This window comes from Simochromis diagramma, unplaced genomic scaffold, assembly GCF_900408965.1.
Source record: "Simochromis diagramma unplaced genomic scaffold, fSimDia1.1 OVJJ01000131.1, whole genome shotgun sequence".
Lineage (NCBI taxonomy): Eukaryota > Metazoa > Chordata > Actinopteri > Cichliformes > Cichlidae > Simochromis > Simochromis diagramma.
This window is the reverse complement of record NW_024387200.1, coordinates 1,532,145-1,598,610: the sequence shown is the minus strand read 5'-3', so window position 1 is coordinate 1,598,610 and position 66,466 is coordinate 1,532,145. Positions and strand designations below refer to the sequence as shown.

At 39.5% G+C, this 66,466-nt stretch overlaps 3 protein-coding genes across 3 annotated transcripts; 2 read left to right on the top strand and 1 right to left on the bottom strand.

Moving 5' to 3' along the window:
* Positions 1 to 5,734: 5,734 nt before the first annotated feature.
* On the top strand, positions 5,735 to 35,221 carry LOC120745766 (heparan sulfate glucosamine 3-O-sulfotransferase 1-like). Its single transcript, XM_040050904.1, has 3 exons — positions 5,735 to 6,045; positions 32,246 to 32,631; positions 33,824 to 35,221. Exons 2-3 carry the CDS (start codon positions 32,377 to 32,379, stop codon positions 34,487 to 34,489), a joined length of 921 nt encoding a protein of 306 aa, XP_039906838.1. The 5' UTR covers positions 5,735 to 6,045; positions 32,246 to 32,376; the 3' UTR covers positions 34,490 to 35,221.
* Positions 35,222 to 43,732: 8,511 nt separating this feature from the next.
* On the bottom strand, positions 43,733 to 46,547 carry LOC120745687 (histone H2A.V). Its single transcript, XM_040050751.1, has 5 exons — positions 46,414 to 46,547; positions 45,371 to 45,448; positions 45,136 to 45,249; positions 44,876 to 45,005; positions 43,733 to 44,773 (listed from the first exon to the last, which is right to left on the bottom strand). Exons 1-5 carry the CDS (start codon positions 46,414 to 46,416, stop codon positions 44,712 to 44,714), a joined length of 387 nt encoding a protein of 128 aa, XP_039906685.1. The 5' UTR covers positions 46,417 to 46,547; the 3' UTR covers positions 43,733 to 44,711.
* A 571-nt stretch (positions 46,548 to 47,118) lies between these two features.
* LOC120745686 (transcriptional activator protein Pur-beta) lies at positions 47,119 to 50,395 on the top strand. The gene has a single exon (XM_040050750.1). The coding sequence runs from the start codon at positions 47,159 to 47,161 to the stop codon at positions 48,074 to 48,076; it is 918 nt and encodes a 305-aa protein (XP_039906684.1). The 5' UTR covers positions 47,119 to 47,158; the 3' UTR covers positions 48,077 to 50,395.
* Positions 50,396 to 66,466: the final 16,071 nt, after the last annotated feature.

Below are 66,466 nucleotides of genomic sequence, written 5' to 3'. Positions count from 1 at the left end.
TTTCTAACTCTGCCAAAAGTAGCTGCAAGAGCAACAAACACATTTCTATATTTGCTTTGCTAAATAAGTCATAGAGTGACCTTGTTACACTGCAGAAAGAAAGAGACCTGACATTTGGGACAACTTTAGAGAAAAATCTTGGCTAAGATCAGGAAAAGATCACGGTATTGGTTAAATATTCAAAAGGAACATTTCGTATCTCTTACCTCGGTTCACACTGCGATGTTTAAAACATCTGTTTAAACAGATTGCATTCTTCATAGATAAATCCGGAAATGGTACAGTTCTGTGCAAAGGTCTTGAGTCACCCTGAATTTCCCAATATTTTTGTTGTCTTGGCTTTCTGAACGTCTTTCAAAGTTTTCCTTCAGACGTTGTCCAATTTTTCATTTTTCTGCCCAGTTTTTGTACCTAACCATTTTCAGATGATTGGTGGGTTCTTTTTGTTTGTTGTTTGTTTGTTTTGGCCACTGACCTATGAATCCATCAAGCAAAAAAAGGCAATCAACCAGTGTTGTGATTGTACATATCAGATGGCTTTGCAAAGAACCATTTTGAAAATGTATCTTTATAGGAACAATTTAAATTTTTACCCCCATTTCTTTAGTTGAATCTATTAAAAAGTTAAATCATAACACATTACTGTGTTATGTTTGATATACATTTAAAATACGCCAACCTTTCACTGGGCTCTGTGAAAGGATGCCTGTCAAGAAGCCATTCTTCAGTAAGAAAAATGTGGAGAAAAGGTTAAAGTACACGAATTAGACAAGAACCAGACTGAAAATCAGTGGTAATAGGTCTTATGGCAGGGGTGTTCAACTCCAGGCCAGTGTCATGGTTTTAGATGTGTTCTTGATCCAACACAAATGGATAAATTACCTCCTCAATATATCTTGAAGTTCTCCAGAGGCCTGGTAATGAACTAATCATTTGATTCAGGTGTATTGACCCAGGGTGATATGTCAACCTGCAGGACACCGGCCCTTGAGGCCTGGAGTTCGACACCCCTGCTCTAAAATTTTAAATTTTGGTTCAAATCATTGTCATTATGTATAGATAAGATCAAGTGTGAATGTCTACAGCCATCTGTAAGTTATGGTAGAGGCTCTGTCGTGTTTTGGGTTGGGTAGGAGATTTGTTAAAATTGATGCAATTATGAACACAGAAAAAAGTACCATTTGATTTCGATCCACCATGAAACACCATCTGGAAAGCATCTGATTGGCAACAGCTTCATTTTCAGTGTAACAATGATCTCAAACACACTGCTAGTAAAAGCATAGCTGGATACAAAAAAAATACAATGGGAAGCTATTAGTCATGGATTGGCCTCCACAGAGCTCAACATTATTGAAGGAGTCTTGGATCATTTTGACAGAGAATGGACAAAAGGCAGCCAACATCCAAACAAGAACTTCTAATGTTCTTCATGAAGACTGGAGAACTGTCCCTGAAGACTATTTAAAGACAATATAACACTAAGAAAGTTTGGGCTGTGTTGAAGAAAGGTGGTCACACCAACTATTGTTCGAAATGTACAAATTCTGTTTGCCTCATATACTGTATTTCCATGCATGTGTACACGTTTTATTATATTGCCACACCTGTTTGCCAATTTCCTGGCAAAATTTAAAGAAATAACAGGGTCTCAAGATATTTGCACAATACTATATGTTGTTATTTAGAATAAATACAAAAAGCTTCATATATCTTCATATTTCTCAGTGAACTAGCCTGTTGTACTGGTGACACTCTCCTTCATCATAAAAGATACACACATTTTTTTTATTTAACTTTTTCCCTCATTTTACACATAGATCAACTGCTGAAAACATTCCTTTAAAATGTATCATTTCTTCTTCTTTGAAAAGCTTTTGATAGAAAAGTACAGGGAATTATTTAGCCTGTTGGAAGAAAAGACAACTCCGTATTTGTGACCTATTTTTTAAATATTTATTGGAACCAAGGGGGTTGGGACTAAGCGCCATAAACACAGTTAGGAAGTCTTGAAGAATTGAATAATGGATTGGAAGACTGAAGAAAAACATATAGATAATCACAACACACTTAACCATTTAAAAGTTAAGAATTCTTTAGAATCTAAAGCAGATATTGTGGGATCACACAGTAACAGATTTGTCTGATATGAATATTTCTTTGTTATGTTGATGTAAAAAAATGTAGTATGAGCATTAATCGTGTTCCATTCCCAGTTCACATTCTGTTGTTTTGCTATAACTGCTTAGCTGCGGGCGTCTCTCAACAATTTGCCAAGTGAGACAGGTATGTCAATCTGGACTCGTCACATATAGGAGACTGAAAAACACTCTCCGGTGTCACGATTAAAGCTGATGTGTGAGCATAATTTTGATTTTATGAACTGGCGTATTTTAACTCAAGTGAAAATTATTTCCTTTGGGTGCTTAAATCAAATCAGTTGCTCATCTGGCTCTTGGTCTGTCACAATTAATTGTTTGATGTGCATGTAAGTACAGAAAGGGGGATCGCTTTTTTTTTGCACCTTCTTTATTTAGTTTTGCATGTAAATTTGCAAAACCTCTGCAGGTTTGTGGTTTAAAATGGAAAAGTGACCTTGACCTTGAGCACAGTTTGGGTGAAGACTTCTTAAGTTATTACTAGTGTCAGGGTTTTACTCAAAGTTGATCATTGCTTTAAAAGGAGTGAATCTCACGAGCTCATCAGAACGTGGTCAGATGAGCTAAAAACTGAACAAAAAAGCAAATCAACAAGTAAACAAAAAAAAGAAACAAAGCAAAGAGACAAAGCTTTTCAAAAGAGAATCAAAAGGAAAAATGACACAGCAGGATATTTAATCAAAATTTCACTGCAGCAATTCAGCGTGGTGTTCGATGGTTTGTTTGGCTCCCGAGTGCTTGTATGTATGCAGACAACATGCTCCTAATGAGACAACGAGTTGTGTCCACGGGGGGTCTCCTAGATCAGGATCAGGCCATCACTGAGCTCCTGGACAGCCTGAGGTGCAACCCTTGCAGCTGGACAAAAACAACAATGTCCTCAGATGTGTTCTATTGGATTTACGTCAGGCAAAGTGGTGGGTGGCAGTCAATCCTCCAGGAACTCCTTGATTAATCTCACCACATGACTCTGGACATTGTCAGCACAGGAGGAACTCAGGACCCACACTGGCACCAGTGTGAAGGTCTCACAGTGGGTCCAAGGGAGTTCATCCTGATACCCAGTGGCAGTCAGCATCTGTGTTCCCTCCATAGATATGCATCACCAAACCATCACTAACCCACCAACAAACCGGTCGTGCTGAATATGTTAAAGGCAGCACAACGTCCTTCATGGCTCTGCAGACACTTCATGTCCTGTAACATGTTCTCAGGGTCAACTTGGTGGACCTGCCAATACTGGTATTATATGTTTAATGCCAGTCGGGCTTCGTAGTGCTGCAAAGTGAGCACAGGGCCAACTACAGGACACTGGGTCTTCAGGGTATTTTCATGAAGTCTGTTTCTAATTGTTTGGTCAGACACATTCACACCAGTGGCCTGCTGTAGGTCATTTTGTAGGGCTCTGGCAGTGCTCATCCTTTTCCTGCTTGCACAAAGAAGCAGATACCAGCACTGCTGATGGGTTGAAGACCTCCTGCAGCATTATTCGTCTCTCCTAAAGAAACTGCCCGTATCCTGGAATACTTTGATTCAAAAGTGTACCTACATTTTTTTAGAAACAGTCCTCGACGTTTTTGCCCATTTTTCTTCAAGTACACCTCTTTTTTTGCTTTTCTGTCTTTAACAGTGAAGTTGAACTAACAGCTCTAGCTGCCCTTATCAATAAGTTCATCATCTGTTTCTGATGAATTTCTGTCAGTAGCATCAGGATAGTCTAGTCTCCGGGAGAATCTCAGGTTGGTTCACTTATGTTGAAGTGTGTTTAACATGCACGGCTGCAGATTTGCCCCTGTTATATTGTCTTTTTTCAAAAACCTTGCATGTAATCACTCTGTGCTAAAACTTTGCTACATATTTGGTGTGAACAAAGAATTATTCCTTCAGCACTCAATCAACCTCCTCATGTTGTCCGTGTCTCTCTCCTCAACAGAAGACTGGTGTTTCTCCTTGTCCAATAATGCAGCACCCTCAAGGCAGCAACGCTGAAGGGCACCCTGTCCGTATCTCTGAGATGCCAGTATGATATGAATGAACAGCAGCATTTGGCAGCCTGGGCTGAGAATGAATGTGTTGGCAATTGCTTATACCACATGGAATAATTCATTAGGGCACAGAGTACTTTAAAATCTTGAAAAAGATTTAAAGTACCCTTTGTTTTTTAGCTTTCAGCATATTTGACTTTGTTTACATCCATATTTTGTGAACAGTAAGGCTCACGGCTGTTTGTATCTTTAGTGCACAAAACCGGTTACATTCCCAATAAGCAAATGTGAACGCCCTCAAATTAAATCGAAAAATCCACGTCTTCACCTTATGATCATTGTTTAATTCTAACCAAAATAAAAGTGTTGAAATGAGCCGACTCGGAAAACTCAGGCGATAGAGCTTTGTATTAATACTCAGCTACAAAAACACCCCCCTCTGTTCAGCCTCCTGAGGAGCAGTTTAATGTGGATCTGCAGATTAGGAGGCTAGAACTAAATTCTGTAATCGCTGTGATGGGCTTAGGCAAAACTGAGTGGGGGTCTTCTCAAGGTTAAAGTGATGCCTGTCCCTTTCAATTACCTGTCAGTGTTCATTCAGACATTTCCTCTGTGTTATTGCAACATGTTCGTTCAGGTATTGATTTGGACAACATGTTTAAAGAAAATCTACTTTTCATGAAGTCCATTTTCTCTGTAATTGAGTTATTTTTTAAAGGAACAAAGCTGAACATTATCTTCTCCAAACAAAAGGATACAAAAACAAGTTATTTCCTTTTGATAGCAGCCAGACATATTTTAATACAATAATGGATTTTTGCACTTGTTTTATGGAAATAAGGTTTAAAAGGAATTATTTTTTGTATTAATATTTAACTGTTTGCAACTGTGTTATTGTTTAACGGCTGATTCTCTGACTCAACATCACAACATTAACCAAAAAACTTTAGATTTGCTCTGTTAGTGGCTCTCTAATAAGCAGCATGTCCCTGAAATGATTTGAAAAGCGAAAAGCTTCCTTTCTCTTTCCACCTACTGCTTCGCTATTCAATTAAATGTCTTTGCATAATCAAAGGCAGAAAATAGATGGCAAATGCTAAACCATTAAATATTTTCACTGATATGAAGTCAAACAAAATACAGAAGCTCACAAAGAGAAGCCAGTCAGAGATATTTGAGTTGTTTTGTTGCTTTTGTGCTGTTTCGTGTCTGCTCTGTAACTTATTTATGATTCGGGGGACTTGCAACGGCAAACTGAAAGGGGGGGATATGAGGAGGGAGGACAACAAAAGAGAAGGTTAAAAATCCAGAATCAAGCAGGAGGATCTGCTCCGGTCGAATGGGTGCTGAAAGGAGGGAGATGGAAGAGGAGGACTGGAAATGTTTTGCTCCATCATGAGCCCTTCAGCGTAATCAGATGAAAGAGCAGACCTGATGTGAAAGCAATAAAGAAAAGAAGAAAAGAGAAGCAAGAAAGAGAAGGAGAGGGGTGTTTCCCTAAAGGCGGAGATGTGCTTGTGTATGAACTAATCTCCCTCTCTCCCTCTATCTCTCTCTCTCTCTCACACACTCACAGACACACACTCCCTCCCTCTCTCTCTCACTCTCGCAGTCACTCAGTCAGTTGCAGCAACACACTCACCGAGATCGGCAGCACAAAGCAGAGTCGCTCTCTTACCAGCCTCCAGAAACACACACACCGACACACTTTGCCGCGGCACGCACACACAAGCTCAGACGCCTCCACGCACACCTTCACAGTGACGGCCGCGGAGCTGAAGGAAAAAGGAAAGGAAGGAAGGAAGAAAACAACACCAGAGAAAGGAAGACAAGAAGTAAAAGAAGAAGAGAAAATATCCTGAGAGAAAAACAGGAACAAATTTAGATAAAACTTCACTCAGGTAAGACCACTTTTTTTTAATCTTTCCCTTTTTACGTAGAACTAGTTTTCATATTGAAACTGAAAAACTGACTCACATACACAGCACAGAAAATGTTGAGTGTAACATGCACATAGTGTGAATAAAAACACACACTGTGCACCTGACTCTGTACCAGCAGGCTCACGTGACCTCATGTCTCGTTTTTAAGTTTATGATCTTTTTATGAAAGACTTTTTTATTTGTTCTTTACCTGCGGGAAAGGGCGGTAAAACTGCAGAATTAAACTGCAGTGAACTTTTATGTTGTGCATTTATAGAAAAACAGCTGCATAAATGATCTCAAGGGTATAATTTTGTGTGTTTGAAACATGTTTTCTGTACTAATTTAGAGTAAGAATAAACTTCAGAGGAAGTAAAAGGAGGAAGTTTAGAAATCTAATAAAACAGTATCTCAAAGATCCTTTCCATAGAGTTTGACAGCAGTCGTGTGTCTCAGAGAAGAACGTCTCTTTATAACTTGCGCTTACTAAGGTTACAGATTAACACGGAAACTAGCCTCAAGTATCTTAAGTTCTGCAGTGCCAGGACACAGTGTCATATCTTTAAGTTAAAGAAGTTAAAAGTTTGTGCAGTCCAGTTTTGAAGCCTCTTTTTAGACCATATTTAAATGTTTATCAGCTAACAGCAGCAAGCATGGTTACAGAGTTGTTCCCTAATTTGTGCAAAATGTGGTACAAATGATATATTTTTGAATTTCACTCACCAGTACCAGAATATATACTTCTAGGGCAGGCTGTTAGTACAAATAATCAAAGTTCAGACCAAATTATTTATCAGATAATTCCTTTAAAATGCTCCAGAAAGCCACCAACATCACAAACATGACCATGATGTCCATTGAGTTACCCAAACGGATGCCTGAGAAATAGTCTGAGTGGCATGTGTTGGTGTCTGTCAGTCAGGAGTAGCCATGCCTGTAATAACGAAAGGGAAAGGAATATTTCAGCTTTAATCGAATTTAAATTGATGAGTCAAATAAATGAGGCCAAAATCACTTTTGCACCACCTGTGAACTGGCAATTTTCAGCACTATCATTAGCAAATGATAAATGTAAAAATCTCATCTTGAAGTCTTATATTGATGACTGTCTGCATCTTAATGTTTTTAAGGGATTGGTGGATCAGACTGACAAAATGCTGGGTGATGCTCACTCAAATCCCTGAAAGCTAACAGCAACAATTATTTATCAACCACAAGATAGGCCCACCCCCAATTATACCCTGGTTTACCATTATTGGTTACTATCTTTTACAAATTGTATATTATGTTTAAATAGTGGAGTGAGCTGAAGGGTTGTTTTCTCATACACTTTTTTGTACTCAGATTTCTTTTTGTAGTTACAGTAGGTGCCCCCTGCTGGCCACCTGAAAGAATGCAGGTTTAATTCGCTTTCACAGTAGCTGAGCATTTAAGGAAGTGAAGGATTTGGTAAAGGCCGCGATAGCTTCATTTGTCAGCCCTTAAGCCACCTCCTGGCTTGTATGTAGTTAACAGCTTCTTCTCCTTATACTATTGTTATTTCACATCAAAGACAAAGGCTGAAGAAAAAAAAAATGACTGCATGTGAGCTTTTAATCTGTGGTGCTCTCCAACCAAACTGTAGCCAAATTTAAGACAGTTTTAGCCACAGCTAACTCCTGTAGTACCGTGCTTAATGTAATGTGAAAACCTTTTTATTTATGGCGTATAAAATGAAACACTTGATTAGTAATAGCCACCTTTATTGACATGTGCAATATCCTTTTTCCTCCACTTAGTGGTGTTTTTCTGTGCTCAATTAACACATTTTATTTGCATGTCTGTAGAATACTGTGAACACATGACTGCCTAAAACAAGGGAGTCATTTTTGTTCAGGAGCATGCCACTCCCAAATAATTTGTTTAAGTGGTACCAGGAAAGATAGTTCCTGCTCTGGTACATCTGAACAGTCAAACAGTCTGTAAAAAGACAAACTGGAGTGAATCCAGGTCACAGAGTCTGTGAAAAGATTGAGTTAGTGTGTGTGTGTGTGTGTTGGTTTGTTGAGCTTCACTGTGTTTATAAGAAGATAAGACAAAAAAAGAGAAAGAAAGAAGGAACAAAGTGGGAAAATGAATGAATGAACCCATTGTCTAGTGTGTCCGTGTGTGTGTTTCTATGTGTGTGTGTGTGTGTGTGTGCTTAGTCAGGGGGTGTGTTTTGCACGTCACAAAACAAACTGAGCAATCGGTGACATGTGAGAGGTTAATGTTACACCAAAATGTGTCCCGTCTTGTAATCAAAGAAATCGCATTAAACGACTCGGTAACAATAACAATATTCGCAGAAACATTCACATTAGCAAAGGATGCTCTGGTAACATTTGGTAACAGTGTTGAACACTGTAAACAAAGACTTCTGGACTTCATCTGTTCATAGTCAGAGTGATTTTATGCACTGGATTGTCTGAGCACCGACTGAACTTTAGCCAACATTAAAGGTCAGACTAACAGAAACCTAGAAATCTGTGACAAATGATTCCAAAGTACAAATAAACAAGTAGCGTAAGGATAAATATGGAACACACTTATCACTAAGATGTTAAACAGAACCCAAACTTCTGCTGCTGCTGATGTAGACGTAAAAAACAAAACAAACTATAGATCAACTTAACAGCATCATTTTATATTCTCAAAACAAATCTCCTGCATTGATGCGCACACTGCAGACATCTCAATATCTTTTCCACCTGTTGACCCACCACCAAAATAAAAAGCTGCTTCATAATCTATAAATCTATAACTATTAAGTGTCTATACTGTTGTTCTATGAGTTTAGCTGTGTTGTTCTTCTAACTTCTGTCCTCTTTAGTCAGCAACTTCAAGCCTGGCAAAATAACCACTAAGGATACCTTTGAGTAACATATCACTGTGTGGCAAATACATTAGAAGGTTACCTAGGCGACCAGCGCTTGGTATATTCGGTAGCACCAGCTATGAGCAATAAAGCGATGTGCAACAAGCGGATTACTTCCTGTGTAAACAAACAAGTGCACTAGCTGTTGCAGGGCCCAGAGAAGAAGCCACTGTTGTACTTTTACTGAAGGAGAGCCATATATATATATATATATATATATATATATATATATATATCCCAGCATCGCATCAGTTTGTTGGCAGTTCAAAGTGAAATAATTATAATGACCTGTAAAGTATTCTTAATGTGTGTTCTGTGTTATAGTAGCAGCATTTCCAGCAGACTAAAAGAAACTTAGCAGCACATTAAATTCAACTATAGCGATATTTAAGGTATGGCTCACCAACAAAAGTATTTCCCAGCAGAGAATGTATAATGAACTTCAAACATGCTGTGAATGAAAGAACCAGTGAAAACACGGCGCTGTCAGCCGATTTTAAAACAAAACCTCAAACATAACCTGCTCCCATTCAGGTTATATGTTTAGCATAAGTTAGCATGATCATTTAGCTCGGTAACACGAGTGCTACTTTCATGACACAGAAAAAACTCAGACTTTAAGCTTGACATAGCTCGCTAAGCCATTAATCATCCCCCGGATGTCTAAAACAAATAGAAACTGCTTTAATATTTAATATTTAAAACAAACCACTGATCCTCACCTGAGGGAATCACAGCCTCGCTCCTAAACAGTTACAAAGTAGCACTGTCATTTATTTCAAGTCTTCCATTTTTTTCTCAAACTAGTTGCTTGAAACCAATTTTGCCTACTGTTTGGTGCTTGGAGTGTTTCTATTTAAAACAGCTGCCTGCTGTGAATGATAACACTGTTTTGAGAACAGCAAGAATGAATCAAAACAGCAAAGTTTTGGGCCAGAAAGCAAAAGCAGTGAAGTAAAGTTGCTACAAAGCTCATCAGACCTGAAGGAGGCTATAGGTTCTCTGTGGGTTTGTCGATACAGCTGCATGGCTCAGAGAAGCTTTAACGTACATGACAAACTACAGCAATTAATGAATAAAAAAACAACGTCATGGACTACCACGTTAACTTTCTGCTGCTCAATGTGAACGTCATGCAACACTTTGACCAAACAAAACCACTGATTCTGTTCAGAACTGCTCAGGAAACAGTGCAATATCAACATGAAAGTCACAGAATTCAAGACAGCTCCCCCCAAAAGGGACAGAAAATTTAAAAAGTAATAATAACAAATGACAAATTTAAAGCCCAAGTGATTTTACACACAGTGCTTCAGAGAGACCAAAACAAAACGGGATCACAAACCGCCGAAACAATTAAAAGCACAGATGGTAAAGAGGCAAATCAATTACAGAGTGATTAGAACATAAAACACTGTCCATAAAAATGCGGACGAGCAAAGCAGCAGCGATAAATTCTGCACCTTAAACTGATTTTATGGATTTTTCGGCTTTTTTAATTTTACTTCACACTGTTTTCTGTTTACCTCTGTGTAAACAGGGAACAGTTTGGAGGAAATTACACTGGTGTAATTTCCTCTAAAATCTGATTAAGATTATGTACTTAGGAAGCTTCACTGCTGGAGCTTCTCAGTTTGCTTAGACAAAATTTGGCGGAAAGCTGGCACCTCCCAACTGTGAAGAGAGGTAGAGTTTTCATAACTGTATTCTGTATTTGTGCTTTTATAAAACAAGAGACAGACAGAAAGAAACAGCGAGGGGTAGCTAGGAGGGGAGGAGGGGAGAGAATTAGGGATGAATCAAGAAAAGTTTGATGGAAACATGGCGAGACTGTGTGAGCAGGAGCAATTTGTTTGAAAAGTAAAATGGATCTTTTAGAAAATTAGGATTTTTTTGAGAGTGAGATAAGAGGTCGAGAGTAACACTGACAAAGACGTTGTGTGATATTAAAGGGTAGATTGCTCATGCTGGTGTGTTTGTGTGAGTGAGGGGGTCTATGCCACCTTTGCTAGCAGAGTACATTATGGCTGTTTGGGCACATTAAGGGGCATTAACTGGAGGAGCAGCCCTGAATAATACATGGCTTTTATTTATGAGCAGAGTGCAAACGTCCTCTGAAGCACCCTAAACCAGGCTACACACATGCAGTCATGCTTCTGTCACTTCAGAGGACATTGCTTTGGCTTTCATTAATTTTCTAGAGACTTAACATGAAGCTAATCGTAACTGATACCAGGCAAGCCTTCTCTTTATCTAAAACCTAACCTTATCCTAACCAAGCCGTGATATTTAATTATTTTGTCACAGTGAGTCTCTCCCCACAATATAAAAATGGATTTATGTACTGTCAGCATGAGTAATGTGCCTATATGGAAAAACAATTTGCAAAATTATGTGATTTTGAGTGCTTGAACAAAAAGGTGATACATCTGTGTGTGTGTGCGTGTACAAGTTTCGTGGCGACATTTGTGCAGGTCGACACAAAAAGGTGACATCAAACAATCAGTGCACTCCACTGAACAATCCTTAGGAGTAATAGGGAAGCCAATGAGCCCATTTATAGCTCGCACACTCCCTCAGACACATTTACAAACTTACACACTCATAATCCAAACTTTTAAGTGACATTTTCATGATCGCCTCTTCTCAGAGTTTTATCTCTTCAAGTGAATTTCCTCCTCTCTCACATACTAATTCTATTCCGGAGACGAGATATGACTTGACAAATCTCAGATATGACTGCAGGGAACACAGTCATATGAGCTCAGCATGAGTGTGTTCATATCAAATTGGTGATCTATGGTTTATTGGGGGTGGATTGGATAATGTTTTTTTTTGTTGTTGACATAATTAAACCCATATTATCAAGGTCAAGCTTCATTAGTTGTAGGCAATTATCCACAATAACATATAACAAATAACCCATTTTCTGTAACTAGGTAATCCACTGCAATGAAATTTACATCATGTAGTTAGTGAAGAGAATAATGAACTAGAATAATCATGAACAGATGGACTTTGAAAAGCTTTTTCTTGGTAATAGGAGGTTTGTCATAAATTTCAGAACTCTACCCACTAAAAAAGAAAAGAAAAACATAACCAGGTTTAAAATTTCAATTTCAAGCCATCTTTGTGCACATCTGGACATCCTACAGAGAAACTGCTACTTTTAAATCTCCTTCTGGCCACTTGCATGTGTGCTTTTTGATTTTATCATAAATCAAACCAGTATGGATATCGAACAACAACTTCTATGTCAAAATGACCTGAAATACATATTCATAATCACATTTTACAAACAAGTCTTCAATAGAAGACGCCGTATGCCTGAAGGCAGAGTATGAGTTGCATGCTTATTGTGGGTATTCATCTCTTTTTTGGGTTTTTTTGGACATTCAGTGGGTTATGCATCATGAAATTCATCCTGCAGGGCAAAACCGTCAATGCCAAGTTCTTACTGTTATGTCCCGAGGTGCTGAGGAAGAACATTTGGTAAAACCACCTGAACTGTGATGTATGCAGTCTAGCTAATCACCCTGCACACTGTTCACCAAAAAAAAAGAAAGAAAAGAAAGGTTGGCGTTTGGACACGCTGAAGGAGATCCAGTGCACATCACAAATGCATTACAGCAAGTGTTCAGAACAGGACCTCCAGGGAGATAAATAGAGCAGCAGCACTGGAAACAGTCCAGAGGTGCCCAAGGAGACGACCTTGAAGGAAAGAGAAGCCAAAATTTTATTTGTTGCTGAATCAGAGAAGTTTATGATTTCAACAGGAAGTATACATACAATATTGTGAAATCAGCCCTCCAAGTTAAATAAGCATGATGAAACACTGACATGAAAAGCATATTTTGGATTTAGTCACTACTGATGTTTTAAAAAGTTAGAATTCTTGAATCTTAAATACAAAAAGGCTAATCTAACAATTGCTTTAATAGGATGGAAAGAGGTAGTTCAGCAGTTTAAAAAAAGCTAAATGTTGAACATTATTTGAATAACTGTCCTTCAGTCATCATAATAAAGCAATACGGCCTTGAGAATATGATTTCTCTGTAGTCCATTTTGATATTTTAGATTATAAAGACAGCTGGAAGCATGGAGGCTAATATGTCTCTTTCATCTTGACTGGTGTTACATTTTTTATTGCATTGGTCACACAGCAACAACAAGAATGAGCCCTTTAAGTTTTATTGCATTATAACCATTGATTATTGTAACTGCTACAGTTATTCTGTATTTTATTTATTTAATCGAATATTATATGCAGGATAATTTTCTTAATGCACCTTCTAAACTGAAGCGGTTAGCTAGAAACATGTTGTTAATTAGCTAAAAGCATACAAACCACTGTGTTCCTTTAATGTCTTTATTGGCTGCCTTATTTCGAGATGTGGTGAGTGGTTTTTAACCCTCTCAGGCTCAAATTAAGTTTTTGTTGCTAATGCACAAAAGAATACCTGCAGTGGTACTTCTGAGTAAAAAAAACTCATAAAATATGTATGTGGGGTAATCAGGTTGTTAGCTTTTAACTGTTGCAAATCTGCAACGCCTGCCTTGAGAGGGTTAAAGAGCTGCAGCTGGAGGGAGGCCATGCACCTAGGGGGTCAGTGTTAACTGTATTTGCAAAACCTTGGGGTAGGAGGTCATCAGCCTGGCAGCCGGCCGCTCTGTCAGGGTGAAGGTTCACAGCGACTCTAGCTGAGCAGGAAAATACACACAAAAAGTGGTTGTTACACCTCTGAGCGCCTCTAAGGTGACAAGAACTCCTGGTGGCAGGCAGATGGACACAGATACACTCTTTTCTGTTTCCCCCTGTGCCATCTGGAACACTCTTTCCTCCTGAATTAATATATTATTGACATGCATTGCTATGCTGAAGTATAAGAGTAAAGTAAAGTTCCCACCTCAATCCCTAAACTAGAATCTAGCCGAAGGGTTTATGAATGAAGTGCAATTTATTTAATCATGTTCATCTAAGAGAAACTTGACAACAACTAAAAGCAATTGACTTCTGAGTGAACCAACAGAGATATCTGTAGTGCTACTTAAGCTCATATATTTAATACTACTCTAGCATTAGCGCACCCTAAAATAAGGTTAATACAGTCCTTCACCTTAAAGGGAAAGTTTACCTGAAAGTCTAGTCTAGAAAGTCAAGTTGTTGTTTTTTTTATCTGGCCTGCAGTGATATTTATCCAACTAGACCAGGGATGGGCAAATAATTTTCCCAAAGGGCATGAGATGGGACTGCTGTTGAGAGTCGCACCATGAGAAACTGGGACTGTTGTGGAGGGTCGCACCAATAAGCTTATAAAAAGATAGCATTAATAGTGAGCACAGTCCAGTTCAGCTTATTGGTGCAGCCCTCCACAGCAGCCCAGGCCCAAACTAGATTGTTTTAGTCAGATTTGCACAGTTTTTGAGATATCTCGCATAGAAATAATTGTTCTCTTAAATATTTTGGAATGTAGAGGTCACTCTGCCAGAAATATATTCATATTCTCTTTGGCTGTGTCATCAGGTCCATGTTGGAAATGTTTTTAAAAATACTGTTCACATCCTGTCACAGTCACTAGCATGTGCATGTTTTCATGGGTCAGTGCATGCGTCTTACTTCATAGTGCCGGGATGTTCAGCGGAAGGAAAATAGTTCCTGTATGAAACTGCTTGCACCAAGTTTTTAGATTAATTTTAAGTCAGTGAGTCCTGATTTCTGAAAAGAGACATTGCGGCTGAGTTTCCAAATATATTTTAAGAACCATCAGGTGAGTGACATGTCTACAGCTGATACGTCCAAAACTGAGAAATGTTATATTGGTACTAGAGGATTTTTTTTTTTAAATCATCCATATTAGATTTTAGGGTGAACTGTCCCTTTAAACTTTAATGATTATATTACGGGTGCTTGCATTTTGTCCCTGGAAACAAAACAGGTCACAAAACTATGTCTGCAAACAGAGTCGCATCCCGGCAACATGAGTAATAAAAAAGGCCACGCAGAGTTTACCGTCCTGCAGACACTGACGTGATACACGATCTTACTTCAAAGCTAATGGCTGAAATGAAAACTCCTCTTTGTTATGACTTATGGACTCGACGTTCCTATCAGTAAGAAATGTTTTAGAGTTGCAAAAAATCGAAATGAAAGAACTGAAATTTTGTGGCAAAAAAAGACCTTGGTAAAGTTACTGTAGTAGTTTAGCTCTTATACCACGACTGGTCACCAGCTCTATTTCCTGACGATGACTGTGTGATACATTCAGGAACAGCTACTGTGCTGAATTAAACTGTAAACAAGGCTGTGTTTATTAATTAAACAGCCAAAGTTTCGAACAGATTCCAGGGCTACATATTCTCATACTCTGGCCCACACACTGTATTTCAGCTCTGTTAATTAATACTGCATTGATCACTGGAGGGATTTTTTCCTTTCACTTGGCCTTCTGCTCACAGAACTGGGAGGTCAGCTACAGAGCAGTCATTCTGGCTGGCAAGTTTTCAGTGAGTAGCTAAAGGGCACATCAGCAGGATGAGATGTCTGTCAACACACTGGGCTCGAGCCAAAGTTTTCAGGCTGAAAGATGATCTTCCCACTCACCATAACAGGAACATCTTTCTTCACTTTCCCTGAGAGGAATACTGATGCGATTAGTGTACTAGAAAATCTCAGAAAGTTTTCCCGCAAATAGTTACAGCAATCAAGTGTAAAGTGTTGTCTACTTATGACATGATGCAGTGTTTAACTCTGCGTGTTTGAGCCAATATGAACAGTTGCGTGGTATACGAATCGGATGTGCTCTCACCCCAAAGTGTCAAACACTTTGTGTCTTTTGGAGCAAGTGTCTTGACACCTTGCACGAGCCATCTGTCCTCTTTTAAAGAGCTTCAAAGTCCATATTAGGAGGCTGGATTGATGTCTGTACAGTAAATCAGATGTTTTACAGTAAAGATATTGCAGAGTTTCCCCAGTTTCAAAGGTTTCTTTCTTTTCAAGCTGTTGCTGCACCTCGCTCTCTGTAATCTGGGAGCTGCTGATGTCTCACTTAAATAGCAGTAAAGACTGAACTACTAGAACGCACTACACAGACCAGGTTTAAAAACAATTCAATTCAATTTTATTTAAACAGCACCAAATCACTATTACAGTCGCCTCAAGGTGCTTTATATTTTGAGGTAGACCCTACAATACTACAACAGACAGAAACCCCAAAAGTGGGAAGGAAAAACTCCCTTTTAATAGGAAGAAACCTCCAGCAGAACCAGGGTCATCTGCCATGACCAGTTAAGGTGAGGAAGACAGGACAAAAGACATGCTGTGGAAGAGAGGTGTATCAACACATAGTGAGTGGAAAAGGTGCATCATGGGAATCCCTCAGCAGCCTACACCTACTGCAGTGTAACTAAGGGAGGATTCGGAGTCACCTGATCCAGCCCTAACTACATTTTTTAGCAAGAAGAAGGTTTTAAGCTTAATCTTAAGAGTAGGGACAGTGTCAGTCTCTGGAATCCAAACTGGAAGCTGGTTCCACAAAAGAGGGGCCTGAAAACTGAAGGCTCTGCCTCCCATTCTACTTTTAAATACATTAGGAACCACAAGTAATCCTGCAGTCTCTTACTGTTGCCTAAACCTTGTGGATCAAGCACAGACACAACACAACGTGTCGTGCATACTTTGGCTTTAAAAATAGCCATATTTGACCCTGGAAATGACAAAAAGATGGTGAATTATCACTGAAACAAAATATTTCTAATATTCGTCATGCTACTCATGACAGAGGTCAAACGATAACAACATGATCAGCAGGAGCCTTCAAAATATCCCAACAGGGAAGTTCTCATTCCATTGTACTGACAGGACTCCAGCGTCCCCCCCCCCCCCCCCCCACGCCTCCTGGTGTCCTGCCAGTTATAATCAATCAACCCAATCTCCCATGCATCGACCTGCTATGTATAGTAACAAAGTCGTTAGGATTGAATCCTGGCTCTCTCCCAAAATTTAAAGAAAAAGTACCAAAGCAAGGTCATAGGGGGCAGAGATAAAGAATCCAGAGGGAGGAACCATGCTTTAGTTTTGTGGAGTGACCTTGATAGATTCCAGACAGTAGGAGGGAGTTTGCAATCTGGGTGGCACCACACGTGTGTGCGCGCAGTTAGTGATGGCTCTCATTAATTTCCAGTCGCAGAGACCCCCTGAGGATGGTGCGTGCATGTGTGTGTGTCTGTGCTGTTGTGCTGTGACAGAGAGGAAGGAGGAGGGGGTGTGTGGGTTAAGTAGGAAGGCAATAAAGCCATTTAAGAGTCATAAAGTGCTTGGTCAATCAAAACCACCCCCTGCTAGGCACCTCATGTCTGTCTCTGATTTTGTGTATGTGCATGTATGTGTAAATATGGTACTGTGTGTGTGTGGATATGTATGTGTGTGTGGATGTAAGAAGAGGAGTTACAAAATGCACTGATGGGTTTCTGTGTATCTGGGGAAATGAGCCTGTGCATCCATGTGTGCTTATATTTTTTAATGTGTGTCTTTGTGTGTGTGCGCCAAAGGGGTGAACGAGCCAGTCTGGAGAGGCAGTGGGATGCTGTGCTCAAAGAGAGAAAGAAAGGCAGGCAAAAAGAAAGGATGCATCACCATTGGATTTGTGTGAAAATAGCAACACAGCAGATGCAGTGATTAGAGTGCAATTTGTCTGGATACATCACAATGTGTTTGCGTGTTTGTGCGTGCAAATACATGTGCATGCATTTGCACCTATTTCTATGCCTCAGCCAGATTTTCAGCCCAATTTGAAGCCTCTGCAGGACTCCATGTCCATTATGTATTTCTTGTTCTGCTTGCAGATACTCTTTTTTTTTTTACTGCTTAAATTGCCAAATTGTTTTACAGACTGATTTGGATTCTTCCACAAGACAGAGACAATTCTACAGTTTTATCCAGCTCAGACAATACCCTGTGAGCCAGAAACTTTTCTTCCCTGGTTTGTTGACTCATTAGCTCACTTTAATGGTGTCATTTGTAAATACGTCTGTTTTGCCAAGCACAAATGTGCAGAAACAAAACCCACAGAGGAACAGGAAACATGCCAATTATTAAAAAAGAGATGGGAATATGATCAAATGGCTGAACAAGAACACTGCATCATCACATTGTGCGCAACCAGCATTTGTGCAACATTTGTGTTGTTTCTAAATCTAACAGGATAAAGAGTGCATCACTCCAGAGCTCTATTGTGTTCACGCATTCAATTTCTCTATCTGCAGCTTCACACTGGATAGGCTGGGAACAATAACTCTGGCTGCTTGTTTTTCAACATTACTGAAATACAGCTACCTGAAAGTCGTGATACTCGATAGAGGTAACAAAGAAGAACTGCCGAAAGAGACTAGAAAACTCTGTCAACAATACTAGCACATTAAACAGAGTAAAATATTGATTAATGCAGGTGCAAGTACCTACCAGGAAGCTCATTATTAATTGACAAATTCCACATAAACTGCAGCTTGAACTGAGTTACTGCAGACTCTTCACTTGCCTGGTCATTATATTTTAAACACAGACTGTATATACAAGATTTGTGGACTTGCATACTGAAGCAACCATATAGAGGAGCTGGGTGAGTACTATGCTTTTAGCTGCAGTCTGGTTAGCAGATGGCATTGATTGTATTGGTGAAGATACATGCTAGTTAGCGCTAAGTAGCATAGAAATTAAATACGAGAATTCCACTTACCAAAGGTTGTAGTGTTAACAGTAAAAAAAAAAAATCACATTATTTGCCAAATTTTTGTATTAAATTGCTTCAAAAGGCACCAACAGAACAAGCACAGAGAGAGATATCCATGTGTCTCAGATTAGCTGAGGTAAAGCTTAGCAGGCAGCTAGTGGTTAGTCACATCTGTGTTGGCATCTACCTATCACGCAAGCTTTCAGCCTTGAAATGTTTAGTCAAGTGAAGCATTTTAAAAAACCCGACCACCTGTACAAAGAGAGAAAATTAACTACAGATCCCAAAGTCGTGTCCGTACCTTTTTGTTTACTCTCTGAAGTTGGGCATTTTAATATGAGGGCCTGAATTACTTTTGAAGCCTCGCGCGGTCTGCATCAAGTGCATTTTTTGGCACTTCCACACTGGCTTCATTTTTCAGCCCCAGAGGTTGCTGCTTGGAGGCGACAAGCTGAGCACCCTCGCTGCTCTGACACATCTTACTCATTTCTGTTTGTCTCACAGGTGAATTACTGTCTGTTGAATTCAAACTAAAAGAAAAGCGGAGATTCTTTTATGAAGTAAGGGACTTTGTGATTTGTGCTGCTAAACTGGGTATCCTTCTCTCCGTGTTGTCTTTAGGGTTTAACACTTTAGACACAAATCAGACTAATCGTCCATTTTGGACAACAAAGCCACCAACAGCCGGGATGGTTTATTACTGTCGCCGTAGGGCACCGTTTGGCTGCAACACCACACCAACTGTGGCATCATCTGTACCCACCACCACCCTGTCTCCATCCCCTGATTCCCCTCCGCACCTCCACAGCCTCTCATTTTATCTTCCCCTCCTCCCTCACCTCTGCGCTTTAACAAACTGGCGTCCCTGGGGTCTACTGCCCAGGTGACATCAGACTTAACAATCATTGCTGTGGTAAACTGCCAGCAGGAGCCCAAACACACCTGACGATGCTGGAAAATCATTTTTTCTCCTATGGTATCCCTTTTTATCAGTCACTCACTTTCCTCTCCCCTACCTCCATCCATTAAATCCTCTTCATTTACAAAAACACCATCTGTTTTTTTTTTCTGTACAGTTTGTAACCCAGAAAAACCACAGTTCAGGACCCAGTTAATATTTGGGCTCATTGGACCATGATGATATTGACCAGACACAACTTGCTCGCCCCATCTGTCAGCTTGCCCTTGTTCCAGACGCCCTTATGTACACAAGTTTAACACTCACATGTACAGCAAATGACACTGAATTCACCCAGAAAACTATTTGATTTATTTGTTGCCCTGGAGCTTCTGACCTTGTGAAGGGGGGACACACCCATAATCCTCCCATCACCCTGCTATTTTACACATCCTGCACCCCGCGACTGTCCCGCTTTCCTTCAGTGACAGTTGGTTAAATCCACTCTGACAGGTCAGACTCCTCTTACTGTCAGACCAAGCTGCCTGTGAGAAAGCCCACATATGTTATGTCGTTATGTCTGATAATGTGGGCGTATCAGTGTGTAAACAAGGATCCTGGCAGCAGGGTGGGGACAGGGGTGTGAATTAAGGAGGATGTGTGTGGTCAGCGAGCTCAACCACCATTTTAATCCAATTTACCTCAAATAGCCATAAGTGAAATATCTGCTGTGGCTCTGCTGTTTTTCATTTGTTAATTTTCTGTGTTTATGTTTGTTACGAATACCTTAATTTCATTTCAACTTAAATTACATTATGAGGCAATCTGTTAGGCATTTTTGCTGAGACATAACAGTCAAAGGTTTTGATGCAGGACTTTCTGCCATCCTTCCTATCTGAAGGGTTTTTTTATTTTTAATTTTTAATATTTGCAACAAAAACATTCTTGTTGCAGATCCGTCAGGACTCTTTTCTCATAAAATTTCCATCACGTACCCCTTTAGAGTCACATTGAGTGTGCATGATACTGCCAGCATAATATGACAAAAGACAAGCAGTAAGTCCACTTTAGAAGACCTGCGTGCAAGAGAGTGAAACAGGAAGGGTAACATATCTTTTATCATGTACAGCTGTGGTCAGAAGTTTGCATGCATCGCGCATGAATGTCATCGTAATTTGGGGCTTTTAATGATTTCTTTGGTGGAATGATTATACAGCATAAATCAGCATATACAGCAGAAATTTGAATACTTTAAAAAATAAACAGTAATTGGATGCGTACGTTTTAATTTGGATTTTCTGCACATGGTCTATCTTTTAAGTGATGTATTTTAACTTTAAAAGGCTTACTAACATTTTTTTAGTCATCATCTCTTCCCCAGCATAAAAAGCGTTTTGTTTTTTTGACATCACTCATTCGACTGACCACTATTGAGAACAAAGGGAAAGTCCAAGGAACTCAAAACAAGTCCGAATTCCAAGATCATCAGCTCAAACAACTGTACTGAATACAAGTTTTTCGATTATGTCACCACTTTTCCAAGATCTGGATGAAGATCCAAACTTTTACCAAGTTGAGAGTAAATTTATTGGGATTTTCCAGAAAAGCAACTTAAAACTGCTGGAACACCAGCATGAAGTTTTACATGTTTGAAGGAGTAAAGGTGAATCTTTCAACAGTGTAATAGCTGTTAAGCATGGTGGTGGCAGCATCATGGTTTTGTGTTGTTTTGGAGTAATTGGTAGCAGTACATTGCACAAGCAACTGGAATAATGAAGAACTACCTCCAAATCCCTCAATGTCACCTCAAATCAGCAGCTAGATGGTTGGAACTTAGACAGGATTGGGTGTTCCAACAGGAAAAAGATCCCAATCATGCATCAAAAATTGTTTTGGAATGGATAAAGCAGGCTAGCTTTATTGTATTAGACTTCTGGAATGACTTTTCCAAAACCAAAAGCCTCATCCGAACTAAAAATTTGTAGACTTTGCTTTAAACCAATATAAGTGCCAGGAAACTAACCAATTTCAATGAACTCTCTACCAGAAGCTTATTGATGTCAACCAAAAGTGTCAGATTGAGGTGAAACGTGCTCAGGGACATTTAACCAAATATTAAAGTATTAGTGAGGGTCTATGTATATGTTTGAACCTGGATGTGTACTTTGACTTTGACAGTACAGATTAGAGAAAATCCAATATTCAACAATAAATTCAAACTTGTTAAAGATGTGTATCTTATAATCATTCCACCATTTTAAAAGAATGATTCAAGGAAATCATTAAATACCCCAAATTACCGTGACATTCATGCCCATGATGACTGTGTGTAAACTTCAGACCCCAACTGTACCTGGGTCAGGAAAACACCAGCTCTCCTTCTCTCTCTCATCTCTAAATCCAAATGGCTTGTACCAGGCTTTGTGCCAAGTGGCCCAAAACACACACACACAGACACACAAACATGAGTGTTGAATGTATGCCAGTGGCAATGCCCAGACGCTCCGGCCAAAAAACCTTTTAATTAGAGCAAATTTACACAGCCCCTCCAAGCTTTGCTTTTCAGTTTGCCTCTCTCTCTCTCTCTAAAACACACACCACACACATTATTACAGAAACATCTTGCTTTTTTTATGCATGCACACACATAAAGATCCCTTTGATAAAACTGCATTTCCTAATCACATTCCCCCCAGTGCAGCGCCTGATAAAATAACAACAGTAGAATCCCAAATTCTTCCCCTCCAGACTCAATATTAATACTCAATATTCATACGCCACGCATACACATCCACACACACAGTAAACACACATCAGAGACGCACACTTTAGTGTTTGATATGGCTGACCCAGATTTTGGCGCGTGCATGGCTAAGGATGTGAGGAGGAGGGAGGATAAAGGAGGAGGGGGTGGGGTTGGTAGAGGAGGGGGCTTACATGGGTGTAGTGCATGTGTGAATGAATAAGATGATAAGCGGGTGAAAGGTAAGTGACTGCCGGCTGCCGGGAACCTTTTTTTAGTCTAATTTGAAAAGCAGCTGGGGGTTGATGAGTAAAAGATGGACAGACATCAGCGAAGGTCAGCCTGCATGACACACTTTATAGTGTGTTCTGAAAACATCTGGGTTGTGAAGTCACACTGTATTAATAAATAAAATCTAATTTATGTTTGTTTGCTGTCCAGGCTACTATTAGACCACATTTGACACTTTTTGACACGTTGTGTTCATAATTGTGTCGTTTCTGTTGTGTAATTGAAGTAAACACTTATATTCGATGAAATTTATTTCCTACAGAAAGCACTGGTTCCCCTTATTATACCCATTTGTTAAGCACCAGTTTGGTGGCATGTAGTAAACTTAATTCTGTGCATTATTCCTTTTTAAGTTTTCCCCTATTTCCAACTACTTTGCATGATTCATAAATAACCATTGTTTATCTTAAACTGGATATTCATGCAGCTTCTCTCATCACCCACTGTCAGGCAGAACTTTTCTCTGATTGGCTGCCTTTTGCAAACAACACAAGGTGGGAGGGGCTTCTGCTCTCACAGCTAGTTCTGTGTATGGGCATGTTAAGGATTTTCACTCTCACTGACATAATTTAGAGCAGTATAAATCCTGATCTTTTGGCTCACAGGGATTACTTGTACATAAGCTGCTCATTATTTTGGGCCATGTTTAAATGAGCATCTACCACAGTAACAGTATATATGCAGGGGATAGAAAATAAGAAACATAATAGCTCTTAAGTGAGTGCAAACCAAGGCATGAACTTCTTACTAAATCTCCTGGGCACTCTCATACTGTAAAGCACATGTAGCTCCTATTCTGCTTGTCAGGGTAGCACAGGGGCTATCCCTATCACCTATAGGGTGAGAGACAAAGTACACCCTTGACAGGTCGCCATTCACTCACATTGTGGGAAGAAGCCGGAACCCATGCAGGCATGGGGAGAAAATGCAGACACCACACAGAAAGGCTCCAACCAGGTGGTGGAGTCGAACTCAGGACTTACTTCCACACTCATTTGACTGTGGAGCTTTATTTTACTTTATTTTATTTAGTTAGTTTTAAGTTGATATGCACTGGTTGAGCAAAACAATTGTTCTGTACAATGCACGCATTAGTTAAGTTTAGGCAACTGTCTACTTCTTGGGGTTTAGATTATAGTTTGAGCTAAAAAAACAAACAACAGTAACACAACAGTAACCTTGTTCAAAAGTCATGCTAAAGGATATCTGCTGCATGCAAATGTAAAGCAAAATAGTTCTGATCATATGTGATGAATTTGGAGATTATATCATCTCTGGATATTTTAAATAACTCTCATATGAAGTTTTACAGCAGAAACAGACCCACGAGGAAGAGATAACAAGGGAGAAAAAGGATCCTGTCAAGAACCTCTCAGACACTTCTTTTTCACCCTCTGCTTCATCTTCCCATGTTCTCTCAGAAATAGATCAAATCTTCTGAGTTCAGCATTTTTTCCTCTGGCTGAGTACCTGGTGCAAGGTGCCTCAAACTACTCACGCAGAAAAACAGAATGCCTGAAAGAGGTGAAACTCCTGAACTTCAATAGATACGGAAGAGGACTTTTCACTTTTTTGTTCACATCTGATGTTTCTTTCATCTTATGCATAAACTTTGAAAGATCTGGCAGCAGATCAGCTTCTATGGGGTTAAAAGGATTTTTGGGAAAAGCAAAAAGATGGACATGAAGCATTCAGTCTTACTGTTTATTGTCTGAGGCTTCGAGGAAAACTGGCGGTCGGCGTGATCTGGAAGTATGACCGATTGCAGTCTCAGCTCCATCTATTTTGATTACAGACCCCCCTCTGAGTGTTGGCCATCTCCTCTCCAGGCGGGTAATGGGAAAGGGATGGGGAATAGGAACAGCCTTGTTGCATTTCCTTTGTTGTTCTGAAAGGCAATCAGCTCGGCGTATGTTCGCTGTAATCAGCAAGCGTGATTGGCTGAGCAGGAGCTGGATTAAAGAAGGTATATAAAGAGATAGAAAACTAAGAAAATGTGTGGGAAGTTTGGGGTAAATGAAGGTGAAACCCAAGGTGAAAAAAGGAAAGGATGGTGAGTAGAGTCTGAAAAATAGATGGATGGGGAGGGGGGCAAATGAAAGAAGAAAGAAAAGGAAGGAGGACAGAGAGAGTTTTATCAGACTTTCACAGCCTTGGTGATATGACAGGCTTGGCAATCCAAAGCGTTTCACCATGCCACCCCCTACCAGAGACAATCTTCCTGCTGCCTCACACACACAACAACTGTACCTCAGTCTCATCCTTCCCCCCTACCACCCATCTCCTCCCTCCCTGCCACCCTCTGACTCTCTGTACAGGATAATCCCTCCCCCACCCCCAAATACCATCGCTCTGTAAAAAGATATTTCCAGGGGCCTGGATCACTAGCAGTCACATGCTGGGTGTCTGCACAAAAGGCTAAGGCTCTGCACACATGCAGATGACACAAGACACACACAAACACACTCACACCAGAACTTATAAGACACTGGTACTCTCCCCAAATGCAGATGGAAGCATCTGCCTTTCACAGATAATTACACTCCACCCTTCCCCCTTTTCTCTCCTTTCCCCTCCATCTCTATCGTCTGCAGCTTGGCTAGATAACGTGTGTTTGTCAGTATGGAGAATTCATGCGTCATTGGCAATCTTGGCATTGTTGTTGTTGTTGTTTGTTCTCCCTTTGCATGCTGGCTAATGTGAATCACAAGAAGCGATGAGCAGGGAAAGACAAGGACTTGCAATGATTCATGTGAGGCTCATTGAGCAGAGCTGAGAGGCTGCTCATATGGTGCCAATAAAAAAAGAAAACAGTCCAGCCAGTTGCTAAACAGAAATCTCTCAGTTTTTTTAATCCTAAAATCATTTGCTTATTTTTATCATTAACAGGGGACAGGGACATTTTAATAAGCACTGAATGAAGAGAACGTCTATGTTAGGTTTTAGTCAATTTTCAGCAAAGTGCAAACTGAAAAAAGTAATTTCAATCAGAACCACTGTAGTCAAAAAATAAATAGAAAATTGTGAGTTCTATCTGCATTCATTTTTACATTTGGTGTAGGTCCATTCTGGGAAATCCCCACCAGAGATGAAAAGCCAAAGCACATCAGCAAGACCCCGTCTCAATAAAGCAAGAATCAGTAATATTACATAATGCTGAAAGTCAGAACTGCATAAATGATGGAGCTAGAGGGGAGGTGGGTTTCAAAGTGGCTTGCAGATGTGCTGCAACTGTAGACTGGCTGAAAGAACCTACTATGAGTGTAGAAGGTATCAGCCGATGTGGGCTGTCACTGAAATCAGCTGATTGGCTGGGACTGTGGCTGAGCTTGACTTTGCAGCCACGTTGAGCTATTGTGTGTTTGATGTTTATCTCCCTGAAGGTTTATGTGGAAGCAAAAACTTTTCTCAGTAAAACTCAGCAGACATACCATTTATCCCAAAGATTTCTGTCTTTTAAAGGAACTCCGATTGCAAGTTTGCAAATCTGTCTGCAAGTAAAAGACTCAAACAAATAATTTAGAACCAAGAAATACATGAGCAATATGAAAAATGGATTGCTGTTTTGCCCTTTTTGTACTTTTACAGTGTTTTCTTTGGTTTACTTTTCAAAGTGTGCTCCATCACGACATTGAGCCAAACAGCAATAACCTTATTTAAACCTTGAAATAACTTTTAATCAGTGCCGGGTTTTTACATCCGTGGAACTATTTCCCATTTCCAACTGCAATCCTGTGTCATTTTTTGTTCATCAAGATTAAAAGTTCATTGACTCAAAAATATTTCTGGGCGGAAAGGTGCGTTTGTGTTTTATTTATGAGCCGCTAAGAGGCTGCTGCAGGGCATCCCCATTAGCATGGTGCTGCATGTGCTGCTGATCCACATAAACACGCAAGGATTCAAACAACTCAGGAAGACAGAGTCAGGAACAGGCTGAGGAAACAAAGAGCAGAGGTGAGGGTGAAAGATGATGAGTGTAGGTGAGAAGGAGGGTAATAGGGAGGTGGAAGAGGGAGAGGAAGGTCACGAGGTGAAGTGGAAGCGAAGCGACTTGACAGCAGGGGAATATTCCAGCTTACAGAGAAGTCACAAGGGACTCGTGCAACCACTTAATGCAAGGCATGCGTGTCTCTGTGCAGCGCGCACACACATAAACCTCACTGAGGATTACTTTCTTTGTCTCGGTTGCTCACATACTCACATAAATTGCACATGCCCTACACTGTGATTGATTGGCGTCAGCACGCAGTTTGCCACTTTACATCAAAATCATGACTGTAGGGAATCTGAATCAGGAAATCTTGCTACTTGCTTAAAGCAGCTAATGTATAGGAGCCGGGGATTTTAGTTGCTATTGGCTGAATTATTAAGGGGCTGTAATCACTGAACAGTGTGAGGCTGGAGGTAATAGTCGACTCGAATGTTCTGGTTTTGTACAAAGCGATAAGACACCACAGGAATAATAATAATCACTGCAGATGCAACTTTTTAATCCCTGTGTAATTCTTGAAAATCTTGTTCATCTATCTGAGCTTGCAAAAACGGAGAATATATTTTTCAGTCAAAAGCTGGAACCGGTCAGAATTTGCGATAAAACAACAAAACAACATTCATTCAGCTCAGAGCTGCATATAATAATGAGTGATAACAGAGAGATCATTGTGGCATTATCTACAAATAGTTTGGAATCAAATGAGTAGCTTAGGGCTAATAAATGTGGTTTGTTAGCTGTAGTTTGACTAAAGTTGAATGAGTAGAATTTGGACTTTTTTGACAAAGTGGGCAGATTGATTCAGCTTTCTTTCTATGTCAGTGCTGACATAACCGTCATGAAAATGTACATTGAATATGCATTTTTTTTTTGCACAGGTCTAAGATGTTTCTTTTTTATTTAAATTTACATGACTGTACTTAATTTTATCCAATCCCAGTGATTCTTTACAAAAAAGTCATCTAAAACTGCAGAAATGTTCCTTTGAACATTTTCTAAAAGTAACCTGTTTACTCTCACTTCTGAAACATAATAATGAGCGATGACGTCACCCACAACACCTACTTCAGCCGACAACGTCCACACGTTGCTGATGTACATTGGGAGTCCCATCCACAGCCAGCAAGGGACGTGTGACGCCAGCGTCACTAAGCCAGAGAGAAGGTCGGGGTGCAGTTACGCTCCCTGAAGGTGCAATTAGTGAGTCGCTACAGGAACAATGCTAGACAGGGTTCCTCCTCTGAACCAGAACATTGTTACACTAATTAATAACTCAGTCGCGTCACTGCAACTTCAGCTCAACAACGACAACAACAACAAGAGCAGGAACAGGAAGAAGCTGTGTTTTAATTAAAACAAGTGATCGCTAAAAGTTTCCTACACAAACACAACCTGACCTTTAATTTAGCTTCCCACAAACGCCGAAAAATAAAAGTGAGCGTCTCTGGTTAAACCGCCATAATGCAATCCACCCGTCATGTGACTGTGGTCATGTCATGTAATGCCTGAGTCTACATATATCAACACAGTTTTGCCAAAGCAAGAAACAAAGTTCTTTATAAGTGATGAAGCTGTTTTTCTTTACTGGATTTTCTTTAAAGAAAAAAACATTGCTAGTTTTTGTTGTTGGCCTTCTTTTACATTAGTAGAAGGATTAATATTTCAGTGTAAAAGCACTCTGCAGCAAGAGCTGCATTCAAAATATCACATAAATAAAAGCTGAATCGACAAAATGTGGTCAAAGCGTCAAGCATGAAAGTGCTGAATGCGGGAAAAAATCTTGTGGAAGTGTTAAAAAATTACACAGCCGCCTTGTGCCAAGAGCGAGGCATCAAAATTTAAATATTACGTGTCAAAGTCAAATCATTTTCAGCAAAAATCAGATAAATTATAAATATTATTTATAATCTTATGATATAACTTATTATGTATAAGTAAGCAATCATTTTATGTAAATGGACCAATTATTTCAGTTTGTAAAACAACTGTCACAGTCTCACATGCACAGAATTTGGTACCATACAAATAAAAATCTTTTAAAATTTGTAGACTATATGATGATATAATAATAATGTAATTGGGCACTGCAAATCAAATGTGCGGGTGCTTTTAACTACAGTGTGAGAGCTTTGACATGGCTTCAATAAAATTCTTACCTTCTCCTGACTGGAATATTTCACTCTACAGTTGGAGTTGACATGTCAAAGCATACTGGTGCAAATTTACCAGCACTTTGGACCACCCAGTGGAGTATAATCAGGGTGATTGGATCAGTATCACTGCTCAAATTATAATGATAAATTGCTTGGAGATACAACGATATATAGTCTCCTTTTCCAGAAGTTTGTGATCATTTTGCCAAACAAAGAAGCTTAGTATGTGGGAACGCTGTTTTTACCCTTTGTTCGCTGTTTTTATATTTTTCTGTCTTCATGTTCACTTGCTGTTTTGTTAGGTTAAAGCATCTAAACTACTTTATTTTGTTTATTCACAAAACAAGACTCTTTCACAGTGTTCACTACATGTTGTTGTGGAACAAAGCGCCGATGGGAGTCTTTTCTCATGTGCAACAAACGTCTTTGGAATTATCAAATGGACTGATTGTAGCATCAACAGTAGTGAATTTACTTGCATTTATTAAACCGCAAGAGGCCGTTGGCTTGAGTTGTTAAACATCTGATGTTTTTGTGTTGAGATCGTGCTGGTTTGACGAGCAGAAAGCAACACGTTTACTGGGAAAAAGCTCCTGAAATCAAATTTCTGAAGTCAAAACAGATAAAAACTGAAGGAAAGTTTGTGCACAGAAATGCTATTCACAGCATTTGAGTTCTCTGGATTCTTATTTGCATACATGTCCACACAACATCCAGCAACAAGTAAAAACAACACCCAGAAAGCAGGTTATTACATGGCTCATATCAAAACATTTATAAAAAATAAAATAGAAACCAGTTAAACATGAATTTCTCACATAAGTCTCCTTAAATGCCATATATGCAGGTAATCTGCACTCATTTGTCACATCAAACTGGGAGGTGTGGAATGACCTTTTCAGCTTAATGACTGTGATAAAGTGGAAGATTAAATCTGGAATTGAACATTGGGGTCCAACCTCTACAGCTACATGTATAATACTAATTTTCAGATCTTGCAGTTTGTTCTCTGTGTAGGTTTTCAATCATCTTAGGGAGCTTGAAAAGGGCAATGAACAAAAAGTTATTTAAAAGCTGATGGGAGTTATCCCTCGGATACTGTCCTGAGGGTCATTGACTAACCGATCAATAGCCAAGGTGTGAAAAAATAGCGTGGGTCATTTTCTTCACCAGGGTTCAGAGTGAAACCCCTGTGAGACCTTGCCTCACACTATCATGTGACCTATTGAGTTCACCTGGACAAAGGTGTTAGTGTTGAAGCTCCTGGGAAGGGATCTGAAGACTTCACTGCAAGTGGCTGATAGCTGCTGTTGTAAGCTTCCACTTTTGTTCAATGACGGTCTTTCACAGCCGACAGCAGACTGTGGGGTAAGGTTTCGCAGTGGCTTCACCTTTAACCCGCAGTGATGGGAATGGCCTGCACCTTTTTATTCACGTGACCACGTGATGACTCATATTATCAGTAGTGGGTCAGTGACCTTCAGGTTCGTGCCCAAGGGAACAACCCTCACTCGGGTATAAATACCTGGGACTTTCCACCGCTTGGTTTTAAACTGAAGATATTCTTAGATGAAAGCTGAAATCTTCAAAGACTTAAAGAAGTAGAGTTGCCTCTTTTTTTAAGCTCTACAGACCTTGCATTATTGTTTTTACGTTTAATTTTTTTTTCACTTCCTCACTTTATTCTTACCCCAGTAATATGAGAGATATTTCAATCATTTTATTTTAAAACTAAAGCCCATAAGCATGCTTCGAACAAAACGATCATTATTCCTCCATCTGAGTATGTTTTATTCATGTATTTGTTTGGCACCCTTCATAGGTTATTGATCACTGTGGTCAGGACTCAGAAGTTCTGTAAAAATCCTGCTGTGAATCTGAAACAGTAACTATTAAACTCACATCTTCAAAACAAATTCACCACAAAGAACTGAAGTTAAACTGCTCTTTAGTTTCTCCTTTGTCTTTTCTTTAAGAAGAGTTTTCCTGTATACTGTGCCTGGATACATATTATTTATTTATGTAAAGACAAAAAAGGTGGTGGTGGGGGGGGGCACCTGCAAAGATATTTTTTTGGATGGAAGATCTCTGGACTCCTTTAGATACAGTAGTGGAAAAAATGTTTTCTTACAGTTAGAGGGGACCTAAAATGTTCATTGCAAGTTTAGCAACTCCATATTTTTATTCTTGGACTCTAGTAGCACAAAATCTGATTTTTATCTGATAATAGGCTTTGTTTTACATGACTATATGAGGTATATCTGCTCTCTTTGTCAGCATAAAGAGTCAAGAGTTGAAAAAACTGAACCTGAGTGTTTAAGGTCGTCTGAGGTCTGATCTCTTCCCCGACGGGGACTCCTCGTACAGACTCTGAACTCATCATTTGAAACCTTGTCTGTTTTTAACACGAGCATTCAAAATTTTATGCTAATTTAAAACCTCACCACCAGATTAAACTCAAACAACCCAATGAGACAAAATTCCACATTTGGGATTTCAGGATCTCTGCGGCTCGTCTCCTCCACTGTAAAAATGGTTCCACTGAACTCAGATGGGTGTAAGCGCTCCTTAGGGAGACTGTAAACCCCATAACAGCATAAATTTTCAATGCATTTCCTCCATCTGCTTTAGATATAGATTAATATTTTAATATTTTCTGTCTACATTCATATTGCAGCCCTATATCTGAGGCTCCAAACCTGCACTACTTTGGCCTGGACTTGACACATTAGTGTGCAGAGCTGTCTCAGACATACTGTATGGGATCACGAAACAGTCGAGCAAGCACCATGTAGCAATGAGCTTTAGCTATGTGGGATGAAAAGAAACTGCACTGTGACTGAGGTCATAATCTGAGTGTTGCCGACTCGACATCCTTTCTTAAAGATTTTTATTCTTTTGGTGCAGATTCAACACACACACACATTCAAACGTGTCCATCTTCAAGCTAACTTGGAATTCCTAAAGCATACCGTTATATGTGCAGTACATGCAGCAGACAGAAAAATGTACCACATTTAAAGTTAACCTACATATGATCAAAAATAGTTGCCTCATTGCACCTATTGTTCTATTTAAACTCTTATAAACCACTTATTAATAATACATTCGATTTTTCAAAATGTTTTTTTCATGCTTGAGGCTAAAACATTTTTTCCTTGTTTTGATCTGACTGCAGCTTCCTTGAGTTACAGTAAATAACAGCCTAAAATGTGTTATGAGGTTGCAATAAAAGTGATAAAAAAAACAAAACATTAAAGGTCTTAGTTCAGCCTTCAGTTTTCATGCTGTTGAATTTTAATAACGATTGCTCACAGTAATTTATATTCAGACGGAATTAATTTTTGCTTATTTATCATCAACTTTCTTGACAAGTGTATCACTTTGCGACCTTTCTGCTACACTGGTGCTATTAAAGAAGAAAGTGGCAGAGTGAGACAGTAAAAGTGGATGATAACCTTTATTTTTTTCCTGCTTCATAGGTTGTCCAATTGAAGGGCTCCCTCCCGAGACCCCCCGCTGACTCATAACAAGCACAACGTACTGGTCCGGGAGCTTCATGAGAGTGTGCTCATAACCATCACTCCACCTCTGTGTGTGTGCGTGTGGCACCATGCTGTGGACAGTGCTACTAGCGCTGCTGGTGCTTCTGCTGCTGCAGACTCAGCTGTCTGTGTGCTTAAGGGAATTGCGCTCTGGGGGATCCAGTTCTTCCGTCTACTCCCCTCCATCATCTTCTTCCTCCTTTTACAATGCTACCCAGCAGCGGCTGCCCGGAGCTATTATCATTGGCGTGCGGAAAGGTGGCACCAGAGCCCTGCTCGAGATGCTCAATCTGCACCCAGATGTGGAAGTGGCAAAGGCTGAGGTGATAAACAAAACACTTTTCACTATCACCAGCTGCGGACAATAATTACTCAGTTTGCACTTAAGCACTTAAGTGTTGTTAGGTAGTTTCATCTTCTCTACTCTAACGTCAAACTGGGATAAAATGTTCCCATTCAGAAAAATGTCTGTTTTCTTCTTACGGTAAATATATGATGGACGTCAAAATCTATTTTTATACGTGTCAAAAATTCATTTGTAGTTTTTGTTGAAACCCTTATGTGAAATCTCACATCAACATTTTTTTTTCTTTTCACTTGTATATCCTTTAAAAAAAATCTGCTTTTATTGAATTGTACAAATTTCATCAGTGTGCCTCAAAACCACCTGATGGTATTCAAAGAATAGCAAGGTCAACCTCGAGAAGCTCGCAGGATTTTGTATTTAGAGTGGCAAAACTCCAGGCCAAGAACCAGACATTGGTTGGCCATGAAAAATCTGAAAACTCCAAGCAAAGAAAATAACATAGTACTTGAAAATTAGTTGAAAATTCAGTAAGTAATAATGATTCTAAATGTGGATAGACCTTCTGTGTCTGAAAATATGTATTAACAGACTCAGCTCTAACAATATAGAGCTGCACTGAAGCAAAAAATTCAATCTCAAGGTAATGGAGCTAACAAAATGCCCCAGGTGCAAATATATACTGTAAAAGTGTAAAACTCTGCACTCGGAAAGTTGGAGGTGCAACTCAGGCAAGACCAAGAGGGCACAGAGGCGGTCTAATTATCAAATGCGTGAGGATTTTCTGAAAGTTTAGTTCAGGCCAAACACGTACTGCATCTTCTTCAGTGCAGTAAAGAAACCAGAGCAAAGAGAGTTGAGTTTCTGTGTAGTTTGTCATGTACATTTGTAAGTATGATGAATGGTGACGGGCCTGTCCTGAAAAGCTGCACTGAGAGAAATCCTAATCAGGATAGTTTAAAATGAGGACTATGAAGTTAGAAAGCTGGTGCCAAAGAATAGATTGGTTTAGACAAGATTGGGACTAAATGAAGAAAAAAGCTGAAAGTGTTTTAGATGGTAAAAAGGTTTAGAAATTATTAGATGTCCCTAAAATTTCCTTTTAAACAAAAATTTCAAAACAACAGTGTCAACAAGTGGTATAAAAATGAATGAAGACCTGCTTTTTTCCCCCATCTACATCACTAAATACCTTCTGCATCCTCTGACAGGTGCATTATTTCAATGTGGAGGAGCACTACCGCAGAGGTCTGGCCTGGTACCGAGCCCAGATGCCCTTCACAGTCCCAGGTCAACTGACAGTGGAAAAGACCCCAGGTTACTTCGCAGCTCCTCAGGTTCCTGCACGAGTTTCGGACATGAACCCTGCTGTCCGCTTGCTACTCATTGTCCGGGACCCAGCTGAGAGGCTGATCTCTGACTACACCCAGGTTCTGCACAACCGCCTAACACGACACAAGCCCTACAAGCCCCTAGAGGAGCTCCTACTCCACAAAGGCCATATTGATCCTGGATACAAGGCACTGCACAGGAGCCTCTATCACCAGCACCTTGCCCGCTGGTTGGAGGTCTTCCCCAGGGAGCAGATCCACGTGGTGGACGGAGATGCGCTTATTCGGGATCCCTTCCCTGAGCTGAGGAAGGCAGAGAGGTTTCTGGACCTGCCGCCCAGGATCAACCCAAGCAATTTCTACTACAACACCACCAAGGGCTTCTACTGCCTCCTGTCGGCTGGACACGACAAGTGCCTGGACGAGTCTAAAGGCAGGCCACATGCTCCACTGAGTACCCAAGCCTTGAAGAAGCTTTGTCGGTACTTCAGAAAGCCAAACAAGTTATTCTTTGAAATGGTGGGGAGGTCATTTGCCTGGTGCTGATCCACTGAGCAGAGCAACAGTGACGATGAAACGCCTCCTGAACAGTGCCGACACATTCAGGGACGCAGAGGGAGAGATAAAACTGTGTTTTTCTAGCTAGATGAGTGGGAACATTTAAAAAAAATCTCTTTTTGTTGATACCTACTCAGGTATGAATGTGGCCAACATGTGCAGCACATGTGAAGAAAACAAACTGCTGATGTTGAACCCGTAGCCAACATAAACCTTTACCAACACCATGTTGGTGTCTCCAGGGAAAACCTCACTTGCTGAAGCTACAACAGCCGTGCCATACACAAGTCTGAAACTGAAAGTACAACTAACTCCCTGTTAGTTCTCGTGTGTGGGCCGTTAAAAGAATATGTGACGACTTTGATGTGATGTAGAAATAGATGAATGGTCAAAAGATGGTCGCGTTATTGTTGCACTATGAACTCCAGTTGCATAAAAAGTCAATCAAGGTTCAATGCAAACGATTTTAAAGAGAAAACAAGTCCTTGCTTTGATTTTTCTGAACAACTGTAAAACTTTTTGTGTTAGCAAAACATTTTAATTTTTTCCTCATGGCTATTTTGGGCTATTTTACTGAATAGATGCTCACGAGTTCTTTTGGAAGAGGCTCACTGAAAACCTGCTTTTTGCTTTTTTTTTACGCTCAAGGCCAGCATAGTGCTATTGCTAGTTTGTGTTATTTTTTAAGATGTCCTTCTAATAAATGTCTTCAGTGGTAAAGTCTGTTCCCTGAACTCCAGCTACAAGGTTTAAAGGGATTTAAAATGTCAAACATAAAGACACGGTGATATAGGCTCACTGACAGGCCTCTCTGGAAACACCTCTCCCTCGAAGTGGATGAAGATGTTCCCTGTCAGTGTCTATTGAACATGTTCTTTACATCAAAGATCAAAGCAAGCGTACGTCTCTTTTCATTATTAAGTTATTCCTGTGTAGGTGTTACCTTCAGTTTCACCACCACACCGCAACGAACGACACCTGTAGGTCACCAGAAGGGCTGTTCAGTTCCTGACAGTATTCAAATGGTTTTCTTACCTTAATCCAGTTCATCTGGAAGGGCTTAAAAAGGCTGACAAGTCATAGCATCAGTACATAAAATAAAAGCCTTGTGATTAAAGGATATCCAGGGTGCTTTTAACCCAGACATGTCTTTAGTTTGATGTTAGTTTGATGCACTTTCAAAGTATATTCCACAAGTCAGAGTTAAATATAATTTAATTTAATTAAGTTAAATTGTTCAATAATTTAGAAGTAAAAGGTATAAATCTGTAAGTGTTTCATTGGATAACAACTAATAACAACTGTGTAGTAGCTGCACAGCATTTCAGATCAAAGCAGTATTCCATTGTACCTGTCTCTACAGTTCCAGTTTACACAAAAGCTCCTCCTAGAGCTAATTACTGGCCTTCAAGGTAGCTATTTGTACCCTCAAAAGCAGGTACTGAAAGGTTTACTAATAATGAAGATGGCAGAAAAAAGACAGAAAAGCAAAGAAGTAGACTGGAGGCTGTGGTTTCTTAGAGCCCTGACTGTGGATCAATCGCAGCTCCCATAAATGGAAGATCTCTCTGGTACCCCCTGGAGAGAGGATGACAAACAGAGAAAGAAGAAGGAAGGATGGGACACAGAAACAAGTACAAAGATAGTAGGGAAGGTAGGTACATTATAGATAAACGGGCAGTGTTTGGGGTGTCGGCCAGCATCAGAATATCCTAATTTTGAGTGCCAAAAAGATACACGTATGTTTGCAATATTAGTTATGTGAGTCGCTGATCATAATTTGGCAGTAATATGCTTCTCTAAGAGGGTTAGTGTGATACAGATAAATTCCCTGTGTAAAGGGTACCTTAGAGGTCAGTGTTTTGGTGGGCTTATCTTTTGAGAGTGTAAAGGTGACGAGGGTCTCTTCAGATATTTTGTCAGGACAATAGGATATGCTATATATCCAGTATAGCATATCCTAACAACTGGGCACATGCAGATTTAATACCTCATTTAAATTAAATATGATAATTATTCTGCTATTAAATATTTATTTATATTTATATTTATTTTTTATTTAAATATTTTATTAAATAGTTTCTAGAAAGGGACTGTGTGAATATTTTAGGACTCACTGTGTTTGGCTGACTGCACTGTACACTCCTGGGTATACTGAAAATATCCTTTCTCCACTGTGAGCTGAGACGGCCCCTCTGCTAACTGTACCAGATGAATGGTTGTGTGTGCTTAACCCCCTAAGACCCAAACTCTTTCATGACATGCATTTTTAAATTCTCTTTGCTATTTGGGCTGTTTGGGACCTGATGAATATAAAAACAAAGAATTTCCAGGGTTTTTTTATACCTGATTTTATCTCTGACAAAAATAAGATTGACATACGAGGACATTTGTTTTACATTTCAATCAAACATTTGCAGTATAATGTCCTCGTAAGTGGTTATCAGGCCCTTGTAGAGTAAAATTTTGTATTTTGGTCAAGACATCCCAAAATGTGATGTCCACATATGTGGACGCCAGGTCCTAGGAGGTTAATCAATTGAATAATACAGTCAAAACATGGAAAAAGCTAATTCAGATAAACTAGTCACCACATGAAAAAAATGATTTCTTAGCTGTTGTTTTACACCATAAACGGCTGCTTTCTGTAGCTCAACACATTGTGAGTGACACTGAACGCATTCTTCTGAACCAAAACATGAGCTGAAACAGGCTACTATTTATTTCAAAACACCAAGAAGAAATTCCAAGAGGAGTTTAAAGCATCTTATTTAGTGCCTGGTTAATTTACACTGTAGCTTAGTGTAGCTTTAAATCAACCATCCCTGCATTTCTTTTTTTTTTCCAGTATTGTGTCTCTCTCTTCTCTTGATACTGCACCTTCTGCACACAATCACATAACAACACATACTGTGACAATCTTTTTACTTGAAAATATCTTCAGGAGCTGCTTTTTGTTTCCCCCAGATACTAACATTTTCTTCAAGGAAAAAGTAATGTGGAATCCTTCACGCTTTGTTAGAATGCGTGAAGTTTTTTTACATTGAATAACTTCAGGAATTTACAGGTTTGAAAACTATAGAAACAAGTTGAAAAAGAATTTCTGAATTCTTACCATGTAAGCTGTCCCCGTTTTGTGTGGTGCATTTCAGGCAGTGCAGAATATAATGGGAGCTGAAGGCTGACCTCTGGCTGTCACACTCCCACCATCCTCGGGAGAAAACTGTAAAGAAGGAGACAAAGGGAGATGTAAGAATAAACAAATGATTCTTACTCTTTGAAGATGCGAGGCAGCGCTGGCTTTCATGTGTTCCCACAGAGGCCCACATTCATGTGGACAATACATCTGATGTCACTCTCAATCACAGAAATCTTTACTTCATGTGCTGGAGTTCCTGAGTTTGCAGCTGCTTCATAACCAACTTTTTTTTTTACCTGAAAGTCTGAACATCAGGTTTATTTTAGAGGATTTGATGGACAAGGTGAAGGAGTAATCTGCCATCATATTTGATGGTAATCAAAGAGTTCCTTTGCAGATATTTTACAATAATGCTGCTTCTTGTGGCCACATGATTAGCTGTAAGGATGAACATTTTCATTAGTCCACCACTTTTCTCCTGGTAAGGCCATAGCAATGGGTCAGCAATGGGTATGACCAAATCTAGACCCAGAGGCTGAGCTTCTGGGTATCTCTAAAATAAGAAAGTGTGCGACATTTCAAGTCACAGCTGTCTACAGTTTTGCAAAAAAATATATACTTTGTCCTCTGAAATATAATCAGTTCTTGTTCTGATTATAATGTTAGATAAAGGCACCTTTGATAGCATATTTGCAGTGCTGGAACCTTTCATAACACTGAGAATTTCGAGTAAACTGTGGCTCACTGTGCACATGAAAGTGATGCATTTCACACCCGCGCACATGGTGTGATCCTCCTTGCTATCAGTCACACCCTTTGATGTGTACAAATATGGCAAATTCAAATGTAATTCATTACTTGTTGTGCACTTGCAGGACTTAAGACTGACACAAAATCTCTAGGTACAACAGTGTGCCTCTGCACCATTTGGGAACTACAACTTCACACAATAAGAAGAAGAATTGTGTGAAGTTGCTACAAAGCTACAAATGCACTGCAAAAAACAAAACAAAACAAAAAAAAAAACCCACAATAAAAAACATTTTTCTCAGGTTTCATGGGCTTTCTGATCATTCTCACCTAATAAAGATATTAGTGTTAAATTAACCCACCCATGAGCTCAATCACTCAATATGTGACTAATGATACCAGGTCTTAGAGACGGTTGATTATCACTGGCTTGTTTCGTCCAGAACATTTTGTTTCCACTTCAGGAAAGTAGTGACATTACTTAGAAAGAAGACTTTTATTTACATTTATTTACAGACTTTTCATGCCTGTCCTTGCTGGGAAAAAGTGTTACAAAATGTGTCAAAAATGTTAAGTTTAATTTGTTATTATTCAGCTCAGTTCAGAGCCAACATTAATACAGAGAAATTATTAAAAGACAACGAACATTATACCAAGAAATAAAACACTGTGAAGGCGAGGTTAGAGGAAGAAGCTTGAACAATGATGAAATCAGACAGCAATGAGCATCAGGCCAAAAGAAGAACAAATTTGCACTTTTATATGCGATATGAAATCAACAAATAAAATAGGATCCAAAAGATTCAGAAGGATATTTGTTCATTGGAGACCTTTTCAAAAATGCAGGGATAATGTGGATGTAGATTTTAATCATCTAGGTATCACGCTCTGAAAAAAGTGAAAATGGAAGTCGATAAAATGTTGTGGAAAATATAAAGAAATTCTGGAAATTCATAACTGTACCTAAATACAGCACCACAGGACATTACGACCCCTCTTGTGCTCGAGGTGCTGATCTGCCTTTCTCTCCGTCTCCCTGCTACAACTCCACGTGGGCGCGTATGGGCAGAAAAACCTGCTTATCTCCTCCCAGGAGTAGGTGTGGCCACCTGAACTCCAGCTGTCTCTCATCACTATCAGCTGCAGTATTTAAACCAGGCTCTCTTAGGCTTTCGCTCCCAATTTGTTATACTATGCTGTTGGTAGTATCACTTGGGCTCCCATTTCCAGTCTTACTTACCTTTGCTTGTAGCTTAGATTTATTCCTGGAGGGCCAGCTGATTGCTTGGGGAGAAGGCTGGCTCTAAGCCCATCTACAAGAACTATTGGTGAATAGTGGGAAAAGTTGGAGAGTGGAGCCTGGGGAGATATTTAGCATTGAACCTAAGAGTCAAGTTTTATGGAGATTTGGACTTTTGTGTTGAGCTCCAGGCTAATTAACCTGGGAGAGGAGCAGAGTCTGATTTGAAGGTCTGGCTGAACTACTTTGGGGATCTCGCTTCTCGAGTGATTTGATTCTTTTACTTCTAAATGAATAATCTGAGTGTGGATCCTTGCAGATTCATCCTGTGGAAGAGATTGAGCCAGACCCCCGAGAGTTTGTTTTTGCATCATTCTCACTTGTTCTGTTTGCAATTTCCTCATTAAAATCTGTAACCTTTTCAGAGCATCTGCCTTCAATCTTTTGGTTTAAAAAAAAAGGGTAACGCATGTATTTTGAGAAGCATCCACTGCCTGACACTGTTTTGAAAGATGTTTTGTTCCACTTTCATTTGGACCTGATAATGGGCAAAAAAATAATGAAACGCCGTGACTCAGTTTAGGTTTGTCGTGTACAGAGAAAAGAAAAAGTGTCTCGGTGTATTCGAGAACTGTCCGCAAAGGTCAGCCCTGTTAGCAATGTAATAAGATCCTGTGAGCCACCACACATCCGAAGCAACGCGTTTCATCATTTCAGAGTCATTACACCTCTGAGTCAGACATAAGTAAACAAAAGTTCAGAAGTATCTGTGATTTTTTTTTTTTTTTTTTTTATAAACTGGCCTTCTGTTCCTGTCACGCAGAGAGGTGATTGATCTTCTGCCGTCTCATCACTCGTCTCTTCCATGTAATTTGCAGTTCAAAAGATATTATCTGACGCTTCAGCCTGTGGGAACTGCAAAAATAATGAGATGAGCACGACAATGAGGTGTTGTGGTGATACAAAACATAAAAACTAGCTTGTCATACGGGATTATAGAAAAATAAAAAAGCACTGCAAAAAAATGAGGTTTTTAATGACTGGGTAAATACTTAGCTTTCTCTGTTTATTTGGAAACATAAGGCTAGAATAGACATTAAAAAAAATGGACAATAGGCATTACTTCAGAGTGTAATGCATATTGTTTATTTTGTACATTATGGTACCTATTATTGTCAAAAAGAAGAATAAAGTAGCATAAAATCATATGATTGTGCAGTTAGATCCACCCCTTGATCTTCATGTCTGGCATAAACACACCAGGATGACATCAAGACAGCGATAACTCAAGGCTTCCCATTGAGACCTAAGCTGGGTTAAGTTCATCTAAGTATATGGAAACAGCTATCCTTAAGCAGCCCTATGAAAAACGACGGGGTTATGGTCACAGTCATCAGTCAGAATGGTCGAGTATTTCCAGTTTGCCAGTCCAACTCTCACCAAGAAAACAAAAAGCATGTTCTCCAGAGTTTTGAATGATTTCAATAAACTGGTAGTGTATTTGTCATGGTTTGTGCAGGGAGGCGTTCCCCGGTATTGACATGAACCCCACATGCAATGAGGAACATGCAAAAAATGCATAACTCAAGCTTAGGCCAATCAGGTCCCAAACCTTCAGACTCATGAGTAACACCTCAGACCAAGTTTTTTTTCTTTTCACTACTTCTAAGCACTGTACATCTTGTTCTCTATTGTGTGCCTTTTTCTTATTTCGGAATATATTTCTCCTATTTTGCATGTATCCCTCTTAATTGTTGAGCACCCATAATTTTGTTGTAGATGTACAATGACAACAAAGGGCTATTCAGTTCTATTCTATTCTGTATTCTTAGATAGAGGTTTGCCCTCAGATTGTCACAAAATATAGGTTTGATCAGGAATCAGAGTAGTGACTGAGAACTCAACTAATACTCTAGTATGGGAGAAAGAAAAATGGCAAATATTTAGACAGTGATTGGGAAAATTAGGGAAAGGTAAGATGGTTTATGGTGGAGAGAGGACTTGGAACAGAAGTCTGAGGACATCTAGTGGATGAATGGGGTATGACAGGAAGCAGGAGCGAGGCGGATTAGAGTAACTGATGGGTTTGTAAGCAAAAGACCAAAAAGATGCCATAGTTGACCTTGTGTCACAAAAAATATTAGATATTTTCTTTTTATATCCTCTAGGAAAGTTTTTGCTCTCATGAGAGGTGTGTCCTCTCCCCAGCTGAGCTGAAAACTGCCAATCACTGTATGAGGTTTACTTAACAACTGGATCCTTTTTAAAACTCTCACTTCTTCTGTAATTAATACATGACTACATTTTTATTTTTATTCAGAAATTCCACTTTAGTAGAACTAAACTAAACTAGTTAGAACTAAGAAGCAGAGTAACTTGAAATAAATAAATAGGAGATATCACCAAAGACAACTTATACAAAACTTGCATTTACAAATTTGCAAGTAACTGCAAACTTTGTAGAAAGCTGATCACATCATGAGCCAAACTGAGACCATTACAGTTAAATGATATAAGGAAGCGGGATGTTATCTAATATAGTATTGTTCTTGAGAATAAATAGTTCATTTGCAATTATATTCTACATCAGCCTGATTTGTTTATGTGTGCTCACTTAAATAACCTTATATCTTTTATTGTAGAGACAAAAAGAGAGTAATCAAAATATTTACAAATATGATAATATCCAGTTTTGATTGGTGAAGCAGTAGTGTGAAAGTAGTGTGTGGGTGTATAACAACTAGCATCTATGATGTGAATCTCCAGTTCTACCATGTATTCAAGGAGCTATTGGGATGTGATGACTTTGTGTACATTAAATCATTAAATTGTCATGATGAAGAAACCGGTACGAGATGATCGGAGCTTTGTGAGATGGTTCATTAACCTGTTGGAAGGAGCCGTATGAAGATGGGAATGCTGCGATCTTAAAGAACGTGGTCGGCATCAAGGTTCAAGGTTCTTTATTTGAACCTTGAACCTTGAACCTTGATGCCGACCACGTTCTGGTCGGCATCAATACTCGTGGCGTAGCATTTACATGATGCTTGCAGAAGCATTATTCTGATCATCAGACCAGGCAACATTTTTCCATTCTTCTATTGTCCACTTTGTCAGTGGGACAAAGAAAACTGCCACTTTTCTCGGGTTTTTTAACCATTTCCTGTAAACCCTAGAGATGGTTGTGCAGGAAAATTCCAGCAGATCAGAAATTTCTTAAATATTGAGATGAGCCAATCAGGAACCAGCAACAACGTTCAAAGTTGAATTAGCTTTCTTCTCCATTCTGATGCTCAGTTAAGCAGGTTATCTTCTCCATGTCTGTATGCTTAAATACATCAAGTTGCTGATGTGTGATTACAATGTGTGATTACAGATAACAAACAGTGGAACAGGGGTTCCTATCAAAGTGGGCAGTGATTGCATCACTATTAAATGCAATCACTGCCCACTTTTTTTTAAATGGAACTTAAGGCAGGTTTAAATATCTGATCACATGTCGTAAAACCCTCTATCTTAGTTATGCATAACAATCATGCAATTAAAACAACTGTCAGTAAATTTTACAAGAATGTTAAGAGAACTGATGGTATATAAATTGAAATAGACGATTTGTAGTTTTTAGAAAACTTTCCCATGTTTTCCGTTCGGGGTATTTTCAATGTGGAGATATATTTAGCTGTAGGATAAATTATTATTAATGTCAATGTAAAAAAAGAACAGGCTTATTTAGTGTACGGAGTAACTGGCAATAGTAGGGGATCACCCTCCTGACATAAAAGCCTGAACCAGTGTTAAGACCACTTGAAATTTCTCACTTGAATAAGATCTCAGAAACGTAAGCTACTTTATAGTTTAGTTTTGATTGGATTTTATATTAACATTAATTTTCTGAAATTATTTTTATGCAGAAAGCTTTTATCTGGTACTGCTGTTTTGAGTCATAAGAGCACAAAGTCTTGTTTTTAACCATTCTGGAGTTTCCAAAATACGACTATAAGTCAATGTGAAAGCATATTTGGAGTTATGCTCATGATTTGCAGCGTCACACGTAATGTTCCAGTCTCTATAAATGAGTTTATGTTTCAAACCAAGTCAGAGATAACATGCCAATGGTGTTTATTCAAAGATAAAATAGGCAAAGTCATTTCCCTGAATACAGCTTAAAAAAAGAAAAGAAAAAAAGGCTCCAAAATCTGAACGTTAAAAATGAAATGGACTTTTAGAAGGGGAATATAAATATATTTTTAGTATGCCTATATATTTTGGTAGTGTAGACAAATGTTTTCAGCGCTGATTACTTATCCTCTACTTATTTTCCCAAAGTATCAGAGTACTGAATGTACCCAGTGGTGATATGTAGCTGACAAATGGCAGGACTTGTGTTCCACAGTGAGGCAACAAGTTTACAATCAGTGTTTCCCAATTAGCTGAGGATTACACTGTTAATACGTAGTTTCAAGTTTAACACATTTTTTCAACTGCTGTAAACATTAAGACAAAACACTGTAGCAGGCAGTTACAACACGTTATTTCATTTTGATGTAATAAAAAAAAAAAAAAAGTAACTTTTAATACATCACTATTCTTGTGCAGTTCAATTTTTTTTTTTTTTTTTTTTTTTTTTTACAGTAAGTCAAAAGGAAAAGAAGCACCATCTTACTATTTAGCTGTTATCCAATTTACTTTCAAAAAAGAAATTCTCCTTAAAAATGTGTCATAGTAAATATCATAACTTCAGAGAAAATAACCACAAAACAAGATCTTTTATATAAAAAACAGTTTAACAATTTGTTTTTTCAGTATAAAACATTACACAGAGCCAGGCCAATCAAACAAATTCACTGCCACCATTTCAAATAATCATTAACTCCCCAGTCAAACGCTCTACATTAACATACAAAGGGTTTACTGTCTTTAAGGGGTTTTCTGTACTTTTTATCTAGTTATTGGTAAATATAACAAACACAAAGGCTAACAATCACTCTTCGTTTGCTATAATATTAATAATAAAAAAGAACAAAGGTGAACTCCTGGTCCGTTCAAAGCCCAAGCCCCCAAATTTCTGGTCAACATGGCATCTATGCAGTCTTCTGCTGGCCCTTCTTCCCAATGAGGGATTTGTGAATGTGGGGAATGACACCTGAAAGCAAAAGGAAATGTACATGAGATTTACATATATAATCTGTACATAGATGGTTTATATAAGATATCGATTAATCAGTCCAGAAAACTGCCAGCTCACCTCCTCCAGCAATGGTTGCCTTGATAAGGGAGTCCAACTCCTCGTCACCACGAATGGCCAGCTGCAAGTGGCGAGGAGTGATACGCTTCACTTTCAAGTCTTTGGAGGCGTTACCCGCCAACTCTAGTACCTGGAAAAAACAAAGAAACAAGGATTCATATCAACAAAAAAATTAGCTACAGTGAAAACAACCAAAGCTGACATTAAGTAACACTGTTAATCAAAACAAAGTTTAAAATGGAGGGAATGGGAAGTCTTACTTCAGCGGTGAGGTACTCAAGGATGGCAGCACTGTAAACAGCTGCTGTGGCTCCTACACGACCGTGGCTGGTTGTGCGAGTCTTCAAGTGCCTGTGGATACGACCCACTGGGAACTGTCAGGAAACAGAAGTAAGATAGTGGTCCAATTTTTTTTTTCCAAAAGCAAACGTCCTGTGCCGTTTAACACCTGCAGCAAAGCCACAAACTGCACCACGACAAATGATTGACATTTACCTGCAGACCAGCTCTCTGGGAGCGCGACACTGCTTTCGCCTTGGCTTTGCCACTGTCTTTTCCTGCTTTGCCACCAGCCTGCATTGAGTGATTAAACGGAAAAGAAGAAGATGAAATCAGAAAGTAGAGGCAAATGTGAAACGAATACGCCTGACTTGTATTAAATGAAAAATAAAAGACTTAAAGTGACATAGCAAAATCGAATCTGAATAAATTAGAGAGTCACCGCTGAGCTCTCCGTGTTATTGTTCTAGTAGTTTACGTTACGCCCGGTTCAACAGTTGTCGCTTTCCCGCCAATCAAAAATAAAACAGAAATGAAAAGTAGCAACGTTAACCAGCCCCGGAAACAGCAAGTATACACCCTAAAGATAAAATAACCGATTTAATAGAGACAATAACGACTCCGTTCCTTAAAAAATACGAGAACCTGTCAGCAGGTTGCTGGCAGTGACCCCGCGACAAACAAAACAGACGCGCCGCCTTAAGACCGTCAGCGGTCAAGTTTTCATTCAGAGATTTTGACAAAGAAAGTTGGACTTACAAAGTCACCTGGACTCAAATAAAACACAAAGTCGTCTTTACTAATTTGCATCACCTGCAGACTTATTTTAAAGGAATTATTCAGCAGCTAACAGTTAACCAGCCGTTAAGCCAACGAACTAGCTAAAGTTAGCTTGCAGTTACTGCTAAAGCACCATCCACAGGCTACACCGACTCAAAGAGCAGTTTATTCTCTTAAATGAGCGACCCACCTCCAAAAATTTGCAAATATACCCAAAACAACTCGGAACAAACACTCAAAGCTTAAAAGCAGTCTACTTTTAGCCGAAAATCCACACGAATCGAACTTCTTACGGTAACGATAATGCTAATGGTTTAGCTGTCAGTTAGCTTCTTAGCAAGCTTGTTAACCACACACATTCTGCGCGGATTTCCCCAGTTCAAATTCAAAGCAGGACTTTCTACAACTGCACAGTTATTCAAGCAAAAAAACGGCAATATCTCCTATAACACGTTGAGCATTACCCCGAGTTCACATACCATTTTTCCCGACGCGTTATTTTATTGTAGCGCTGAGTAGATTCCAAACAGTTTCGGCTCCCGAAAGCAAAGAAACAATAAACCTTTTCGCAAATCGTTTGCATGCAACCCCTCGTGGGAGCCGAGAGAGCCAATAGGAGAGTGCGTTGTTACTTCGAATCTCAGTCTAAACCAATAGCCTTGCCCTTTGCAGAAATTCCACCCATCCCCCACCCTAAGCTCATCGTGCCTGTCTTTGCGCACGAAACCACGAAGTAGGCGGGACTGTGTGTTTGTGTGTAGTGTCCTTCCAGGGACATCCATCCTAAAACCGTGCAAAATACATAACAAAGCGGGCTATAGCTGGGATTAATTCAGTGAAATCCATGAAATTCAGTGCAAGGACACGAATAACGTCTTCAAACGTGTATATTATTGTACTGGCGTCATACATGAATTAGTTATGGCTGTAAAATGATCTCTAAATGACATGTACTCCACTGAACATATGCTACAAATAATCAATAAGCAGTTATGGATTGCAAATACAGTATCTCCTCGAATGTCATCTGGAAAGCCGTTACGTTGTCTTGACAGGCAGGAGAAATAGCGAATGAAAACTTGGGCTCTTCGTCTGATGTTTTAACTGACAGGCACAACAGCCAACCGGAGCTCACCAGTCAGCGTCCGGTTGCCTCCGTGAGCTCGGTAACAAGGGGGGTGGGGGTCAAAGATACGCAGAGAAAACGGGCTGCTGGTGGCGAAGATGGCGGATGGGGATAGTGGTAGTGAGCGCGGTGGCAGCAGCGGTGGCGGAGGGGGTGGAGGCGGCGGGTTTCAGCATTACCAGCGGGAACCGGAGACCCAGGAACTGGCGTCGAAGCGGCTGGACATTCAGAATAAACGTTTCTACCTTGACGTAAAGCAGAACGCCAAAGGCCGGTTCATCAAAATCGCCGAGGTCGGAGCTGGCGGCTCCAAAAGTCGGCTGACCCTCTCTATGTCAGTTGCGGCGGAGTTCCGTGACTACCTGGGGGATTTCATAGAGCACTACGCCCAACTTGGGCCTAGTACTCCGGAGCAGATTGCTCAGTCCTCCGGTGGGGATGACACCGGGCCTAGACGGGCCTTGAAGAGCGAGTTCCTGGTGCGTGAGAACCGAAAATACTACCTCGACCTAAAGGAGAACCAGCGGGGTCGGTTTCTCCGGATCCGACAGACCGTCAATAGAGGCCCTGGTTTCGGAGTCGGAGTGGGTGGCATTCCCGGTGCTGGCCTGCAGGCTGGACAAACCATCGCACTCCCGGCCCAAGGCTTAATAGAGTTCCGTGACGCCTTGGCCAAGTTGATAGACGACTACGGGGGAGATGAGGAAGAGCTTGCCGGTGGCGGAGGGGCCGGGGGCTACAGCGAGCTTCCGGAGGGCACCTCAATCATGGTGGACTCCAAGCGGTTCTTCTTTGACGTTGGATCCAACAAGTATGGAGTTTTCTTGCGGGTGAGCGAAGTAAAGCCCAGTTACAGAAACTCTATAACAATCCCCTTCAAGGCGTGGAGCAAGTTCGGGGGAGCGTTCAGCCGCTACGCCGAGGAAATGAAAGAGATCCAGGAGAGGCACCGGGATAAGATGTACGAGAGGAGAGCCGGAGAGGAGTCGGAGGGAGACGATGTGGACGACGATTGATGCAGAGAGGAGTGGTGGCTATTTGTGATGGAGCTGACAACATGATGCAAAGCCTGGATATAAACAGAGAAATGGAGAGAGAGGAACGACTATTCTGTGCATGATGAAATGAATCCGGAGTTAAATAATTAAAAAAAAAAGTATATTTGACTGAGAAATTACTGTCTATATAAGAGAATAATGTTATAAAGTTTAGGTGGATGTTATAGCTAATTGAGTGCAGACTGCAGTAGTCAGCTCCTGTATGAGATTTCCCCTTTGATTTAAAAAATATATATGAATATATATCTATATATAAATATAAATATATTGATTGTCCATATGACCTCACATGTAGCCCAGCAAATTAAGTTTGGCAGAGACACAGCAGTAGATTACCGGTACCACTTTCTAGTTGACATCAAATGGCAAGAGCTCACCTGGCGCTGACCTGTAGTCTGTGTGATGATAATAAGGAAGTGTGAAACATGTGACATACCCAAACCAGCAGGTGCAGTGTGCCAGTGAGCCAGAGCACCTGCACCGTTCACCATGGCTGTGTGTGTTTCTTGTCTAAAGTGACCTGTAATGAACAGCTTGCCCAGACAGACCTACAACGCTCAGAGCCACAGTTTCAGCTACATGGGAGTGGGGTGGCACCCTTGGCATCGCCGGACATCCTCTCAGCCCAGTGAGGTTCCCTGTAAGGTGATCTGTTACAAGCACACGACTCATTTGGATTCTACAGACAATCCAAATGAGTTCAAATGACCTTCCACCCTTCTTCTCTCCTTGTTTTGCACCCTTCCACTTTCCCTCCTGGGCATTCCTCAGGTGCTGACTTCTTGCTCCGATAGCTGAATTGCGGTGTGGCCTGCTCACACGTGGCTCATTGTGTCTCAGGGCTGGCAAGTCCCATCTGTATTTTGGGGTATCTATCTATATATATCAGCACTACCTGTGCCTGTGCATCATCCTCAAGAGGTTCTGGGTGCAGATCTGGTCAGCCAGTTGCTGCAGCTGAGCCATCTGTGGCAACTGATGATGTCTCCTAAGATGCATGGCCACGTCTGACCCCTGTGACCTTTTTCTCAAAGGGGGACGCAGTGAGCTCAGGCCTGTAGCACTGGTCACGAATTTAAAAAAAGCTTAATATTGCCGGGCTTGAGCTACAGTCTCAAGGGTATTGATCTTGTTGACTCACTTAGGGTTCACCATTTGGATCCTCTAATCTTGAACTCAGACCATTAACGACTGAAGTACTATTCAGTCTGATTGTAACATAAATTAGGTGCTTTTGGAAAACTAAAACCCATAATGGGGTGCTGTACCTAAAGGAACATAAAGAAAAATATATATACTGGAAGAGATTTACTTACTAAAAAAGATCAAGTATAGATAGAATTATTTTTCAAAAGAGATATATTAAAATATGTCTTAGAAATACGAGACATTTAATAGATAATGCTGCCTAAAGTGGCTTATTTAAAACACTAAACTTGGATGCAAATGTCCAGGGTGATATTTCATACCTGCTTTTTTCCTAACATGTCTTTTTTTTTTTTCCTTAGAGGAAATTAAAGAGAGTACAACAAATTGATAACAGAGTATGTTATAGCAATTTATAGAAACAACTTCACTGAAGTAGTTTGTCAGCAAACACTCAGCACTCCAGTTCACTTTACAGAGCATCGAGTTGTCCCCTCGTTTCAGTCCACACCTTTTTAACCCATGTTTTGTCATGAATTGGCTTTCCATCAGTTGCCAAATGGCGCAAACATAAACACCTGAAGTCATCGACATTTCGTCTTTAGTGCTCCTTTTTAAAATATGATCATTTTTGCATGCCTGCTCTTACGCGGAGCTGCCTTGTGTTCTTTTCTTTTGCATATTCTGATTGCTGTATAATGGTATTTATCCATATTTTTTGAGAGCGGTTTAAAGTTTTATTTCTGCATTGCAATAGACAAAAGAAAGTTTACTTCACAGCCTAATTAAAAAAAAAAAAGCCACAACTTTCCCACATATTCTGGGAAATGTCACTCTCATTGTCCCATTTCCTTTGGTGTGCAAAACCTCTCGTTGAATTTTACTTTACCCACTTCAACACAGCAGAGAAATGCCATATGAAAAAAATAAACACCTGGGAGCAATAGTTTTTTTTTCTTTTCTATTGATATGAGTATACTATATATGATATTACACATGCGATTGAACTACATCCTTCTTCCTGTACTGTGTTACGTGAAATGGCAGCTGTTTCAGTCATGTGTGTTCTGCTGTATTCTACCAAGTTCCTTTCAACGAGAAATAAAAAAAAAAAAGATTTTTTGCTCAGGAGAGGTGTGGTGGTTTTTTTTGTTTGTTTGTTTGTTTTATTTCCCAAAACAAAAGACAGACAACAAATAACAGACTTACTACCTAAACCCATAAAGTCACAGCAATATAATCAAAAATGCTTTCATTACTATGCAGACTTCAATAATATGTCCTTGTAATGCTGGGTGTGATTGAACAGGAGTCTAAAACTTGATATTCAGTTTAATATAATAAGAAAACCATCAAATATTCAGATTTTTAAGAAGCTGCGAGGAGAGAATTTACTTAGAAATACCTTTATTAATCTGATATAGTTACCCGCTGTAGCTTCAAGATGATTTAACAGTTTTTCATTTAGAATTTGTGGAGTTACATGATATGACGTGGTATGACACATCAGTCCTTGAAGCCCTTTATCAGCAGTAGAAGAAGTATTCTATTATTTAATTTACGTACCGGTATATAGGTATGACTGCAGCTTATTCTCTTGTAACAAGTCAAGGCTGAGTCCGTTTTGTGCACAGTTCAGTTTAGTACAATGGTTTCTAGCCCTTCGTCACGAGTCGTGAGGAAGGGACAATAAAACATCTGTATTTAAGACGTCTATCTTTTATAATAATGAAATAAATTTTACACTAAAGTATCAACTGCAGTGATAATGCATTTGATAGGAAATTTGACAGAAAACATCCAGTTCCCTGTGTGAAAATGCCTTGTTGTTGTCAGAGGAGAACGGCCAGACTGTTTCAAGGTGATAGGACGGCAACAGCAACTCAAATAATCAACTGTTGATAAACCGAGGTATGTAGACAAGCATATATAAATGCGCAATATGCTGAACATTGAAACTGCTACAGAACAGTAAACTGAACCTATTTTGCAAATGTGCTCACTACAATTGGACAATAGAAGCTTAAAAAAATGTTGCCTGCTCTCATGAGTCTTGATTTCTGCTGCCACATTCGGGTGGGAGGGTCAGAATTGGCTGCAAACAACATAAAAGCATGGATCCATCATGCCTTATATATTAATTTGGGCCCCTTAGCATCAGCTGATCGTGGTTTAACAACATATCTGAGCATTATTGCTGACCATTTCCATCTCATTATGACTACAGCATATTCATCTTCAGATGTCTTATTCCAGCAGGATAGCACACCATGTCACCATGTCAGCGATGTGCGATCATCAAAAAAAAAAAAACTGTGTGGTGCTGTCATGTAAAGCTGGATGCAAATCTCTGAGGAATGTCTTAAACACCTTGTTGACAGGAAGAAGTAAATAATAATAATGAACTTCCAACAGGCAGATTAAGATAAGCAGCAACATTCATCCATCTATCTAGTTTTCATTTTAGGGCTGGAGCCAGTCCCAGCTGTCATTGGATGCTTGGTAGGGTACGCTCTGAAAAGGTGAGCAGTATATCACAGGGCTAACACAGAGAGACGGACAACCTCAGATTCAGAGCTACTGCCAATCATCAGTTATTCTAATATGAATGTCTTTGGATTGTGGGAGGAAGCTGGTGTACTTGGAGAGAACACACATAGGCAGAAAAGTGATGTTAAATAACGTGATAGTTTATTGTAGTTTATTATTATCTTATAAAAAAAAAACATTCCTAAAAATAGATATCCATACAGGCCTAATGACTTCTGAAATAAAATGAATTTTTTTAATTAGTTTACTCTTTTTCACCTACAATACCCAATTTGACTTAAATCTTTTTCTTGTTTTTTTGGGGGGGGGATAAACAGCGCTAACCAGTGAGTTGAAAAAGCATTTCACTAGCTGGGCCCACATTCTCATTTTAGGCTTGACAGCGTTTTAGTAGGTAAAGGTGAATGCTTTACCTACTAAATGAATTGAGCTCCGGTTTGGGGAAGGCCTTGAAGGGGCCTGGCGACAGCTCCTGGGCTTGGCAGATCCCCATGTACTAAATAGAAGTGAAGAAGTTAAAGAATTGAAAACAAGGAGGGTGGGGAACGTAAACGAGAATGAACAGTTTGCAGAACTGGGGGAACCTATATAGATGACAACCGGAAGGAGTGTGTTTGGAGGCGTGGTCCCGCTCCTGAAATTCTGATACATAATCTCCAATAATAAGTCATACGACCAAGGTATTATCCCTCTATATGAGGTATATCCGGGCTCATTTAGTTTCCAGCTAATCTCCTTACAGCACACTTTCACACCAGGATGGTTCAGAAAGTAAAGCGTCTGTTAACTGGAACAGACGTTTCCAGTCACTTACACCGTCGGAAAATCAAAGGAAACATATCTTATGGAGAAATTATCATCAGTATGTTCAGAGGAGGTCCGGAGACAGGTTCACTAGTGAGTACAGCCATTTTAAAACATGGTGGACACTCTGTCATGGTTTAGGAATGCCTTACAGCCAGTAGTGTATGCAGAAAACTAAAGATTATGATCCACCATGCACTACCATCTGGAAAGCATCTGATTGGCAACAGCTTCATTTTTTTTTAGCATGACAATGATCCCAAACCCTCAGCCAATACAGCAAAAGCATATGAGGGAAAACACATGCACAATGGAACCCTATCAGTGAGAGACCTGACTCAACGTTACTGAGCAGCATGGGATCATCTTGAGAGCGAATAGAAGGAAGGAATAAAAGTTCAATATACAAATAAGAGCTCTGAATTCCTTCGAGAAGCCTGGATAACAGTTCATGAAGACTACTATTCACATTTTCCTAGCAAAATAAAAATAAAAACGGTATGGCTCAAGACTTTTGCACAGTATTGTGTTATTTAGTGTTAATATCGTATGCAAATATATAAGTGAGCCTTTTTATATTACTCTAAAGCACAGTGCAGTGTGGTGAACATGTATATGGGAAGCTGCTTGGCTTTTTCTGGTTTCTGGGTAATGGAAACCTTGCTCTGTTCAAAAAACTCAGTTCATGACGTTTATATTAATCATCAGCTGAGGTCGTGTTTACGGAGTCGAGCTGTGAAATCGTGGGGTTTCTAACAGTTCAGCTGCGTGTCAGTGAATTGACTGAGCTCAGAGTGACGTTTCTATGCGATGCACTGCTTTGCTTCGTCTGGACTGGTTTCATCAGGATTTGTCAGGACTGCCGCTGAGGAAATGATAAGAGCCAGAGCAGAGCCAGAGCTCTGTGGGATCAAACTAGAGATGTGATTACGTTTCCAGTTTCACAATTTCTAAATAAAAGGATCAGAAACACTCAATGTTTTCCTGAAAAAGGCACCTCATACTTTCAGTAAACCCTCAATATGACCTCAGTGATTCATGAACAACATGAACGACTCGGATTTAATGTGCCAGCTTTGTAGTAATGATGCATTGTATCTCCAGGCTGTCTGCTACCACATTTTGTTTCCCAAATATCGTTGCAGCTGTTCAGGAGGTACGTCTCTTTGATGCTTAGCAGCAGCACAGTTCACTCTGTGATTCACAGCAGTGATGCTAAATCCTGCTTTGTACTCCACTGTCTCTAACCTTGCAGTTCATCCGAACATCATGGGCCTTACATCCACACATACACATTTAAGTTCACACAAACAGCACCACCCCCTCCGCCATGGGTTAGCCAGTTTATATGATCTCCCTGAGCTCAGAGTGATGAAGAGTGCGCAGAGAGGCTAAACGAAGAGGGACGGAGCACTAATGGGAGAGAATGAGAGAGAGAGTACAGCTCAAGGGCATGTAATACCATGCTGAGCTGGGTGTCAGTGGAAGAAGGGATTATTTCACATGGTGCTGGTGTCCTGATGGCCTGCTCCAGAAATACAAGCCACACTAAGCTGCCCATCCATCATTCAAAGCAGACAAGCGTGAGAGGTGATGAAGAAGACAGTGGATTGGATCTCTATGAGGTGGTGGGGGTTAAAGACATCACCAAACCTCTGCCTCTCGTGACACACTCAGCGAAATGTATCCATGCATGTATGGAGTCCACCTTGCAGGTGATACATGTGAGTAGATGAGAAAAGGAAGTGATATTTTCAGAAGGAGGCTGTATGTCAAGTATGTCCATCGTCTTCTGATATCCAGTTCATGGTAACAGGAGTGCTGGAGTCTATCCCAGCTGCTGTAGACTAAGAGGCAGGATACACCCTGGGCAGGAGACTGTTGCATACCAAGCACAGAGAGACAGACAACTATGGTTCCTACAAGGTCATGACAATTCCTGATGAAACCAGTTCAGACTTACAGTATTTTGACCACTGAGTGACACGAAGCTCTGTCATAGAGCATTTTGTCTACACACATTAACACAACGTCAGCATCACTACTTTAACAGTTCTGTTGTGTAAGCAGCATCTCAGCTGATGATTAAAGCCAACTTCAAGAATCAGTCTGAACTCATTGTCTATAGCAGAGTCAGAGATGTCCAGAAACCAGAAAATGTTTAGTATCAGTGCAGGAAACAGTGTGAAGGACAGCGTGATTTAAGTACTTTCTGTCAGAAAAAGAAATATAAAACACTTTTATATTGATAGATGATTTATTGGTCACATGTTCATTGAACCATTGCTCAAATGTTTCATTCTAGATCAAAATGGATTGACTAAAGATCACCCACTGAGCTTCACAGTTACAATGACCAGCTCTAACTTGTCATGAGTCCTTGTCTAAAATGCTCAAAATACTGTTGCTCTATTTGCAAATTCTTAACAATGGAATTAAATTACTATTAAACCTAAATCATGATGAATATATTAATGCACCTTCATACTGTTAGTACCCAGGCAGTAATAATAGTCCAACTATGTCCTACATGTGCAGGTCTCTTATATCCTAATTTGACCTTGGCTGACACAAATTATTCAGGGTAAGTGTATCTGCCTAGATTGTACCACGCACATCTGCATGTGACATAATGTCCAGCTTTGGGCCGTTTACCAGTGTTGTAACTGAGCCAAAAGTGCTCTGAGTTGTCATGTTTATCCCCAGATGTGTCTGCTATATGAGTAGGTAGTTAAATATAATACAACCACACCCTCGCATTTCAAAGAGTGGAATCTTTTCAGACTCTTCCATTTACACGCAACTTAAGTTACTTAGATGATTAACAGTATGAATCATTTATCAAACTTCAAAATCCAGTTGTAACAGAAAATCAGCACATGTGTATAATTAAGTCAGTTCTTAGATATGTATATATGCAAGTATGTTAACATTTCGTATATGCAAAATGTGAACATATCTGTATCTACAATACTGTACAAAAGTCTTGAGCCACCCCAATTTCTTTATAATTTGCCAAGAAAAGGGGAAATACATAAAATATAGCATGTAAAGCAAACAGAATTTGTTCTAATGAGCTTGGAAGTCAATATTTGGTGTGGCCATCTTTTTTCTTCAACGCGACCGGAACCCTCTTAGGCAAACTTTTTCATAATTCGTGTAAATAGCCTTCAAGAATGGTTCTTCAAGCTTCTGGAAGGACATTCAAAGCTCTTCTTTGGATGTTGGAGGTCTTTTGTTCTTTTCTCTGACAAAATGATCACGCACTGCTTCAGTAATGTCGAGGTTTGGCTATGGGGAGGCCAATCCATGACTGATAGGGTTCCATTGTGTTTTTCTATGCAGGTCTTTTACTGCATTGGCAGTTTGTTTAGACAAAATGCCAAATACCACTAATTGAAAACAAAGCCCCAAACTATGATAGAGCCTCTACGTGCCTTAAACATGACTGTAGACAATCATTGTATTGTGTAAATCTTTCCTGACCTCTGAACTCAAATTTGGAGTCATCGTTCCATAAGACCTGACTCATCTCAGCTATTGTGCTATGATTTTGCTGAGTTATGTTCTTATTTCTTTGGCACATGACGATAAAATACTGTGCATCTGTTGTAGATATTTTTTTTTTTTGGCGTGACATGTCTTCTGTCCTTCACATGTTCAGTATCTTCATATTTCTAAAGGACACATTGCATAACATACAGTGATATGCAAAAAATTTCAGCTGAACTGAGCACTTTTGGAATCTCTTTGTTGGTGAAAAAAGGATATGTTTTGTAGTATATGATGTAACATATATTTAAGTTTTGAAAGCATTTTCAGCTCAGATTTTCTGGAAACCTTATAAAACACAATTTTTCAATTTTTTGCCTTCTTGGTCTATATCGCAACTAAACATCATGAATCACAATGAAGCTAAAAGTGTGACATTTCACATGTATACTTCAAAATGGGTGTGTTGCATTACATTGCAGACATGACTCAGCTGCTGAGTGTTCTACCCAGAAGAAACCCCTGTCCCAGCAGATGTTCTATAGCGGTTGTTTGGAAAGAGCCATGAGCCACAGTTAGTGATTACAATCAGTTGAAGCAACCCTGCATATGGGCTTTAGAGCCCTCACAAGATGTTACATATTTTGACTCCAACAACACACAGGTTTATTTCCCTACCTAGAAAGTTTTGTAGGGTCTTACCTTACACTATAAAACATCTTGAAGCAACTGTTGTTGTGATTTGGCATTATGTAAATAAAATAAAATTGACTTGACTCCCAATTGTGACAAAAAAAAAAGTGATTAATTAATTGCTTAATGAGGTTTCATTAAATTACTTTTTCTGTTTGAACTATAGTTCAACAGATTGAATAAACATAGTTAAAATGGCTTTTGCTAGAATTAAGAGAAGCTGTACAGCATACCACTTCCATATTTTTACTCAAATAAACTTTATTTATATTGTTTAAAATCATAAATTAGACATTTGCCTTACAAACTCATAATCAATGAAGCTTAAAAATGACAATCTTTTTAAAAACAACAGTGGTTTCAACTCAAGTTAGCGCCTACAGTGCGTGCAAGCAGCCTGAATTGTTTCTTGTCAGAGAACTATGGAAACTGATATGCTGATTAAGTCTGATATGGCGTTAAAGGAGGAACTGAAGTGGATGTGAGTTACAAAGCAGATGCGCATCAACTGTGAGCAGACTAAAGCAGCTTGAATAGCACATTCCAGATTCAGCAATTACACTCACTGGGTACATTATTAGGCACACCTCGCTAGGCCAGCGTTTTTCTTTCAGGACAGCATTAATTCTTTATGGCACAAAGAATAAGCTGCTGGAAACCGCAGAGATTTTGGTCCATATTGACATAGTGGCATTGCACAGTTGCTGCAGATTTGTTGGCTTAGCGTGCACGATGTGAATCTCACCGCACACCAAAGGTGCTTTAACAGACTGAGATCTGGTGACTGTGAAAACCATTTGAGTACATTGATTGATACAAATATTGTCATATTCGAGGAAACAGTTTCAGCTTTGTGACATAGTACGTTACCTTACTATGATCAGAAGATTGGTTCACTGTGGCCATGAAGGGATGGAAGCAAATTTTGATCCTACAACAGAAAACAAGACTTCTATTCTCCAATTTTAGTGAGTCGATTTGAAAAATAGCCTCAGTTTCATGTTCTTAGCTGACAATAGTGGCACCCAGTATGGTCTTCTGCTGCTCTAACATTTTAAGGGTCTTCTTAGATGTCTTCGAACATCTTCAAGTATGCTCTTCTGCATGTCTTCATTGTAACGTGGTTTTTTTAGTTACTTTTCCCTTCTAATCAGCTTGAAGCAGTCGTGCCGTTCGTCTGTAAATCACAGGGACCATCGTGCTGGAAAGTCCCAGTCGATAAGCAGTTTCTGAAATACTCACACCAGCCAAAATGGTACCAACAACCATGCTATGTTCAAAGTCTCTTAAAAATGACCTTTCTTCTCCAGTCTGTCTTGGCCATGTCTACACGCCTAAATCAGATTCTGTGATTGGCTGATTAGCGGTTTGCATTAACAAGCAGCTGAACAAGTATATTTAACAAAATTGCTGGTAGAGACGTAGAATGTTACGGGTCAAGCTGATGAAGGTTGGGAGTGATCAGCTGTGTTTAACTTAACTTTAGTTTTAGAATTATTTAATACACTGATTTATGTCCTGTGCCTGCAACCCAGTAAATGATTTATTCCTCAAGTGAGAAAAAGGTTGTTCAAACTATTTTAAACAATTTTAATGAATATATAGCGCTATAATAATCCCTAATTCTTTCCCATATATATATTAAAACATTAAATCAGATTGATAATGGCCATTACTCGGTGTGACCAGGCTAAGCTGAATTCATTTAAGGTACATTTGTGACCTTATGACTGACTAATATTAACTATATATGCTAAAAACCAGATGTGCATTATTAACCCTTGTATGGTGTTCGGGTCTGTGAGACCCGTTTTCAGTTTTTTTCAAAAGAAAAATTAAACAATTAATTATTTTTTCAACCTGAAATTCATTGGCTTTGGCTTATTTTCTGTGAAGAACATAAATCCAAACTAATTTTCAATGACCTCATACTGTAGCTCCCCCCACGCATTTACATTACATACAAGGTGTTCGGGTCCACTGGACCCAGGTCTAATAAAAGTGTTGAAAGTGTAGGTCCTGTGTTCCCACACTCTGTCTTCCTCCTTTCTGGTGCTGCTGATAGTGTTTTCTTCCCCTCCTGCTCCCGCACAAAGTTGCAACATTGTTGAAAATTCAACTACCAACACTGTCTGCTCTGACATTCCCGCACATTTTACCCTCTTTCTTGAGGGATCCAAATTTTATTTTCTCATACCCTGTCCCACCTGCAAATTAGGGGCATAATACTCTAAATAAGACTTTGCCAGTGTGGTTCTTTATCACAACTGATCAAGATGGCAAAAGATTATCTGCTGCGAGGGCCATCCAATTGATTTCGGAAGAGAGAGGGGCTTCGGATGATGATGTTGACAAAGAGGTTTCAGAATATTTCACATTTCTGAAAATTCAGAGTCTGACAGTGACTTTGAAGAAGAGGATGAGGTTGAGCACCATTTAGTAACAAAACGAAGATGAGTTCCCCATCTGCTGCCAGCTCCAGGACCAGAACAAGCCCACCAGACAGCAAGTGAAGAAATATGGATGTCAATAACTGGTGAAATCGAATGATCTTCTTGCCCAAGAAATGAGCCGCCCTGCAGAGCTGTTACTGTGATAAGCCAGGGCCAACACGGCTGACAGTTACTCATGTGCAGGACATCAAGTCTTCATTTGAGCTTTTCATCCCAGATTCCATCCAGAAAATGATTCTGGATTGCAGTAATCTAGAAGGAAGGTGTGTTTTTGGAGAGAGGTGGAAGGAGATGGACCAAATTCATCTAAGAACCCCAAAGGCCTACTTTGGGGTTCTTATCCTTGCAGGAGTTTTCAGGTCCAAAGGGGAATCCACAGAATCCCTGTGGGATGCAGAAACCGGCATGAACCTTTCCGTGCGTCAATGTCTCTGGAAAACTTCCACAAAATTTCCAGGATTATCCGTTTTGATAACCGAGACGACAGACCAGCTCGATGGCAGAGAGACAAGCTAGCTGCCATCAGGACAGTGTGGGATAAGTGTGTGCACCACCTCCCCCTGTTTTACAACCCTGGGCCTAATGTCACCATTGATGAGCAGCTGATCCCATTTAGTTGTGAAACATACTGCTTCACGTGTAAATGTGTTGTGTCTTTCCACTCACTCCACTTGAGTATAACTGATTAATTTTTTTATAACATTTTATAAAAAAAACCAAAAAACGAGAAGCACATTAATTCATAAATGTGATCTAACAAAGGTAAAGGGAAAAAAATAACCATGTTTGCTGTTCATATGGTTTGTAATTGGGATGAAGTAAACACCTGTTGAGTAATTTAACATAAAATTGTTTGATAGTGTTAATTTGGAAAGCCAAAACTCTAGCGGGTCCACCAGACCCATGAACACTGGCTGAGTAACAAAAATATGAACACCACACAAGGGTTAACATTTATACCAATTAAATTAAAAGTAAGCAGTGATTTTAAAATTTATTTCAAATAACCCTTTTTGAGATGCACAAATTCAGCTTATATATTCAATGGAGTGTGCAATGCTTGTGTGTTTCTAGCGTTTCTGATGATACAAGTGTTTCCACTCCTGCTGTCTGATAAAATCCATCAGCAGCAGGTTTAGATGATGGTGAGAAGACTGTGATGAAGGATGACTGCAACTTAAGAGAGCATGTATATAACAAATGTGGACCTGAGCTGCTGAGCAAATATCCTATAATAGTGAGTGAGGGGCTATTTTTAGCCCATGTTGCCATGTGTGAGGAATGCTCTCTGCTGCACGCTCAGGCAAACTGTACATTTTTTGTGCACACGATAGAGCGTCATCCTAATCCCATGCATGAATGGAAGAGACGATGAGCTCCAATCCACTGAACTAAACTGCAGAGAGATGCGCGCGCACACACATATCTCTTTATTATCAGTATTGTTTATTTATTATTTATTATGTGCCTCTGTGTCTATTCTTATCCGTCCTGTATCTGAACCTTTCTGTTGTTCCTGTTGTTTCATTGGCCCGACGAGCTGAAGCTAAAGCGGTTCCTCTTTTCCATCTTCCTGCCGTTATTTGCATGCTTCACTGACATGTAAGTTCAGGAATAAAAGATGCCAGTGTTGCAAATTTGACTGGGGCTATCAAGACTAGAAAGTACCCTTCATTGCTGTAGTCATGCTAGGCTTTTTTTTTATTTAAAGGAACATCAGTTGCAGGTTAATTAAATGCCATCTCAATATCAGGACTTGTTTATATTGTCAGTGCTGACTGACAGGACATAATGCTTTCTTCATAATACTGGAATATTTTAGTTATCTGTAACAGGTAATGGCAATACCTCTAAAACGCCACACGACAGCAGCAGAGATCAACAAAGTGCTGCTAACCTGCAGCCTGCATTATTTCCCCTGCAGTGATGAACAAAGGTGAGGACTTTTTTTATTATTATTATTATTGTTTTTATAACATCATATGTCAACTGAGATTAAAAATTGAAACTGGTAAAATGCAGTGGTTCAGCAGCAGCTATGCAGACAGGGCTGTGTTTGGCTATTTTAACCACAAAAGATCCTCAACGGTTTATTGAGCAAAATTGACCTCGAGCTGCAAACTGTCCATCCTCTTTCACTTCTTCACTTCATGATGTGAGAGGCACAGTACACCTTGGACAAGTTGCCAGTCTGCTGCAGGTTTAACACATAACCACGCATGTCTTTGCTCTGCAGAAGGAAGCTGGAGTACCTGGAGAAACTCCATGCAGATACAGGGAGAACATGGAAACATGGAAACATGTCCAAATTGAGAAAAATTCTATTTTTGAAATGGTCATGTTTCCTAAACTACTCATGCAATATTGATAAACATGGACTGGTATGAACTGAAACTTTATCAAGTATGGCATGCAAATGTCAAACTTCTATCCCGATCTAGTATCATGAAATCTGCAAGGCTGTAAAGTTACATTTTTTAAGTATATCAACATATTCTTTTACAATTTGGTGTTAAGATGCACCAGTGAAATGCATATAACCTTTGCACCTCATCTATTTGAGTCCAAAATTGCTAAACATTTTTTGTCATATTTATGTCACAATATACCGAGTAACTGAAAAAACACATATTTCTTGTCACAACATTCCACCCAGACATCAATATCTTCACCTGGTGGGTTAGGCTATAAATAAATGCAGTAAAATTTGTATTTTCTTTAACTGAAGTGGAATAATCCTGTTGCGCTTTCTAATAACATTTTTCATAACTCTTCTCTATATAGTTCTTTTTCTGATTTTTAAATTGTTACATAATTGGGACAGATGAAATATTATATGCTATTTTTTTTATCAGATAATATATGATATACATACAATTTATGATTAAAGCTCATCCAAACAATAAATGTGGAAATGTGGAAACTTCTGGCTTCAATAAACAAACATGGCAAAAATTCTGAAGTGAAGCTTCCAAACAGGTCTTCACAAATAAACTGGTAACAGAGGTTACATTTGTGTGTTTTTCTAGAGACAATTTCCATCAAACAAAGACAGATATCATGCAGATATCAGTGCTAAAAGGGAGCACCGTTATAACACCACAAAATGTCCAGGCCCCATATTTAACATCTACTGGACAAAGGATGTTGAAGATTGAGCTTCCAGGCATGAGGACAGATGGCAGACGTATGACAGAGGAGGACATTGGGGATAGGGTGAGATTATATTATATTAATATCAATGTTGACATAATTCTGATGATAGAATCGTTTTGCTCAGAGAAAACAACTTTTTCTCTGCATAAAGCTGTATATGCAAGACTGCAGGCTGGTTTTTACAAAAGCAGAACTTTCAGTGTAAGCTGCACATTTGTGGCATTTGCAAATGGTGCTTCCACCTTGTTGCAGACCGATAAAACACAACTTCAAATAACAACTTTTACAGAAGTCGTTGGAGAATTCCCAGAATGTGTTCTTACATGCACTGTACTGTTTAACGTATTTGCTCACCTGCCTTCACATGCAAGAACTTGAGTGACATCTTAATACATAGTAATATGATACCCTTTCCCATTTGGCAATGACATATTGCATAAGGTTTAGGAGCGTGTTTATGGGAATATTTACCACTTTTTCAGAAACACTTTTTTTATGGGATTTCCAGCATTGACTGGCGAAAGTTTGCCAGCTCTGGGCACTATGCTCCTCAGCATCCACTGACCCTGTGATTTTACATGGCCGAGTTTCTGTCATTCTCAGTCACTTCCACTGAGTTGTAGTGCCACTAACAGTTACTTGCAGAATATATAGTAGAGCAATATTTTTACAACTGGACTTGTTGTACAGGTGGCATCCTATCATAGTGTCATTCTGGAATTCACCTAGCTCCTGAGAGTGACCCATTCTTTTTAAAAAAAAAATATTATTGTGACATGAATGAGGACCTGCACACACAGTTTGCAAGTTATTACATGTGGGGGGTTTTTTGTAGGGGAGATAAGATCTGATGGGGTTCAGGTGACACAGCCTCTCTGACAACTCATCCTGAAACCAATGCTCCACCCCTCCCCTGCAGCTGAGCCACAAACCACACATACCGCCATCGCCCGACTTTGACCGGGGAGCCGTCCGGCCTAGCCTGGATGAATGGATTTAATAGTTAAATGTATCAGTTGTGAATGAGCATTAAAAAACTTGAGTCCTCAAAACTCAGTTTCCAGATGCAACACAATATAAACAAGAAGCACTCCAGGAGGTCAGTCCACCACCGAGCCAGCTCACTGTCCACTGTGCTTATAAGGGACTCGTATTTTATTTTGTCTTCATTCATTTTTTATTAATTGTTCTTTTTAAATGTACTTTGCACTTTGGTCAGATGTGACATGATATTTTAAATCCCATTATAGTACTTTCTATATGTTGACAATACATCCCGCACTTTTAAGAATCAAAGTTTTGCAATTATAAAGCTTTATATCAACTTTTGACAAATAAATAATTATGTTGACCTTGAAGACTTTGGTGGATGTAAAAAGAAAAGTGGGACATTTAACAGAAACTCTGTAAGATGAAAAACATCTTTTTAATAAAAACTTATTTTGTAAGTTGTTAAAACCTGATTTTTCATGGTGTGAACTCCCTTCAGTTGAAATAAAATAAACCAAATTAAATGTTACTCAGCCTTTTCTCGTCAAGCAGCACATACCTGTAACCTTATACTCAAAGAGCTAGGGAACATCACGCTTCTCAACACTTTCTCTATATCTGTTCGTGTTGCTGGATGATCAGTAAATTAGTTCTAACCCTTACAACAAAATCCACACATTTTGTTTTTGCTATATCATGTTGTTTATGATGTCGTTTTATCATAAATTTATTGTATATTTTTTGTGTCGCATTTGATACAATTTTGATACAATTTTGGCAACTTTTGTTAACAACAGTGTTAATTTTAGACCAAAATAGAGTTTTGTCCATAACATTTTGAAATTATGGCACGTATTGATCATGTTGATGAGATAGAGGTCTTAGAAACTCATGTAGCAAACATGATACGATTGGCATTATAGGCTTAACTGTGTGTGCACATTTTTATATACCATCAGTTGAAAATAGGTGAAAATATCCTTGCTTGATTACATTTTTCTTATTCTGTATTTGACATGATGTTGTTCATATTAATAAACCTCTTAATATCCACCAGATTAGCATAGAGATGTTTAAAGTTTGGTTTTCCTCCTCACATATACAATCACCAAATACTTCATTAGTTACACCTATTCAATAAGTTAATAAAAAAAAACGCTAACAGATGGATGTATGGTGTGAGTTTGAATATCTAAGGAGAATTCTTCAAGGTCACTAATATTTAAACCTAGGTGACATCTTCCTCAAGCTATTGTGCTCACAAGATTTTCAGAAAACTATATTTGAACTTTTCTGAGATTTTTAGTAGATTTGCCTATGCTATCAATTTGAAAATCCTACATCATCTCATTTTCCAGTTTTGTTCGCAGAGTTGGGTGTCCACACTTCACGTCCAGCGGTGTGACAAGAGCAACTCATAGGCTATTTACAGAAGGAAAAATATTGGATTGCAATCCATTCATTTCTTCCTTTACTGAAATGTACACCTCAAGTCACGTACGTCGTTCCACCGAAACCATTGCCGAAACTATTAAAATCACGAAAGTGTATTCATACATATGACCAGAGTGACGTTAAATAACACAGATAAAGTTATTATTGTTTTCGTGCTGTGGAAACACGCCCCTTAACAAAACACCATGTAGACAAAATTCAGCTTCAGGCTGACAGTGCAAAGTGACTCACTGTGCCTCTATGCCAATCAGTTAAAGAAAGTGTGATGAATTTACATGTAGTCAATAGCAACACAAACACACTGACCAATTTAAGAACAAGAGGAAGAAAATGGATGAATGGGTTATTGCTGTATATTGCCAGGCAAGTTCTAAAACTTCACCCTCTTAACTAAATCCAGAAAAAATTCAAATATCTTTTGACCCCTGAACTTTGGCAAAAGTGATCCAATGATGATACGTGTTTCAGTTTCTTTGCTATGGCCTCTCTTCCTAAACTGTTTCACCTGGTTTTCATGAAATTGGACTTCATGATTTATCTCAAGTTGGCCTTTTGACTTCTACGTTGACCTTAGAGTTTGCCTAGCAGCAAGAAAGCAGAAGTTGCATATTTGTTGCTGTCAGCGTTAATCTCGTTAAAATGACATTAACGTCATAACCGTATTAACGCAGCAAATCTCCGTTAGCGAGTTAGCATGGATCGCCCCGTGCGTGGGACTGCACTGCGTCAAGGCGTTAGCGCAGTTAGCTCGTTAACATGTTAGTGCCGTGCAGCCCCACGCACTGGGCGATCCGCGCTAGCTTGCTAATGGAGCTTAATGCAGTTATGGCGTTAACATCATTTTAATGAGATTAACCCTCTGATGCATAGTGGTCACTGGAGTGGACAGCTACTAAAACGTACATATCTCTTTAATGCATTGGTTTCTATGGTGGAACTGCATATTAGCCTCTAGAGTGCTCTCTGCTGCCATGCTCCATTGAGGTCAATTCAGTGTTCAGTTAGTGCAACTGCAAGTAAATTTCCTCTGAATCAAAGATGGCAGACAAACTGTCACCCCTGCCGACCACTGCTGGCATATCCTGTCAATCCTTCTATGCTAAAAGAGCCCAACAGGTAAAAAAAATATGATGATATGCAGTAACATCTAGGGAAGGATATTATCTGTTTGGAATAAGAAATTGTTATGTCTAATATGTAGAAAACTACGATTAACCATGTGTCCACTGCAGTGGACATCATGCATTACCCACTATATATTTTTTAACATAAGTCATAAATTGTCTCACTGTTTTTTGGGACTGTTTTGGTTATAAGTAAGCATATAATTGTTACATTTATAAGCTACTCATTTAAAATATATATTTCTGTGCAGATCAGCTGTAGTTTGAGTTACTATAATAATTATTTTATCATATTTTGTAGACTTCAAATGCAGCAAAGAATAAGGCAGCGTACAGAATAGTCCAGGAAATTCCATCCAGCTCCAGTGATGATGATTTCATTGATGAGTGCAGTGATGATGAGTTCAGTGATAAGTCCAGTGATGATGAGAGTGGCTGCCAGAGCAGAACAGAGACATAGGAACTACGGATGATGAAGACACAGA

What these genes read in the sequence shown, in the direction of transcription:
- LOC120745687 (XM_040050751.1), bottom strand. An exon ending in CCCAGAGAGCTGGTCTGCAG is followed by an intron (nt 45,250 to 45,370) that starts GTAAATGTCAAT and finishes GTTTCCTGACAG; the next exon opens with TTCCCAGTGGGTCGTATCCA. An exon ending in TTGAGTACCTCACCGCTGAA is followed by an intron (nt 45,006 to 45,135) that starts GTAAGACTTCCC and finishes TGTTTTTTCCAG; the next exon opens with GTACTAGAGTTGGCGGGTAA.
- LOC120745766 (XM_040050904.1), top strand. Translation starts at nt 32,377, where the DNA reads ATGCTGTGGACAGTGCTACTAGCGCTGCTGGTGCTTCTGCTGCTGCAG. An exon ending in TGGAAGTGGCAAAGGCTGAG is followed by an intron (nt 32,632 to 33,823) that starts GTGATAAACAAA and finishes ATCCTCTGACAG; the next exon opens with GTGCATTATTTCAATGTGGA.
- LOC120745686 (XM_040050750.1), top strand. Translation starts at nt 47,159, where the DNA reads ATGGCGGATGGGGATAGTGGTAGTGAGCGCGGTGGCAGCAGCGGTGGC.